The following is a 56275-nucleotide window of genomic DNA, read 5'->3' as shown; positions in this document are numbered from 1 at the left end:
GCAAGTGCAACCACACAGCAAAGATGATGCAGAGGAAAACCACCCTCCTCACAAAATGCACTCGTGGAGCGGGGGTGTGGGGGTGTGGAGGACCGCAGGGGGACCCTGGGAAGAGAGAATCCCAGGGACGGAGACCCGGGAGGTGTGATCTCGGAAAGGGTGCTCAGAGCACCCCAGGCAGGCCTCGGGGACACAGAGGGAGCCCTCCCCCCAGCACCTGGCCAGGTACCCAGAGACCTCCTAGACATCTCCACGTGGCAGCCCCGCCTGCTCATCCATCCCAGTTACAGAAACCATTCTGGACACCGCCCGCCACCTCAACCCCGCATCCAGGACATGCGCACTGTCCGGTGGCCCCTGGGACCCTCAGGGTAAGGACTGACTTCTTTTCCCAGGGTTCCAGCCTCTGCCGGTCTCCTCCACAGGGTCCGCCTCTCTAGCCACACTCACCTGCCTGTGAGAGAGGCTTCCTACGCAAACCTCACCCACACCCGGAGGGCCCACGGCCAGCATGGCCCAGCCCAGGCTTGCTCTCGGCCCCCAAGTCCACGTGAGGCCCTTCCGTCTCCTTCCTGGAAGGTGTGGGTCCCTTGGTTTGACCCTGATGAGCTGATGGAACTCGTTGAGCCATGATGGTCCCAAGAGGACTGTGAGGAGTGACACTGCCCAACCGGGAGGGGCGGGGGATGCGGCAGGTCCTAATGAGAACCAGAAGGAGCTGGCAAAAAAGCCCTTCTTGGCAGGAGACCCCGTGTCCCAGAAGGCCGCGTTTCTGGGGCCGGGGCCGAGGGGGCTGCGGTCTGCACCAGGCTCAGGTTCCCTGGAGACAAGCCTGGGGCCTTTCGAGGCAGAGCCTCAAGGTGGGGGTCTGTGTGTCACAAGCATCTGGGCCAGCCAGGGGCCCTGGCTCCTTGGCAGCCAGTCCGACAGTGAGCATGAGGACCCACTGTGTGTCACTAAGTGCTCATCAAACCACATCTAGTTATTGATTTAATTTTCAGAAAAGCTCTCTTCTCCCCATTTTACAGCTGTGGAAACTGAGGCCCAAGGGATCAAGCTGGACTATGAGAGGAGCCCTATAATTTTAACCTTCTAGCCTGTGCTCACAGCCAGGGCAATCCCACTCAGACCCAAGGTAGACAGGAGGAGGGCACAGTCGGCCTCCCTCGGAGGGTCACCTGCAACATCAGGGGCCCTGTGTACCCCCGACTCCACCCCGAGCTGGGAGAGATGCATAGTCAGCTCTCACTCGCTGAAGGGCCCTGGAGACCGAAGAGGGGGCTGATGCGGAGGCAGTCCGGGGCCAGGTGTGTGCTGTGGCTGGCAGATGGGAGGATGCCGGTGCCCCACTGGGACAGGGGCTGACAGCACTACCTGCTCAGGACCCATGGGGCGCCAGGCACTCTACGCAGCTCGTTCCACATGCACAGGCCAGCATGAGTGAGAGTCGTGGCCATAAAATTCACAATAGCTGTGGCTCCACACTAGATGGAAGACACAGCCATGATTTACTCCTGAGATCACTCTAGGGTGTGAAGTCAGCTTCCACCACCATCAATAAAACTAAGACTTGCTTTTGCTCATTTGAAAGATGCAGGAGTGAGGGTCAAATGAGTCTATTCAAAAACTACTTTATTTTTAAAACTTATTTTTCTTTTTGAGTAAGTAATCCAAGCGGGAAAGATCACACATAAAGAATCAAGAATCAGGATGGCTTTGGACTTGACAATGGCTCTGTTGGCAACTGGAAGATGAGTACTTCCTGCAAAACTGGCCTCCGCCCACCTTTTTCTGTGTCTGAGGGTTGGAGGTTTAAACAAGAGGCAGAGGGTTTGGTGTTATAGTAACAATAAGCACATTAAAGGAAAAAACAGATAAAATAACACAGCGACTAATAACTGTAGGGGGAAAAATGTAAGGCAGACAGGAAAAGTAATTACAGTATATTACCTGGCTCTGCTGTGAGCTCCATTACATACTCATAGCGGATCTTACTCAAACCACACTCTTTGCGGTGCAGGGGCTGTGATGGGGAAGGAGGTGTGTGTGTTTGGGGGTGGGGGTGGGCGGAGGGCAGGGGACAGAGAAACTTACATCTCTCCTCCATAAAGGAAGTCGGTAGATATTGACTAAGCTGAAAAAACAAGAAGGATGAATGCAAGAATGTTCTTTAGGAATACAGACATAAATACCAAAAGAATTAGTTTTTTGAAAGAGGAAGTGGTTGCCTCTGGGGAAGAACAACTGCGTGTGGGGGAGGGGATTGTTGTTTTTTATAACAAGCCCTGGGAACTCCTTCACTCCTTAGATTACATGCACGCACAACTACGATTTAAAAAAGAAAAAAAAAAAAGACTTAAAGAAAAAGTTTTCCTGTAAGCCATGGATAAGGAAGCAGCTTGCAGGAAGTTGCCCCGGGATGGGCACGGAGACCCTGCCTCACCTGAGAAGCAGGAGGAAGGGAGGAGGAATGAGGTTTGAGGGCCCTGGATTCCCTGGTGGAGGTGGAGGTCTTAGGGCCCAACAGGCAGTGTGGGGGTACCCGCTCTGTGGGCGTGTCCACCCCCATCACAGCTCCGGAGGAAGACCCTTGCCCGTGGGCCCCGAGGTGCATGGGGAAGAGACGTCGGCAAGGCCAGGCTGGCGTGGGGCCCCGGGCAGGACATCACTCGCACCTGGTCTTGATCTGAACTGGAGACCCTCGGGTCAGGGCCCGTGGACACGAGCCTGGGCGACCCCTGATGCTCCGAGCTGTGAGCTGGCATGGCCCCCTCACACCATGTCGGGGACTCTGTCTTCCCGCTTCCACCAGATGCAAAGCTAGTTTTTCCCATCTGAAGGACGCTCGAGCAAAGGCCAAGACTCATTTGTATTCTGGGAGAAACACGCCTGCCCCTCCGCCCCCACGTGGGAACAAACAACCCCTTCCCCGACAGGGAGTCGGTGGGGGCGGGGGTGCAGAAGCATGTTCACTGGCCCCAGCTGTCCTCTGGGCTTTTGCTAGTTTCCTCCAAAATACTGGCAAAACCTGTGATTCCGACAACAGCTGTGAACACTTTGCTTCGTCTCTGTGAGCCCTCGGCCGCACAAAGCATTCTGTCTGGCCATCCCTAACGTGCCCGCAGCCCTGGGCATGAGCCGGTTGGTCAGGTGTGGGGTAAGGGTCCAGCTCGGGGGGGCTTGCTGTGCTGAGTCCTATCACGGGCCACGTCCCTGCTGCTCAGAGTGTGATCGCATTCAGGCAGTCTGGTGTCACTGGAGAGCTTACTGACAAGGGAATCACCAGCTGCACCCCCTGATCTACCTACTTGGGACCCACATTCAAGCAGACGCCTGGGGAGGTTAAAGTTCAGGGTTCCTTGGTTTATAGGGCTTCGTTCTCACCCCAGTCATGCCAGGTGGGGTGTCACTTTCGGTTAAGAACAGTGAGGCTCAATGAAGCTGAGAGACTGACCTCCCTCACCCAGCCGTGGCCTTGAGCTGGTCTGGACATGGCCTCTAGGGACATATAAGGGACACCAACTGTCTGGGGCTCAGTTTTCTCACCTGGGAAGTGGGGAGAATCGTATCTAATTGTATCCTGTGTTATGAGGCCCCACCCTGCTGTGGGCCAGGCAGACACGGCCCTGCCTGGGGAGCCATGGTGAAGACAGGCAGTGGGCAGGCAAGGACAGAGGCTGCCCCCAGATGCAAGCACCGGGTGCTGGTCTAAATCCCAACTCTGCTTCCTGCCGGCTGTGTGATGCTGAGCAGGTGTCCTGCCCTCTCTGCGCTTCAGGTGTGCTCCTCTGTGAATGGGAGACTAACTGGAGATGAAGTATGTTACTATCTGTAAGGTGTTACAGTGGAGCCTGGCATGACAAGCATTCTAGACTTGTTTTCTAAACAGATATTAAAGAAAAAGAAGGCTAGGCGAAGTTCAGCTGGGAGGCGGCGGGCAGGAGCAGGGGGGTCACCTGACAGCCAGAAGGGAGGGCGTATCAGGGGAGGCTTCCCGGAGAAGGAGACCCTAGGCTGAGACCACGTGGGAAAGAAGGAGCAGGGGTGAGGGTCCGGCAGGGAGAGATGGGACCAGGGGACCCTTGGGGATGGGGTGCACCAGGGAGCATGTCTGGTCCCAGTGGGGCAGGGACAGGCTCCAGGGGCAGGTGGGGGGAGATGAGGGAAGGCAGGAGCTGCTGGACCAGCTCCTCTGAGTCTGAAATGGTGCCCAAACTTTGAGAGCTCGTCTCCAACGAGCTTCCTTTGTCTTCTAGAAAGGGCCGAATGAAGATGTTGACAGGAGTGAACACCGGGCTTGGGTTTTGGCTGCTGAGGGCTGCATCCCAGGGCTCAGGTCACGTGAAAGATCCCAGGCCCCTGCGGACACAGGACGTTCCCCCAGCCCAGCCTCCATTTACAGAGCACCCCTCCTCAGACACCCCCAGGTGTGGCAGGTGTGGACCTGCAGACGCCCAGGTGAAGTGTCCCCAGGTCGAGGGATGCTGGATCCAGGAGGTTGTACAGAAACAAGCAGGGCAGTGGTGGCGGAGCTGGGGGACCAGAAAGACCCCTGGGAGCTCCAGGAAGGCATGCCCAGGGACAGATCAGAGGACCAGACTTCAGGGGAACTGCACCAAGATTGGATTCGTACGTGGAAGGCTTCCCACACAGCGGCCGTGTCCAGACCTGCCCAGCAGCATGTGTGTCCCCTGCACTGTCAGGATGCAGACTTGGGACTTGTCACTTGTCCCATGTCGAGAGGTTGTAGATGGCTGGGCTCAGGCCCATCTGAATCTGCCTCCCAGCCTCCTTCAGTCACCCCCGTGGGGTCTGCATCCTGGAGACTGTCACCCCTCCTTCTCCCACCATCTCAAGCATCCGAAGGCACCACCTCCAGCTGATCTACAACCTTCTTGCCACCTCTGTTGCTTGGAGCCACCATCAGCTGGTGGGGCCACAGGGAACCTCCAGCTGTCGCCCTGCCTCTGCCCTCGCCACCTGCAGCCTCGCCCCACCCCGTCTGCACTCAGCCCAGAGCGCGTGGTCGGGCATCGTGTGTATTTACGTGTTATGATTTAATCTAACTCTGCCCGCACACAGGGATGTCAGCCACGCAGGAGGCGTGCTCTCTGCTCTCCCGGTGCACCCCCATCCTGAGTGGCCATTAGAGAGAGGACAGGCAGGGTGGCCAGCCCATGGCGGGTTCTGATGGAGGAAAACACGGAGCAGGGTGCTGACCTAGGGGCTCAGGAGGGCTCCCTGGAGGAGGTGTGGCTCCGTCCAGTCGGTTTGGCTGCGCAAACTCAGTGACCCACATTAGCAGGGGCTCAGTAAAGGCGCCTCGCTTCCTTGAGAAGGAGGATGCAGCTTTGAAGAAGCATCTGCAAGGGGCCCGGCCCTGGCCACTCGGCGTTGTGCCTCAGGAAACACAGGCATCCGATACATCAAGGCCTCCAGCCAGCAAAGCAAACATTAACCGGACACCTGCCACCTACGTGCGAGGCTCTAGGGACCGGGAGGGGAAGCCCAGAGCCCCCTTTCACGAGAGGAGCACGGGCAGGCCGTCGGGGGCTCAGGGACGGGGCAGCAGAGCGAAGGCCTGGTCTGCAAAGACCTGCTGGGAGGCCGGTGAGGGCGGCAGCGCTGGAGGCAGAGGGAGCAGCCCGTGCAGGGGCCCCGGGCAGGGGGTCCCGGCTGCCCCTCCATCCTCCGGGGGGCCGGCGGGGTTGTGGGAGGACAGACCTTGGCCGTCCACACAGCAGCTCCAGCCGAGAGGGCCAGGGCTGCTTCAAGCTACCGTTTTCCAGCACGGCTGTTGGTGTCGCTCACGCACCCACCAGCCGCCCAGCGAGCGCACTGCTGAAATCCACGTTGTTGTTTGAGTTTGGATTTGTGTTTTTCTTTTTAAGGAAAAACAGCTGCAAGGCCAGGAGAGAGTGGAGGTTTTGGAGAAACTTCTGACACCACAGGCTCAGCTTATAAACTCAGGGCCAGGCCCAGGGCCACCCCCTCCTGCAGGCCTGGCCGCTGCGCTCCCACGCACGGGCTGGGCCGCCCCGACCAGCAGGATGACGGCCCGCCCCTCCGGCCTCAGACCCAGGCCAGCTGGACATCCGCCTTCCTTCATCTGCTAAGACAGGCAGAGGGTCTCAGGGCAGCTGCTCAGTGTGTCCGCCTCGGGCTCTCGGGAGCTCCGCTCCGGCAGGGCTGAGCTGGGCCTGTGTGGCAGAGTCACAGCTGCCCCCCCCGGGGGCTGCCGCCCTGGCGCGTGCAGGGCATGGGGCTGTCCTCCGCGCCCCCAGGACCCAGACGGCAGCGTCCTCCCCGCTGTGACGTGCAGCCGCGGCGGGTCAGCACTGCCTGAACGTCTCCCGTGAGTCGGGCCCATCACCCTCGAGTCCTCGCTCCAGCCCTGCCTGCCGGGCAGTGGGCGTTGCCCTATTTCACAGGTGAAGCAACGGAGGCCCCACGAGGACTGGGGGCCAAGGACACCAACACACAAGTTCTCTCCCCTCTGGGTCTCTGGGTCCAGCCTAGAAAAGGGACAGGGAAAGGCCCTGGGCCCGGAAGCCTGAGGCGGGGACTGCAGGCTCGACTCCGATGTCAGCGCAGCCAGGAGAGGCGCGGGTTGGATCTGGCAGCCCCCACCTCCCTCACCCTGCCCCTGTCGTCCCATGCCCAGCGCAGGAAAAGAGGGTTCCCAAGGGCCTCCGCGGCGAAGCAGAGCGAGGGGGTGTTACACCAGGGCCCTGGGGCCGAGGGTTGGGAAGGTCCCAGAGAGGGTCCAAGCTGAGGCTGGTGGAGGGTGAAGTCAGTGGTCTGGGGTGGCTGGGCTGCAGGGCCAGGAGGGGAACAAGGTGGGGAGCCCCGTGAAGGGCCCTGAATGACAGTCCAGGGAGCTCCCACCTGCTCCTGAGGGGTGGGGTGGCTCCCCCAGTGCTGGCTCAGAGGGAGGGGCATGACTGGGGGGTGGAGAGGAGGAGCTCCCACGGGAGGGATCACCCAGCGCCTCGTCAGGACCAGGTACCTGGGAGCCGAGGGTGACCCACCGCTGCTCCCGTCCCTGGCTCGGGACACAGGGAGCAGAGGGCGGGCGAGATTGGGACCCAGCGCTCTCCTTGTCTGCCAGCCTCTAGATCAGACAGCCCTTCCCTCTAGTCCTGCGGGGGGGACTGGACGGGACGAAGGCCAGTCCCTAGAGAGAGCGGAGAGCAAAACCTCCTTTCAGCCAGGCTCCTCTGAGCTGCCGGGGACACAGACACACATTGAAGTCACAGGGCTTCTCTCCACCTATTAAACTTACATGTTCTGAAGCAGCAGTGCCTGTGCCGGGGCGGGGGCAGGGCAGGGCAAGCTGGTGACCGCATTCCCGCGCTTTGCTGTTGACTTCATAAATCAGGAACTCACATGCACCGTTAAATGACAAACATGTGCGTGGACCTCAGCTCGGAAGTTCCCACCTGGGAGTGCATCCTGAAGATGGTTCAAGGCGCATGGAATTGGGGCGGGGGCGGTGGAAAGTTTGCACAAAGGTAGCAAGTTGTGAAACTGATAGAGCACCTGCCACGTGCCCGGCCTGGGGCGGCGCAGGGAGCACGGAGGAGGAAGGTCCCGGTGGGTTCAGGACAAGCGGGAGCTGTTCGAGCGCAGCGGGAAGGGTGTTCCAGGCAGAGGGAACAGCCCACACAGAGGCCGAACGGCCTGCAGAGGGCGGTGGGCGGCAGCGGAGGGGCCAGGGCATTGGGCTTCTGCGTGAGGGCCGGGGGCCTGGGGAGATGGGCTCAGGTCTGCGCTGGTCTAGAGACCTCGACGGTCACGGAGCGGGGGATGAGGTCTGAATGCAGGGCTGTGGCGTGTGGAGGTGCGAAGCTGGGGCAGAGGGACACTGGGTAAGAACCACGAGCAGCTGGAGTGAGAACAGAGCAAGCAGGATATGCCTGGACATCTGGTGTGAGTGGACGTACAGTCAGTTTCGCTTAGTTAAGTTTTTAAAAATTGCTTTACGAGGCCCCAACGTGCCAGCCGAGCAGGGAAACGGTGCTCCTGGCCCCCGCCCCTAGTCCTTGTTCTGCCGTGTGTGGCCCTCTGTCTGCCTCTGCCTGCGGGCTCCAGAGGGGCTGCACCTGCCAGCTCACCACCATCCTCCCTGTGCTGGGAGGAGGGGAGACCCCAGTCGCCCTGCCCTGTTCCTGGCTCGGGGCTGAGCACTTGGCGGAGAAGGGGACCCGAGACAGTGGGTCTGATGGGCCCCACAGCCGTGTCACGGGGTGAGTCTCGTGACCTCACTGAGCATACCTCACTGAAATTTGGGGGAGTAGGGTTCAACAGGTCACTCAGAGGAGGGGCTGGGCGCAGCCTCATTGTACGCACAGAGACCGCATCACCAAGGTGCAGCCCCACCCCCACAGCTCAGCTCGGGCAACAGCTCAGTGGCACCTGAGTGGTTAACGTGCTGCCTGGAGGGAGGCAGGGAATTTGCCAAGAGTATTGTCAGAGTTTGCCAGGAGGCCTCTCTTCCAAGATGCTCGCCCGGGGGTCTGGGCTGTCTCACAAGCCCACCCTGCAGGCTCTCTGGCAGGCCTCCCAGGGTTGGGCCTGACTCACGGTCAGGCCAATAAACAGGACAGCCGTGACCTCACAGGGCAGCTCCTCGCAATGGCCAGGGCTTCGGCGGTAAGGGATGGATGGAGCCCCGCATCTGGGTCGGATCAGTCGCCGTGGACAGGTCGCAGGCCTGAGAGCCAGCCTTGCCTGTGGGGATGTAACTGTGACATCCCAGAGCCCCAGGGCCAGCCACAGGAGAGTTTAGTAGATGATCCTTCAGAGCTTTGGTGAGAAAAGTGCCTTCCCCGCCCCTCAGGGTGGCGTGTTCCGGGGAGGTCAGAGGCCCAGAGGGGCTGGGGAGGCCCTGGGGCAGCGGGTAGACCTGGCCCCTCACCTGAGGTGCCCGAAGTCCGGTCAAGCCCAGACCGCCTGGGCCAGGGGTCGGGCTGCCAGGGGCAGCAGTGCAGGGGGGCACCGCCCATCCGAGGGGAGCCGTGCACGGAGGAGCAGCCTCCCCTGGCCGTCCAGGGCCAAGGGCTGCATCTCTGCTGGATTTGGAGACGCTGGGCCCCAGGGGTGGCAGCCGGTGGCAGTGGCAGATGTGTTCACACCCCTCCATGGCCACTGTTTGGACTTTGTCCCCACAGTCCCTGAGAGCCAGTAGGCGGAGGTGAGGACCTGCAGCAAAGAACACGTAGGGCAGTTCCAAACAGTGTTAGGCACCCCTATTTACTCACTCGCTCAGAGACCAGCATGAAGCAAATGCTTATTGGGTATTTGTTAGATGGTTGATAGTGCAAGGGTGGGGCTGGGCGGGCGGGGTAGGAGTGGGATGGGGTGGGGCTGGGTGGAGGTGAAGGGTGGGGGTGGGGCTGGGTTGGGGTGGAGGCTCGGGGGTGCTGGGGGATGCTGTGCTGGTGGATGTTGGCTGCCACAGCCCCTCTCCTGCCTCTCGGAGCACATCATCCCAGAGTTTTCAAGGTTGCTTCGGGGAAGCGTGGCACCCTTGTCCAGGGCTGAGATTTGAAACCACTGTGGTCCTGGAGCGCACAGGGAAAGGAAATCTATCCCTGGTCGCCGGACCACGGAGGGCGCTTCTCCAGCCTGGTTGTGGGGAGACGGCAAGTAAACACAGACCAGACACCGTCTGATGCCAACAGCTGGACAGGATGCCTGCGCCTGCTTCCCTCCGTCCCCACAAAGGGCTCTTGTGTCCCCCGCCTGGGCCCCCGTCACAGCTGTCCGAGCGAAGTGTCCTCTCTGCTGCCGGTGCTCCCTGTGGGCCAGCCGGCAGGGGTGGTTCCCTAGGGATGGGGAAGCACCATCCGCAGAGCTGTCACCGCCATGGAGATGGCAGATGGGGACACTGAGGAGGCGGAGAGGTGAGGGTCCTGCAGAGGTGTGACCAGGCCTGCGGGCCTCCGGCCTCCCCGAGGGCATGCCTGGGAGCAGGGCATCCTTCCTGGAACTGCCTCTCTGGGAGGACGTTGTCCTTCCCGAGTGGCTCTCCGGAAACATGCCCTTGGGGCGGCCGGATGCTCGCGGTTCCTGGTGGGGACTGACCGTCCCAAGCCCCTCGTGCTTTCTGCTTCTAACATGGTCACGAGTGTGACTCTGGACACCTGCCCACCCAGCATCCAGACAGAACCACCACACTGGTTCTTAGGCCTCTGCTATCTCTGCAGACCTCAGTCTCAGGAAGGTGGCTGGGAGGGACTGGAGGGGGCGGGGGAAGGAAACTTCTGGAAGGACGACTTCACACCAGACCACCCAGACAGAACACAGGCGGCCGGCTCCTCTTCCACGCCCTTTGGCGCTCAGCAGTCCCAGGGCCTCCTTTAGACTCACAGAAGGTTAGCTCCGGAGGAGCTGCAGCCCCAGCCCGGGAGCCCCTCCCCAAGGGGCTGTGGATGCACGCGGGGCTGAAGGCTGGTCACTGGAGCCCTGGAGTACCAGGGTCCCCACCGGAAACTGGGGCGACTCCCACATCTGGAATCAGATGAACGGCGTATGTTGTATGCAGGCCTGTACTTCGTCCCTGGCAGGGGCCCCGTGCGCCCTGGAGCTGGGGTGGGGGGATGGGAGGGGACCCTGAGTCTGCAGCCCTGACAGTGGGTGGCCTGACCCTCAGGCCCACCGCCTGGCTCCAGCCCCCACCCCCACGCTGGGGGAAGGGAAAGGCAGAGAGCGGCCCGCCAGCTCCCAGGCCAGCCTCACACAGGTCTCCTCCTGGCTTCCCTTCCGTCGCAAGTCATCCGCATCCACACACCTGGGGTTTCCCGGGACACATACACTGTCCCTACTCCTGTGGCCTTTTCCCTCTAGGCGGTGGGAACACACTGAAATCTCACGCTGGGCGCAGCGTGCCCACCCTCCGAGGGACCCTGGGCCAGCAGCCAAGACGCTCTCTGAAATGGGTGAGCTCACCTGGGGCACACGGCAGCCTGTGCGTTAGTTTCCGTGTCCACAGCCTGGTCAGCTCAGACACAAAGGTCTCCCCCCGCATCCTGAGCCAGGGCGTCTGGGCCGCGGTGCGGGCAGGGCTGCTTCCTCCCGAGGCCTCTCTCCTGGGCTTGCAGACAGCCGTCCTCTCCCTGTGTCCTCGTGTGGTCGTCCCTCTGTGTGTGTGCGGGTTCCAATCCCCATTCTTGCAGGGACACCAGTCCTATTGGATCAGGACCCACGAGTGTGACCTCATTTTACCCTAATCACCTCTTTAAACACTCATCTCCAGGAACCATCACCTTCCGAGGTGCTGGGGGTGGGCTTCTGGTGTATGGATTTGGGGGGACAGGATCCAGCCGTAACACCTCAGAAATGCACTTCCTCCCCCACACCCCGCAGTTACCGTGAGCGGAGGCGAGCAGCTCCGGAAGCATGTCTGCCCGTCAACGGGGCTGGGGAGGGGCAGGAGCAGTGGCTCTCGTTGTTGTTGCCCTGCAATGGTTTCTGAAGAATTTCAACTGCAACGGTTTTGCAAGATGAAAAGTGGACCTGTCACCGGCTGGTGAGCCCCGTCTCATCGTACTGTGCTCCAGCATTACTTTCATGGCGGGCCACACTGTCCTGTCCTGCCTGCTCCACACGGGGCGCCACAGGTCCTCAGTGTGAAGGACGCAGGACCGATGGCACCCTGGCTCGTACACCAGGTGGACAAGCCAGTCTGCTGCCAGCACTCCATACACGTCCACACAGAGGCTGCTGGTCGGTCAGGGGAGTGGGGATGCCCCAGAGAAGGGTTGAGGGAGCCGGGCTCAGGTGCAGGACCCCAGCAGCTCTCCTGGGGTTGGGAAGCCACACAGGAAGCCAGAAGTGGACAGCACCAGGGACAGAGTAAACTGTCCGTGCAGCCCCAGGCCCTTGACGCCAAGTGTTGAGGGGCGCTCACAGAGACAAAGACCGCGTGACCAGGGCTCTCCCAGAGCGCAGCTCTTCTGTGCAGCCTGGGATTCGCAGAGAAGGGCCAGCCTGGGCCACATGAAGCTCCTCCTGTGGCCACACTGGTCCCTGGTCCCTGGGCAACACCCTCCGCCTAGGTGAGAGGGCTGGAGACTGGGGCAGAGCCAGTCCTGGGCACATGCAGGCAGGTGGCGGGATGGCAGCTGGTTTTCTCCTCCATCTTGGTACAGGATAACCTCTTCCCTGCCCCACTGACCGCCTACCCCCCCGCCACACTCTCCCCAGAACTCAGGCCCATAGCAGAGGCCGCGGTCCTCAGACTCAACATATCAGAACTGCCCAAGGTCCCGGAAGAGGGCAGATTCCCGGGCCCAGCCCGGAGCGTCCAGGTCCGTGGGCCCAGGACTGCATGATACACCCTCTCACTCAGCCCCTACAGCCCTGGAAGATGGCTGTTAGGACTTCCATCAAGGAGGAAAACGACCTCGGGAAGGTTAGGAGATGCGCCCCGGGCCTCACAGCAGGCACCGAGTGGGGCCTGAACCCAGGGCCACTCCAAGGCCTGTCCCCAGCTGCCAGAGAGACACTGGCCAGGGTCTTCGAGGGTGATGGCAATAGGGAGAGTCTCCTGGAAGCTTTGTTTTGCATCGCTCGGAGCGAAGGTAGCGTCAGGAATGTCTGCAAAGCTGAGTTCCTGCATCTAGGAGACACCCCAGGAGCTGCTGGGGTTTTGATTTCCTTCGGCCTTTGTAAGAGGATACAAGCATTTTCTCCCCAAGGCAGACAGTCCTCCTTGCGTGAGGGACTTCCGAAGGGACCCTGTTCAGAGCTCAGGGTCCTCTGGAGGGAGCAAGGCTTCCGGCCCTGTGACAAGTGTGTCAAGGAAACAACTGTGCTCACGTCAGTCTTCCTTCACCCCCCCAGGACCCCTATTCGCCATGGGACCAAGAACCTCCCTCCTCTGGGTGTCACAGAGCAAGATGGGCCACCGCCTGCACGGCCTGGCAGGTGGGGCACCAGCTGAGGTTGGTCGGGGGTCATCCCTGGGAGCCGCGGGAACCCTGGATCCTCACGGAGCCTCACTGAGCGGAATGAGAAAGCAAAAAGCAAATCAGAGGCTGCCGCAGGTCAGCAGGCAGCACCAAGCAGCCAGGAGTCCCCAAACCAGAGACAGACGCTCCCTGTCCCCCTGGAGGGTGGACCTCCCGCACATCCACCCAGGAGCCAGGCGCTGGGCTCTGTGCGTGGGGTCTGCTGGCCCAGCTCACCTGCGGCTCACACGCCTGGAGGCCAGGGCCCCTGCCACCCCCATGGGCTGGCTCTGGCCTCGGGCTCACGTGGCAGCAAAGGTCAGCAGCAGGCAGCACGCTGCCCAGAGAAAGCGAGAGACCCCTCCGTCCCAGCACCCAAGTCAGTCCCAGGCTCAGCCCGACAGGCCCCTTGGGCTGAGCCAGCGACTGGGGCAAAGGGTGAGGGGGGGCCAAGGAGCCTGGGCCAGAACTAGCCCAGTCCTGGAGCTGACACGGGACAGAGCTGGGGTTCCATTGGGAGGAGGATGGGGCTCCTGGGGACAGGAAACCCACAGGTCCACCCCACGAAGGGGGACAGGGACCACCAGGGTCAGACCTGAAAACCTGGTCCAGCTCTGCCACTTCCTGGCCGTCTGGCCCCTGGCAGTGGTTTTAGCCCATCAGGGTCAGTTTTCTCCTCTGTAAAATGGGCACGACACATCTCACATCACATAGTCTAAGGGTCCCGCGACAGCCAGCAGAAAGGTCCATCAAACACTATGTGCTCCTGAACCGCAGCCCCTGCTGCCCATCCAGATGCGCTGCGGTGGGGGAGGGTGTGCACCCCTTTTCCAGGCGTGAAAACTGAGGCTTGGGAAGCCAAGGAACCACCCACAGAATTAAATTCAGTCTTTAAAAACTGATTCCTGCCCAGGCCCTTCATGTGCTCAGAGGTTCTCTGGACTATTTTGGAAAACAAGCAGCGGTGCTCTGTGGGGGCCAAGACAGGGTGGGGAGGGCCCCGGGGCTGCGAGGGCAGAGGCCCCAACCCTCCTGGACCAGTCAGAGGCTGCGGGGAATGGAGAGGGGCCAAGAGTGAGAAGCCCCCACCATCCTGGCCGGGGGCACACAAGTGATGCGCGGAGAAACCCACACCCCCTCCACCCCCCAGCTGCCCCCAGGAGCAGCCTGGGCCTACGTCCGGGAGAGTGTGGAGGAGACGCCCCGGGGCACGGGCGGCACTGGGGGATCCACCTCTGGCGAGAGCAACCCGACTCCCAGCGCAGCGCGCACATGGCCTGGCAGGCCCGGCCTGAGGGCTGACTGGACACCCAGACCATTACGGCCCTTCCCCCCTTGGAAGCATCTCCTTGATGGAAGCTTCCAGATCCACGCAAGAAAGCAATACAGCTGATTTCCTTTTCCTTAAAAATCTTCAATTATGTCATTTGGATGGTCTGTGGTGCAAACTAGCGAGGTTACAGGTTCCGACACCATTGAATTACACGAGAAAGTCAAACCAGAGTGAACAAAGAATCAGTGTGGCACCCTTTAGGGCCCAGTGAAGCAGAGCCTTGTGAAAAAATCTCAGAGGAACGCAAAACACCACCTGGCCAGCAACTCCCGTTACCTGCCACCGCCTTTACATTCAGCGTGTGAAAACAGAACGCGCAAAGCTCTGATTATCAGAAAGTGCAGAGTCCATCAGAAAGACATGACTGAGCAGCAGATTAGGACGGATCCCCCCAGTCAGTCCTGGTGTGACTCTGGGGGTGCCCAGCTTCGGACTGGCCGTCCCGCCGTGGGCTCGACAGGGGTGAGCGCCACGGTGCGGGTTCAGAGGGGACAGCCGCCTCCGGGACCTTCAGAACTCGAACATGAGGTCCGTGGCCTTATTAGCTTCGTCGGAACCTGGCCAGTGTGACTACAGCTTTGATTTCAAACTTCCTACGACGGGCTTGTTGGCAGAGAATTCCGGCCACCACGACGCTCTCTCCAGCACCCTGCTTCCCTGAAGGACTGCGGTCCAGAGGTTTTTATAGAGCTGCAAAACACACACAACACAGTCACACTGGAATGAGATTCCTCCCACGGTCGAGGATGCCAACACAGCCGCCCTCGGAAGTTGCTTTAAAAACACAGGAAGTCCTCCCATCACTTCTCAGAAACCTTTTCAGATGATGTAACTTTAGTTTACACACTTCTTCGTCAGCAGGAAACAGCCGTGAAATGCAGTTATAAGGCACCGTGAAGCACATTTACGACGAAATATCCTGCGTGGCCTTTTCTTTGGAAATTCTCATGGAAAGTGGGTCCTGCAAGTCTATGTTTGCCGTTGGCTCTGAAATCTGTCCTCCCACCCCTACGTGGCTGCTGGCTGGCAGGTGGCGGTGCAGCCAAGCAGCAGAATGACCGTCCTGTCTCCGGGCCACCGGGCCTGAGCATACACTGGCCCCTCTCTGCCCGCCCCGAAAGACCCCACTGGGCCAGCCGTCTCCCTGGGACCTCCAGACTGAACTGCTTTCTGCCTGTTGCTCCACCTGTCATCTTAAAGGAAGGGCATGGGTGTGGCGGGCAGCTGGTGGTGGCTTCCTCCCGGCTCCCAGCATAGCCAGTGTCAAGGCTGAGGTCCTTGGAGACAGGGTGGGTCCTATTTTGTGTCTGGCTGATGTGGACAGACGTTACTTTTAAGAAGCTGTCCTCCCTGCACCTGCTGAAGGCACTTAGCAACTCCTCCTGCCTTCTGCTCTTCCTGGCTCCCAGAGCCACAGGGTCAGGCTGTCTCCCCACAGGTCACAAATCAGGGGTTACATTTCACACTGTGGAACACCATGCATCGTGTAATGATGGTGGTACAATAGTGGCACCTGTTTCAAACCTCAGCCCTCGACACTGGGAGAAACGTGCACTCTGTAGACCACCCTGTCCAGCGAGGCCTCGGGCTGGCTCTGGCCTCAGTGTGGGATCTGGGGCCCCCAACTTGGGACAGTACAGGATGACCCTACTTCTCAGTCCCTCGCCCCCACCGTGCGTCAGAGCTGCCTTCTGCAGATCCATTCCAGCTCCTCCTGGATGGAGCTCCCATGTGCTCAGGGGTCCTCAGACAGCGCCACATCCAGGCAGGCCCCCGTGATGGCATTGCTGGCTGCCTGGTGAGCCCTCATCCCAGGGGCTGGCCCCTCTCCCGGGGACTCATGGCACATTTTCCTCATGCTCCCACCAGGGCCCTGGCCACCCCAACGGACTGACTTTCGCTCTCCTGTCTTCCCTCCAAACAGTCCATCTCTACCCAAATCCTGGCCCTGCTGCCTCCTGGCTGGGCAACCAAGGGTAACCCGCCCAGCATCTCGGGATGCTGCTCAACACCCAGCTCTGCAGCCAGAGGACAGCACGCCCCCCTCAGGTGTACTGTTCCTGCCCTCCTGATCCTATGGGGGGCTCTTCTATCCTGCCCACCCCAGTGCCTGCTCCACCTGTCCCAACCCCAGTGTGGCTTGGGCCGGGCAGAAGTCTAGGCTCCTGTTCCCCTGGGCTGACTGCAGTGTCCCCTGTGGACAGATGGGGGAGTCAGCTCCATTTATGCAGAGCCTGGGTCAGCCTGGGTGTCTCAGCAGAAAGAAATGACAGCCGTGAGACCTCAGACACGTGACTTCACTGAAACGTCACATTCCATGGAAACACAGGGACAACCCACAGGTAGTGCGGTGCTGAGAGGCACCGCGCAGACCTGTGGGCATCGTCCAGCATGAGCATCTCCATGTGGCAGAGGACGCACGTGGGCTTGATGACACAGCAGAACAAAGTGGGGGTGGCACTTCAGCTGGAGCCAGGGAAGAGCCCTCTGAAGAAGCAGCATTCTGCTTACAACGAACAAGAGTCCTCCCTGCAGCAAGAACAGCAGGTGCAAAGGCCCTGGGGTGAGGATGAGCCCAATACAAGAAACAGGACAGGGAAGCTGGAGTCCAGAGGGCAGGAGGAACGTGGTGTGAAGTGACCTTGGAGAAGCAGGCAGAGGTCAGGCCGTTAGGGTATGGGGCACAGGAAGGAATCTGGGTGTAAGTTCCAGGTATGCGGGACGCAGAGAGGGGGCTCAGAGGAGCTGCTTGACAAGATTGGCTTTTAAAAAAATCACTCTGGAGCACGGGCGACAGGGTGGGTAGGGGAGGAGATCGGGGAGCTGCGTCGGGGGGTGCCAGGGGAGCTCAGGTCGGGGGCTGAGTGGCCCCACTGACGGAGGGGTCAGGACCCTGCACTGTGACATGGTCAGGAGACCTGGGACTGGAATGGCCCCCAGGGGAGGTGAAAAGAGGGAGACACTGCAGGGCCCCCAGCTTCCACGCAGGCCCGTGCTAACCTTGGCATCATGGCCCAAGTGGGCAGTAACAACTCCCCATCTCTGGGAGGAAGGCAGGCTGGGTGCTGGCTATCCCGCCCACAATCACCCACCCCAACTTCTCCCAGCCACTCCCTCCCCTGCTGCCCACATGCGAGGAGCGGCACCCCCGCAGCCCCAGAGCAGCCCCTGGCTCATGCTCCGGCGCATGGCGTCCCCCTGTAGCCCCGGGAGGGAGGCTGCTTTCACCTCGCCGTCGGCTCTGCCAATCGGGGAGTCCAGGATGAAGTCCGGAGGGGCGATCACGTCCACCAGGCAACAGCATCATCTTTCAGCTGTTAAGAAACAAAGTCCGTACACTTGGCAACTCCCAGCATCTCCATGGCGACCACCTCGTAACAGAGCCTCCACCCCGCCAGCAGCGGTCGCCCTGGCAGGCCCTCGGCTGGTTGCTAAAGCATCAATCCTCTCACTGGCCTGGGGCACAGAGTCCCCCTGCGCGGGTCTGAATGTTTTCACCATGTCGCTATTCACTCAAGACCTCCAATGTGTCATTTTTTTTCAACGAGGTAGGGACTGCTCATGAAAGTGACGTCTCTGCGGCTCATTAATTGGCAACTGTCTTCAGAGATTTGTCTCTAAACCCTGACTTCTCTGGGCAGCTAGTGTTCCAATATAGGAAAGTATGTCCAGAAAAAAAATGTAGTAAGAGAGAAGGCATTTATGAGCACCTGAAAAATCCATCATTCAAATGCTCGTTGGTTCTTAGTAGTTTAATTGCTCTTCCATTCCACCACACAAATTATTCTTCAATGTGACAAGTGGAATCTGTATGACAAGATTCCCAAGAATTTTCTTGAAATGCAAGAAAAAATTCTTTTTCTTAAAGTTAACTGTGAAATGCCACGGCTGTGCTGAACACAGCTGGAATGGGGACGACTGTAATGGTGTGGATTAAATCAACTGAGCACAGGGTCACAAAACCACTAAAACAGTGGAAACGCACCCAGCTTCGTGGCTCAGAGCCCCGCACGCACTGGCACCATGGTCAGGGCCGGTGGGCTGAGGGGCACAAGCCTGCCCCACTTCAGGGGGACCCCATCAGCAGAGTAAGGTCCTGGTCTGGACCAGGGGTCAGCCACGGTTTCATGTAAGGGGCCCACAGGACACAGCCAGGCTTTGCAGGCCACGGGGTCTCCGTCTCATGCTGACCTCCGCCGAGACAGCGCGAACATCCCCACAGACGACGCACGAGGGGCCGGCTGGACTGGGCCGGGCGTGCCGCCCTCCACCTGGCTGACCCCGGGCCCCGCACCAGAAGAAGGACCAGGATCTGCCAGGCGGTGTGGGCTGCATTACTGTACAGGGTCCCTGCCACCTTGGCCACAGCCACCAGCTGTGCCGTGAGCCCTGCGTTTGAGAACGAGGGGAAAAGCTGCTGCACGGTTTAGAAAGGCAGCTGAGCACCACGCGGAGCGCGGGGAGGGAACCCCTCCCGCCACTGGCTGTGAGAGTAAACGTGGCTGGCTGTACACGGTCGCAGATCCACCCCGACCCGGAGCCCGGGTGGAGAGAGATGGGCACGTAGGGAATGAGCCCGGAGGCAGGCTGAGCGCCGGCACAGAACATCACCTGGAACCACACCAACTTCACGAGCCCTGAGCGGGGAGAAATGAAGTGGCCTGTCACCTGTCACTTGAGACATTTGATAAAATGCTAGGAAGCTCTGGTTCATATCGCAATGCCTCCGTCACCTGCACCGCCCAACACAGTGGCCGCTGCACACGTGACTGTTTGATGACAATGAAAGAAAACTAAAAATCCTCAGTCACACTCGCTACTCTTCTACCCAGGGGGCTGGTGGTGACCGAACGGGGCAGTGCGGCCCCAGAGCACGTCCACTCCTGCAGGAAGTTCCCGTGGACAGGGACACCACTAAAACATAACATGCGACCAGGGCCAGCTGACACTCCTGGGTGACGGAGGTAAAATTATGCAATAAAGAAATAAAATACCATGAAATGAAATTGGAGACTAATGTGAAATGCTCGCGAATCACTGATGTCGCTGTAAAGATACGAGAGTGAACTGAACGTGTGCAGAGTCTAAGATGGTCCCGAAAAGCTACTCTCCTTGCAATTTCTGACACGAGCACATTCTTCTGTAATTTTCCCGTCGCTGCTCACCATTTTGTGCACACGAGGCCAAGGTCAGTGAATGTTACTATTCAGGTGACCGTGTAATACGTAATCATGCAATAGTGGCAGGTGACGGCAGCTTACCTGGGCGCACAGGGCCAGGATGGTGTTCTCTATCACTTTACCTGCTTGCTCACCAGAAAAGTAGCCACCTGTAAGCAGAGGGTCAGTTACCCTGGGGTCTGGACCCAGATCACCCACAAATAGCAAGCTTCCTTTCCCAAATAGCCCATTTTGTAGGAAAACCTCTCGCTACCACTGCCCGAACCCCGTTGCGACCTCTCTGCAGGATGGCATTGGCTGGGGCCAGGTTCCCGTGTCCCCCTTCCCACTGGTTCACTGAGCACATGCTGGGAGGTCATGGCTGGGAGCTGGGGACACAGAAGCCCAGGGCCTGGGCGAGAGGCTCAGGGAGGCTGGCAGGGCAGGGCCGGTGGGCTGGGCAGGCAGAGCACAGCACCGGTGGTGACTGGGACACCCGGACGGAGCCTGGGCTGGGGGCCGGCAGGGGCTGCAGGCACAGAGCTGTGCCGGGGGGCACGCGGGCCATCTGGAGCCACCAGGGGATGGGCACGAGCCGCCCCTGCTCTGTCTCGCCTCCCACACTGTGGCGGGCTGTGCTGTGCCAGCCAGCAGGCCCAAGGAAGCGGCCCCATGCGCTGGAGAATGCATGTGCTGCAGGACTGGCTGCTGTCGGATTTTTCCGTGGAGAACTCCGTCCGCTCACCCAGAGCTGTCATTCCTCAGGGTGCGTGGGCTCCGGTCCCTGCACCCCACTGCTCCCTCTGCCTGGGAGGCCCTGTGCACTGCCTCCAAGGGGCAACTCCCACCTCAAGGGGGAAAACGTGGGTTCTTGGCAAGGGGGAGGGGAAAAAACGTACTCCTGGTGCAGGCCAGACACACACACAGGACACGAACAGCTACACAGAACAGCTGTAGTAGTAACACATCATGGGGGCGATTAGGAAAAAATATCTGAAGAGGTTTCTTAGGGGGAGAATAATGAAAAAAAAGATTGAGAAACTCAGGTTTACTCTCTTTCCACCCATCTTCCAGGAATCAGCCCACTCATCACCTCCTCCAGGAAGCCCTCCAGGTCCCCAGAGTGGGCACTCCCGGGACTGCCGCCCCAGCAGCTCGGCTCGGCTCTCAGGGACGTCCTGATGCTGCTCTGCCCCTCGTGCTTTTCTCCCCACGGGCTCCGGGCTCCTTATCTGCCGAAGGCTCACTCAGCATGGGATGAGTGTTCAGTAACCCACAGGGGAGCTAAGTCTCCCAGGCACAGCGGAGGGTGAGGTGGGGGCAGCAGGTGCCCGCGCAGGGGGCTCACCTCGGTAGAGCAGGGCTGTGTGCTGGCTCAGGGACCACAGGGTGTAGAGGGCGCTCAGCCGCCCGAGCACGGCCCTCAGCGGGGGCGGCACGTGGGGCTGGTGCGTGTGCTCGTGGAACCTCCGCGCCACCGTGAACTCCAGGAAGGCCAGGGCCAAGGAGCGGCAGTGGTACACCTGCAACGAAGCCCGGCACGGGCGCCAGCCGCCGGTGAGCAGGCGGCCAGCCAGGCACCGTGGGAGGTCTGCGAGCCAGTAGCAGCCAGGCGCTCCGGGGACAGACGGGGCGGGCGCAGGCGGCCCCCTCGGGAAAGCCCCACGCAGAGGCCTGCATTGTCCCCAGGAGGTGGGCTCCCCGAGGGCACGAGGTCAATTCTCTTTCCCACCTGGGGCCACAGAGAAGGTGCTTGGCACCTGAAAGTGATGTCAGCTTCCCCCTGGCCTTGCCACGCTGCTGGCCTCCCAGACTTGGAAAGAAACAGTCCCTCTCCCACTCCGCCCTCAAGTCAGGTCCAGAAACAAGGGGGACGGCTGAACGGGGCCAAGTGTTCCTTGCATGTGAGTTCTGACTCTGGCTTTGTTTGTGGAAGCAGGAAGTCACTGCAGATCTTTCGGTCCCAACTTCTTTTTTAAACCGACATCCAAAACATCTGCTGCTAATCATTAGCTTTGCTTGTTAGCTTTTCTTCTCCAGTCTCCAATTTATTCTTTTAACCAGTTTTTACAATCAGGACAATCATACGTGCATTCCTGATTTGTTATGATAAGCACGTGCTGCTTTGGAAATTAAAAAAATAACCTAGCACGGCAGTGCCCGGAGCGGGGCGGGGAGAAGACCCCTACTCAGGCTTGCATGACTGACCCAGGCCGTCAGCCAGCATCCCTGGGGAAGGGGTGGGGGAGAGTGGGCTCCGGGAAGCGGGAGGCAGGAGCACCGAGGGGGGTGGGCTCTGACGTAAAGCCTGCTGTAAACTTTCAGAGCAAACACTGGGTTGTCAATTCCAAGGCCAAGCTTCCCCCGGGGCCTGCTGGAGACAGTGAGCTGTCAGGAGAAAATTCCGGGGCAGGGTGCTTCCCACCTCCTGCCCATCTGGCTGGTCCTGTCCCAAGACCCCACTGGGCCTCTGCATCCCCAGAGGGTACACGTCCTGCTACCCCATTGTCCCTTCTGGAGGGCCAGCCTGGGGCCTCAGAGTGGCTTTAACCCCTTCCCTCTTGCACACACTGTGGTGTGTGTGCTCTTGGCTTTGGAAGGTGAGGGCCGGGGAGGTGGGGTCTCTGCTGGATGCAGGGTGGGGGGCCTCATAGGAGGGGAGATGACAATGACAATGAAGGTGGGCAGGACCGCTCCCCAGGCCAGGCCCTAAGCTGAGCCCCCCCACCCCCCACCCCGCACCAAGGTCACACAGTTGGCAAGGGGCGGAGACACACTTGAACCTAGGCAGGCTGACCCCAGTAACCACCCCTTAACTACTTCACCAGGGCATGTTAGTACATTAAACCCCCCAAACGTGCTCACAGGCTGTGGGTGCCTCTCCGCGTGGGTGCCCCTTTGTGAATCCCAGAGGCCAGGCTCGAACTGAGTCCAAACTCACATGGATTTTCTAGTCTTAGGTCACGTTCTTCTCATCTTATTTTTCTGTAAAGCGGCACACTTTAGTTTCAGCTACGGCATTGGCTGGTGCTGGCCTGGAAAGGTGGCCCCACCTCTGACCATGACACCGTGCGGATGCATCTGAGTCCGGCCGGGCTCTGACTCACCGACACAGTAGCTAAGGGCCTGGGCCTCAGCGTCCAAACCCGCTTGGCTTTTACGAGTGTGCAGTGCGGGCAAGCGGCTTCCGCCCCAAGCCCGAGCTTCTTGGTCTGCGCAGTGGGCATGTGACAGCGCCAGGCTCCGAGCGCTGCCACCAGGAGGGTCAGCCAGAGCCCACATGCCCCGGAAAGGAATTCGGGGTCAGATATTGCTCTTGGGTACATCCTAAGCTCTGAGCATATCTGCACTCTAACAAGTAACGGAAACTTTTGGCAAAAAACCAAAATCTGAACTGTTTGAACTACATTTGGACATCAGCTGTGCAGCCCAGGGGAAGAGTCGGGCTCTGGGGTCAGCAGGCTTGGGGTCCGTGCCGGCTCTCCAGAGTCAAGCCAGTGCCCTGGGCCGTTTCTCTTGGCCTCGACATCCTTACCCATCAGAGACGATGGAGTGGAACGACACACGGAGGGAGAAACAGCACCTCATCCTGCTTCCTGTAAAGACATCGCTGCAGGGAGTCCGGGGGGGGGGGCTTCCCCCCCACCTTCTTATATCTTCTCACTTGGAACGTGTGAAGGTGCTGCCCAGCCAAAAAATACAACAAACACGCCTTTGTTTTCTTCTTTTAAGACCCTGCTGTGTGCGCCCAGCCAGCTGTAGGTGAACAGTTGACAGCAGTTTGTTGCCGGCAGGAGTAGAGAAAAGCTAATCAGCTCCGGCGCTGAGTCAAAAGGAGAGCGCATCTTATCTTTCCACAAAACTGCAAGTAACCTCCCCGAAAAGGACAGGGTGTGGAGTGGCCGCTGTCCACCGGACACGGTCCTTCCACCTGCGCGTCCTGGGCCCTGGTCCGCGGGCAGCCGCTGCTGCGGTGGCCACCTCGGGCAGGGGGGCAGGTCCCTGGGCAAGGCTGACCCTCCGTCTGCAGGAACTCTTTCCTGCAGCCAGGTGGTGTTCTGTGCTTCCCCAGCCTGGGATCTGTCTTCTGACGTTGCTTACATCATCTTCTACTATTCAGAATAGTCAGAAAGGGTGAATGTGAATGCAGTCAGAGCCGACAGTGTCTTTCACAGCTTCCGAGTTTTCGTCCTACCAAGGCTGCGCAAACACCGCCTGGACTTTTCTTCTCACGCTTCCTCCTGCCGCTGCCATCACGCTATGGGAAGGGACCGCATCGCCACAGGACCCTGGACATCCAGCCCAGGGCTCTGAGAACGCTCTCTGCTGTAAGGATGACCCCATGCTCCCTCTTAACATGCTCCGTGATGCAGACCAGGTCTGGAAGATGCAGACTCCCTCTGGGGTCACCTCTTCCTCCAGGCCTCGGTGAATTCTTTCTCAACCGAACAGCGCCACACCCCGGGCCATCGTGAGACCGGGAGTGCAGGTGTGAGCGGACGGCTCAGACGGCTGCGGTGGCCCTCTGGATGCTCTGTGGGGTTTGGACATGGCGGGAATGGGCGTCCTCTGTGTCCTCCATCGCTCCAGGGTCTTGGGGGGCATCTCCACTTCCATCTCCAGGTCGACACCCCGACATGCAGAGAACGGAGCGACGCGGGACAAGCTGACCCACAGCCGCCCGTGTCCGAGTGACTGAGCCTGTGTGGCCCAGCCCACCTGGAAGGGCGGTGCTCACACCCCCTACTCTGGGTCCCTAGACTGAACTGGAGGCTCACTGCCCTTGCCGTCTGCTAGTTCACTTCCTTTGACGACACAGGTGTGGTCTTGGTTTAGGTGCCCTCTGAAGGGGCCTTTCTAATCCAGACCCGTCCTTGTCTGCTCCTCCCTCCCCGGGGCAGGCGCACCCAGCAAGTCCCTGGGTGCCTGCTCTGCGTCTTCTGCTGAGGGGCCCAGGAGCCGGGGCCTTCAGAGGCCACGGGCGGATGTGGCCCCAGGCTCTCCGGGACAGCTCCATCACAGTGTGACCCGGAGCAGATACCAACAAGAGAGGGTACCGCATTTAGAAGCTTCCCGGGCTACGTTCACCTCCGGCCTCCCAGAAAACACCTGTCACTGCAGATGCACCGGGCTATAGACCACAGCAGAACCAGGTGCCACCTAACGAGGGCCAGGACCCCGGACACGAGAGGCAGCCCTGTCCCAGTGTGAGAACCAGCGCAGGCCCTTGGACCGATTCCACTCAGGCATCTGGGGGAGGGGGATGACGACCTTGAGAAACCAAATGCGGAGCACTGGCGTGCCCTCACGTGAGTCGACGAGCCACCGCCCTGCTGGTGGGAGGGATCTTGGCTCCCGTCCCAGCTCCACCGTGTGCCTCAGGCCTCCACAGCCCATGGACACTGTCGGGCACCTTAGTATGATGCCCACAGTCTCTTCCATGTCTGGCAAGGGAGGTGCAAAGAGGTCAGGCCAGGTGCCCGAGGTGCATCTCACTGAGGACACGACAGTGCAAGAATTAGGAACAAATCACAGAAAGAGCAACTTGTAACACAAACGAATACCTGACAGTTGTTTCTTGCTTCAAAGTCGCTGCTCCCAGACTGCTTCTCTCGATTTAACTTCTGGTAACTCTCCCGGAGCAGATAGCAAACCAGCCACTCGTACGCTGCCAGGGCGGCTTCAAACGAGAAACAGGGAAGAGTGACCGCGGGGCCCCGACCTTTCCAAGTACTTAGTCCTCGTGGAAGCGAGCAGGGTGGGGCTCATTTACAGACGGGGAGGCTGAGGCCCAGGGAGGGCAGCTGCGCTCGGCCGCAGCGGGCGGTGGCCGGGCCGGGACCAGCACGGCTGAGGGTGTTTCCTGGCTCTGCCATGAGGCCGGCCCGAGTTCTACACGGTTCTAGCAACCATGGAGTCCGAGGCGTGATGACCGCCTCATTTATATAAGATGGCTACGCGGTCTGGATGAAACGCCGAGTCGCACGGATGGCAGGACAACTTCCCAGCAGATGGTGGGCAGGTGGTGAGAGGAAGGCGCACTCCAGCCACCTGACCGGGGACCTCATCGCTGCAGTGGGCGGCTCTCCCAAGACCTTGCCACTCGCCCGTCCCTCCCGGGGCTCTGCTGGGCAGAGGAGGGAGGCTGCGGAGCAGGGTGCGCCGTGACAGGGATGCAGGGGGGACGGGCTGGAAAGGGCTGGATGGAGACCGCCGTCCTCCTCTCCTGGCCACTGTGCTGTGCCTGCATCTGTGGGGCCCTGCTCCTTGTCCCGTCACTGCCGGAGACCCTGCCCAACAGTGTGGTCACCACCCCTTCCGTTGAGCACATGGGGCACAGGGAGGCGCCCGGGCCCATGGTGAGCCAGCAAGGGTCTGACCTGCCTGTGTGGCCCGAGGTCCACACTTTCACTGCTGACCCAGGCAGAGGGCGCAGTGCTGGGGCGTCCAGGCCCCAGGGGACCTGGGAGTTCCTTCAAGTCACTCAGCCCGTTCCCTGGGAAGAAGGTGCATGGTACTTGCTGGGTCCTGCTGCAGACCCCTGCCCGTTTCACACTTTGTATTTGCAAATCCTCACAGCACAGCTGAGAATCCCATTAAAGAGCACATGAACCACCTCTCAGGGCTGAGGAAACGCAGGCTCAGAGGCAGCAAACAGCCTGCCCAGGCTCACACAGCTGTTCTGAGGGAGCCCCATGCGGCAGGTGGGGAGGCGAGCTGGGATGCGGTCCCCCTCTCAGAGGCCTGCCAGGTGTGCTGGCTTGAATGTGGCCCCCCCCCCGAAAGACACATCCACGTGTCTCCCCGCACCTGCAAACGTGCCTTTACGGAGGAAAAGGGTCTTCGCAGATGGAATGACATTACAACGTCATGGACCATGGTGGCCTTTACGTAGGAAAAGGGTCTTCGCAGATGGAATGACATTACAACGTCATGGACCATGGTGGCCCTAAATCCAGTGAGTGTCCTCGTACGAGACAGAAGGGAAGATGGAGACACAGAAGGGAGGCCATGCGAAGGCGGAGGCAGAGACCGGGTGATGTGGCCACGAGACCAGGAACGCCCGTGGCCACCAGGGGCTCCACAGACGAGGAAGGACCCTCCCTGGAGCCCCTGGAGGGAGTGCAGCCGGGGGCTCACTTCGCCTGCGGGCTTCTGTCCACAATGTGACTCAGTTCCTGCTGTTCTCGGCACCCAGTTTGTGCGTAGGGCACAGACGCCGCAGGCAGCCCCGGGGCACTCTGGAGCCGCCCTTCAGGACGTCCCTGCAAACGCAGGCAGACACTGGGGCCAGTGCTGGTGCTGGGGGGCCCATTTTGACACCTGCGTACCCGGGGCAGAGGCCCGACCACCCTACGACGCACCAACCATGCTGTCCGGGCCGCATCCAAACGCTGCCCTGGCAGGTGACGGCCTGCAGCGTCACCCACTGCGCCTGGTGTCGGTGACCAGCTCACAGTCTGTGCTCCAAGAGAGAAGCCAGCTTCAATGCCTTGGTTGTTTGAACATTTTTCTTTGGAAACTCCACTTTCAGCTCTCAAGTTTTTACTAAGTGCGTCACTCTGCTCCGACGTGTTCACACGGCAGGGCTGAGCCCCTAGCGAACACACGAAGGTACCAGCAGGGGCTGGTGTGTGGACCACTTGGAGAAGTCACCTGGACGTGAGGGGTCCGCGGGGACAGAACCGAGTGGGGGAGGCCAGGGGAGCCGGCACAGCCGGGCAGGAACGCTCTCGCTTGGGGGGTGGCGAACGGCCCAGGACAAACACTGCTTCAACTTCAGTCTTCAAGTCCCTCCCAGCTCCTGGGTCAGAAGTGGCCTCTGAGGTGCTGCACCACGGGGTCCCTTGGGGCTCCCCCGGTGCCCCTCTGCACCCCTTAATGGCCGATCAGCATCTGGCCCAGGGCCCACAGCTGACCCACAGCCTGGGCGTGCCACCCACACCACGGGCCCCTCTGAAAACAGGGTGCTACGCAACCCCACTGCCCTGCATTTTTCCTTTGGCCAGAGAAGCAAAAGCTCCAATTGTTTAGTATTTTCGAGAGCGAGCTAACTCAAGGAAAGAGAAAGGCCTTATGATATTAAGTGACACGCAGGTCCCCGGTGTTCGGGGCCACTTGTTAAACCCATCCTCAGTGCACACACATCCTCAGTGCGAGGATCAGAGGAGCCGAGGACCCGTGCCTGCCCCTCCCTCCCCAGATACACATCTGAATCCCCAGAGGAAAACCTCCTGACGTCCAAACAGGCCGCGTCCAGTGCTGGGAAGGGCCTGAGTCTCCCATCCTCCAGAGCCCGAGGGTCATACGTCATCTAGGTCATTTTTGCCCCAGACCCAGCTGAGACAGGCCAGCCCGAGGTCTGGGATTTGATGACCACGTGCCTGGGGCCGAGGGGCTGGCCACGTGCCGCGGGCTCCCTCCTCCGCGTGGGGAGTAACAGCCGTGTTTGATGCCAGGCCCCTGGTGCCAAATGAGTTTTACTTGCGTCCTCTCCTCCAGAAAATGTTTTCGCTTTGTTGGCTCTTGCAAAATTAGAGCGCTCACAGGAAAAACAGATGACGCTGCCCTGGCGTTCTTCCTGACACCGGCCCACAGTGCAGCTGCGGCTCTAATGGTGTCGGGGAGAGGGGCGGGGGCCAGGCAGGGGCCAGGCGGGGGCCAGGCGGGGGCCAGGCAGGGGCCGGGCGGGCACGGTGGCCGTGTCACAGCGCTGGCAGACCACTTGTTTACTGTCTCATTTTACAACGGGTGATGGTTTTAGGGGAGAAAATCCCGGTTGGGTTGACATTAGGATGGTTGCGTCACTCCCTGGTGCTTCCTGCACGACGCTTAGGGGGCTGCGTGACCAGCAGGAAGAGACCTCCAAGCGGTCCCTGCTTCCTCTTAGCACTTTAAGAAGTGAGATAAAAAAGGCTGCTGATTGTCAGAATTGTCACACAGTGCGGGGAGGGAAACGGAGCTGTTACTAGCAGGTACGCTGCTGGCTGGGGCTGCAGATGGAGGAGAGACGGCGGGGAGGCCGGCCCAGCCTGGGTTCTGTGCTCACTCCGGCCGCTGACATGGATTCAGGGGGATGGAGGGGGACTGGACCACGGCCTCCCTTCTGGAAGCTGTGAGCAGCAGTGCAGCCCTGCAGGGCCACCGGGAGATACGTGCCCAGCACCCTCAGCTGCTCGGATGTGTCATGTGCTCTCTGTCCTCCGAGTAAGGGAGGGGGCGGCTCCTTCACCCACAGGATCTAGGCCCCCCAGGCCCCCAGGGGACACGCACACTTGGGTCTCCTGACAGCAAAGCCAGGTGCTCTCTGATAACGGCGTTCAGGGGGATGTACAGCTATTGACAGTAATTTCTGTGATGAAAACTGTAACTTGGGCCATGTTGTAAATGTCAAGGGCCGTTCCTGAGACCTCGCATGGTGCCAAGTGCCAACCTGAGTGCACTGCGTCCCTGGCTGGTCCCCACAGACACTGCAGAGGTACAGCTGTCATCACCCCGCAGTGCAGACGGGAGCCCGGCGCAGTAGGGTGGGGGCCCTGCCCTATGTCCCAGGTGCACTCGGTCTCCTGGCAGGGGGGCTGCCTTTCCAGCTCCTTGGGTGACCTGCCAGAGGGTCCGCCTCTGCCCGCCTGCTGGGGGCACACGCCTAGGGGTCAGCCCCGGACCACAGAGGAGCCCTGGGTGGCAGAGGGAGGTGTGCTCACGAAACACGCCCACCGGAGTGACGACCTGGCCACAGTCTGCTATTTCTGATAAGGGATCTGACCGGAAAGCGAGTGGGATCTTGTAGGAGGAAAGCTCATCCTTCAGAAGCCTGGGGGGGGGGGGTCACCAACCCTGTTCTTCCTGTGACGTCTCCCTCGACCACCCATTACCAAGCGTCTGGGGGCCGTAACAGGAGATCCTGAGCTTTGGATGCAGCAGGCTCAGGTCCAGATCTGAGGTGTGCAGAGAACTGAGGAGGAAGCTGGTCAGGGGGGCAGACAGAAGGGAGGCCAGGACCAGAATGAAAAGCCTGGCATGTGCAAAGGCCCAGAGACAGTGTATGGCATGGACCACGAGCGGGACACCCAACCTCCTGTGACGAGAACCCAGGCACAGGAGTGGCGGGTGGGACCAAGGCTGCCTGGCAAGGCGGATCTGGGACCCGGAGGCCTCTTGCTATACCCTGGAGGGGGGTGGACTCCCTTCACTCCAACCCTGGAGTCAGCACTGACTCAGCGCTGGGCACAGGAGCTGCTCCATGGATGAATTATTGAACAAACAAGGGAATAAACCAGTAGATTGCTTCCAGGGCCCTAGCCGGGCACCGTGCACCTGGAGGGGCGGAGTTGGGGCAGAGAGACAGGCAGGCGTGTACTTACCTGAGGAGTCCCAGCAGTCCTCAGGGCTGGGGCCTGTGAACCTCCGGCCAAGGATGTTGGGATAGGATTCCAGAAAGTCCACAGTCTTCAGAGGGCTCTCAACGCGAGGGCCACCTAGAAGCACAGCCAGTGACTCTGGGGAGAGCCAGGACCCCGCCCCCAGCCATCACGCGGGGGCTGGCCCCTCCCCATCTGACCACACGTCTCCTTCCTGTAAACACAGGGGCCATCCTGACTGCAGGGCTGACGGGGCGGCCGGGGCCGTGGGGCGGGCTGTGTGTGGCTGGGGCCGCCCGCCCGCTGCGCCGCCCCCCAGCGGCCGGCCTCACCTGGGCCGCGGCGCTCTAGCAGGCTGAGCAGGTAGTTGCTGGTCTGCTGCAGCAGCACGTTGTTGTCTCCCTCGTATGTGCAGTTGGGGTCGTTGTCGTTCCTGAGCTCGCCCAGACGGTTCACTGCAAGGAGCCGCCGCGCCCTTGTCACTGCCAGGGCACGTGGCCCGGTGCCCGGCCCCGCCCCGCCCCCCACCGGCGGGGCGCCCGCTCATCCTCTCAGCCCAGGTGCTCCCCCTGTAGGGCGTACCCGTGACCACGTGGCACGGTCGCCGCTGGGAAGGGAAGGGGGCGGCTCCCAGGGCCGCGCTCAGCGACACCACCGTCCTCACTGCTGCCACGGCCTCACAGGCTGCCCGGCAGAGCTCCCCGAGTGGGGCCCTGCCAGACCCGGACCGTTTCAGAGGTGCTGACTCCCTGCGAGGGGGACGGCCTTCTTTCTCCCACGATTAAAGGAAACCTTTTTACACAAGAGATTTCAAATACCTGAAGACAAGTCTCATTGTTCTTTTGTTTTCTCTCCTGCCCCTTGAATAACCCAGTTCCTCTTCAGACTTTATAAGCCATGCTACCCAGACCCCCACGTCCTGGGTCTTCACCCTCTAATGGAGAATGTTCTCCAAAAGTGGTGGGGAAGCCAGCAGGGAATCGGATGGGACCCTCACTTCCCACACTCACATACTGCTGTGAGCAGAGCCCGAGGGAGTGTAAGACATTCTGCAGAGACACAAGGCTGTGGTCACCTGTGACACCCTGATCGCTTTCCCCTGACTCGCTGCCGCATCCCCATTCAGTAGGCCACTGAGAGCAACCTCTGGGAAATAACTTTCGATTGATGTTTAAACCTAGATAAAGGGCTTTACATTCATCCCTGCTGAGCTCGGCCTCAATGGCTAAGCCGAGCGTCTGTAAGTGTGATGACACTTGCTTTAGTCATTCGTGTTGTCTGCCGGGCTACATGATTCAAGTGCCTCATTCTGAACTATTTATAGCGTCTCTGTGAGCCCTAACAACAAACAAAACCTACTAAGAGCACTGCGCAGAGGACGAAACACATAAATGAGTAAGTGACTTCTGCCGCGCTGCGGTTACCCGCCCGTGAGTAACAGAGAGAGGTGGGGCGTGGAGGAGCCGAGAGGCCACCCTGTCCGCCGCCCCCACGCGAGGGGTGACTGGGACACATCCTCGCCAGAAGCGCAAGATTATCTACAGAGCTGCATCGGAACGCTCAAACGCAGCAAGCGCCTAAAAGGCTTCTGTGGAAACTGTCAATAAGGTTCCTGCCAATTCTGTGACTTGGAAGGTGTGCGTGGCCTTCTTTGAGTAACCAGACTTTACCAACCAGTTATTTAAGATGAGCACGCAGGAAGTCTGGCGGGAAGGCTGCAAATAATGATGACATTAATAATAACACTAACAGTAATAATAAAAGTAACGGGGCACATGCTACGTGCTCGACACTGCTAACACCTGGTGTGCATTAATTCACTCACTCACTGCAGGCACCTGTGCTGTGCACACCCCCCCGTCACAGATAGGGCTGAGGCACAGAGAGGCTGGCAGCTGCCCCGGGGTCACACAGCTAGTGAGCAGCAGGGCCAGGATCTGGTCCCGGGGGGCGGCCGCCCAATCTCTTAACCACCTACCAGCTGCCCACACGCTGCCAAGGCCAATAAAAGCTCTCTTTTTCTAAGTTTAAGAATTTTTCATCAGAACAAAACTCGATGCCAGGTTACTGCCAAGTCAGTTAAACTAAAAGTTTCAGTTCAAATGAACAGATGGGCTCCTTTCTGTTCCGGTTTTCAGCGGCCCCTTTGCACAGCTTCTCCAAGCCCAGTCACGGTCTGCGGATTCTGACCGAGGAGCATCAGGCATCAGAGTGGAGAGACCTGATGAAGGCAGGGGTCGGCTCACTTGTTCGGAAAGGGCCAGACAGTAAACGTGGGAGGCTCTGTCTCAACCACTCAACTCTGTGTCGGAGTGGGAACACCGCCAGGGGAAATGTGTACGCACTGGGCATGGCCAAGGTGCCAATAAAACCTTATGCACAAAACGGGCTCTGGCCCACAGCCTGTAGTCTGCTGACCCCGGGTCATGAGTCCCATGGCAAGGGTAAGGAGAGAAAGCTGCCCCACGTGTCTCCAAAACCTACCGGCCAGATAGCCGTGTCCACCACACGCCTCCCGGCATTCCTGAATTCCCCGCTGGGCAGTCCACGAGGCCAGGGACTTGCCAGCCGATGCCAAGGCATGGATCTCACGTCCGAGCTCTGCCTTGGGGGAGGGAAGCCAACAGAACAGTGAAAAGAGGCCCCGACACCAGAGGTCGGGGTCAGGTCCACCCAAGCATCAGAGGCCTTCGTCCCCTCCAGGCTAATCCGAGACACTCGGCAACGACAAAAGAAAGAAACCCAATTTTAGCTTAAAAGAAATAGGATTCATCTAAGAATGGACACACGTAATTTCACAGCAATGAAAATAAAGGACCAAGCTCGGCCCGGCAGGCGTGCCCCGGGGGGTAAGGCTGGTCATAGAAGAACCTGTTCTGACTTCGGCTCACAGTGTGACCCCAAGTGCCGGGCGTCTTTGCTGAGACCAGGAAGGAACGCGGCGGTTGGGGGGCGGTGCCGGCACGCTGGCCCCCGAGGACCGCAGTCCAGGTCACCCACTGCCCTATCTGCAGGGGGCCTGCCCAGCCTCCCCTCCTGACACGTCTGGTAAATATTCTTTCGCTTTGACTCGATGTTTAATAAAAAGGGTTATGAGAGAAACGCACACGTGCCTGCTAACACGATCCACCTCAGCAGTGTTTACAGCTTCCAACGAGGGCTCCTTTAACCTGTGCCTGGGTTAAACCTCTGAGCTTCAGAAAGAACAGGGCATGGTTAACTACACTTCACAACATTACTAACAGAACGATTCCAATGTCAGCTGGCCAAAGCTTCAATGACTCGCGCTCGGGGAACACGCATAGCCGTGTTCCTGATGGAAAGGTCCTCGCGGACCAGCAAGCCGGCCTGACTTGCTCCGCAGCGCACCCTGCTGGCCTCCCAGCGCCCCCACAACCTCACGACGCCTGCATGTTTATGCTGAGTTTTCCAAGATGCGCTGATCTGACACAGGCTTTTCAGGGTGCGGCACACCCCCATCTGCAGCATTTCTCATCAGTTTTCAAACGCGTTTATTGTGATTCACACTTCACTTCTGCCCAGGAGGCAGCACGAGGCGGCCGCGGAAAATCAATCTGTGAACCGTCCACACAGAAATGAGCCAAGGACTCCTTTTCACGTCGGGGCTGATCCCAGGGGATTTGCACGCTCATCTCTGGCACAAAGCCTCGCCTGTCAACTCAAATCTAGTCAGCTGGAGCCCAACCTTTGTAGGGTTGTTTACAAAAGATCAGAACCATGAAATCTACTGAGGGGCCAGCAATGTGGATTGTGCAAAACCATCAAGTTCTCAAGAGGGGAGCAGCAGCTGAACTCACAGACGGGAACTGGGAGTCGCGTCAGCACATCCTTGAGGAACGGGGATGCGGACACGTGCCCAGCGCGTCCAGATGACGGCCAGGACTCTGAGGGTCTGCGTGGGTGCACACAACGGAAGGAATGCGTCCCTGCGAAGCCACACTGTGGACCCCGGCGACATTTAAACGACGATCAGGACTGTGGAGAAGAGCGGGCGCAGCTCTCACCTGCGTGGCACTCTGGTCGTTCCCCAGGAGGCCGTGCTGAAGCTTCTCCATGTCCAGGAAGAGCGATTTGGAAAAGTGGTCCAAGGCGTAGGTGGCCGCCAGGTACGGGAGTAAGCGCCATTGCTGAAATGAACAAAACCGCTGTCGGCACACCGGCAAAGCCTCCTGAGAACCCGTGCCTCCCGGGGTGGCCGTGCAGGACGGGCGCGCCAGGAGCCCCCGTCCACTGTCCCAGGCAAATGCAGAAGGTCCTGCACATCTCTGGCACCCACCGCCATGAAGCCTGGACCCCAAGGCTCTTCCAACCCAGCCAGTGCTCCCCCTCCACCCCAACGACCCCACTCAAGGCACATCTGTGCCACGTTCAACGCCCTGCTCACCCCCCCACCGCTATGTCACCAATGTGGCCACTGGGCCGGACTAAATGCAGCCTACACGGGACCAAGGAAGCCAGGCTGCTGCACCAAGTGTGAGGCCCACCAGGCAATCCCTGAGCTTCCTGAGCGCCCGAGGACTGAAGCAATCGCCCCAGGCCCGACGGGGGAGCTGAGGCTCATGGAGAGCTGGAGGGAGCACGTCTCTTTCACCAGCGCACACCCACTGCTGTGCGGATGGAGGCTAGGGAGCCGGGAAGGACCCGGGCAACCACCACCAGCTGCCGGCACCACCATCCTCTACCGTCTGCTGGACGCGGACATGGCGTCAGCTGCTCCTCACGCACTAACGTATCCAACCCTCACAACCACCCATGAAGAGGTACTACAGCCAATCCCAATTCACAAATGAGGAAAGTGCAGCACAGAGAGGTTCAGTGCCTTGCCTGAGGGCACACAGCAGGGAGAGGGTGGACCTGGGGCTGGGAGCCCAAGCACGTGGCTCTCGGGGGCTCTCGTAACCCCGGGCCCATGCCTGGTGCCCAGCAGTCAGGTGCGCTGTGACCTCACAAAGGCCACGGGTCAGTGGGATGGTGGGTCCTGGGTGTCGCCCAGGTATGAACCAGGGCTTTTCCTTACTTACTTGTATTAAAAGAAGTGTGAAAAGGACCAAATGCGATTCAGTTAAAGTTCCTGAAGTTTCACTTGAATACACCTTGGCCCAAGACCTGGGCCTGATTTAGCTGCTAATTCTTGACAGGGGTCATCGGGGTGGTCACTCCAAACAGCCTGCTGTGAGGACCAGGTATGCGGGCGGTGTGTGTGGAAGGGCTGGGGACGCAGAGGCATCACTGTGATAAAATGCATCCCCAACCCCATCCAGGCACCTGGGTGATGCTCAGCCGGGGCTGCAGCTCTGCCATCAAAGGACTAGTGTCCCCTCTGCTAAGGATGTCACCATGAACTGGGCGGGACCCTTGGCGGCTGTGACCTGGGGCTGCGTCTCAGGGATGGGGTGAGGGCGTGGGAGCGTGGCCTGGATGTGCAGGGTCTTCCCCGTAAGCGGGGAGAGCATGCACGCCCATCTCTTGCCGGGCGCCAACCCAGGTCCCTGACCGAGGCTGCCTGCACACACCCCTTGTTAACTGAAGACCGTGAACGAAGACCACTGGCATCCCAGATGCTCCACTCCTTCCCCGCAGCTGCCTGCGCTCACCCTGCTAACGGCCTGAGTCAGCTCAGCTCCCGGTAACCGAGCTGCAGCTCCCACAGGAGCAGGTCTCTGCTTGCAGGACAGAAGGAAAGGGAAGCCACACTTGTGAAACCCACACCTGCATCTGATACTCCAGCACCGGTACCTCCTCCTCGCCTGTCGGTCCAAACTGGCGCCTGGTGGCTGAGAACCGCAGTGCTATGGACACGGCCAGCTTTAAGTTGGTGACGGCCATACCCACAATGGAGACCCGGCCTGCGGACAGGCTGCCCAGAGATGCTCCGAAGCGCTGCCTGACGTCCTGCGGGGGAATGCAGATTAATGTTGGATCATCGACGGTCGCCTGGGGGACAGGCACGGGGACGGGGGGAGCACTCCTTTACTGGTTCAATACTGCCGGCCCCGCACTGGGCACCCAGACACAGACCCCCAGGCCCAGGCGGGCCGAGCCGCAAGGAGGGCTGGTGTCCTGTGAACTGTTCTGGGATGGTGTGGGTGGCACGGGGGACACACAGTGGCATGGGGACCTGCAGGCTGCCACCTGGGGGTCCTGAAGCCCTGCTCTTTGACCCCACCGAGAACCAGACACAGCTCAGGCTGCAGGCAAGGCGGGGACCAGGGACAGAGTGCCCAGCTGCACCCACGTTTGTTTATGAAATGGGCTCCGTTCCCCACCCCCCTGGAACTCCTCTCTCCCCTCAAACAACCACTCTAAGGGGTGTGATAACCATCTGCTGTTCTCTGTGGTCTTTTAAAATGGGTAATTGCCCAGGTGCACCTATTTTTAATGTGTTATAAATCTCAACATGCTTACTGCACGCCGGGGTGCGGTCAGCCCCAGACACCAGAGACTGCTGTTTGTCACTGTGGCTGTGCACGGCCCAGCAGGCGACCCTTCACCTCAAAGCCCCCGGTGGGAAACAGCACTGGTGGGGGCAGCCTCCCTAACCGTGACCCTGGGGGGCTGGCGGAGGCGTGTGAGGGATTGTCACTGTGCCTGGGGCCCTGGGGGCGGCCGACCCCGATCTGCACCTGCATCTGGACAGGCTCGCAAGGGCCGCCAGCGGCTCCCGTGGCCCGTCCCCTTCTCTGAGCACAGGGGGCCTGGGGTCTGGTGGGCGTGGTGGGGACGGCTTCGTCACCCACAAACTGCCCTGCCTGGAAGCACCACTACCTTAAAGGAGGAGACGTAGGCGCCCTCAGGGGTGACGTCGCCCGTGCGGTTCAGCAGGTCCTGGCGAGGAATTCTCACCTTGTGGAACAGGGCAAACCTGTGAGGAGAGACAGCGCTTCCGGTTAAACTGGCCCCTGGGTCGATCTCTCGCTCCTGAAAGCCAGTCAGATAAAAGCCCAGGACGGCTCAGAAGGTGGCAGAACCCACAGAAGCCAAAACCAAACCCAACTGGGACAGAAGACACCGGAAATCAGGACATTGCAAGACACCATTCTACCCAAGAGCGCGCGTTTAACAAGAGAGTGTGTGTGTGTGTGTGTGTGTGTGTGTGTGTGTGAGTGTGTGTGTGTGTGTGTGTGTGTGTGTAACACGGTGTGGCAAAATCAGGTCAAACTGAGGTTTTAAATCTCTCCCTCACAAAAGCCTAGGGGATAAGGTTATGCCAGGTAACCGGAGGGGCATAGCTTGTGCCAAAAACCCAAACCACCTCAAAACATCAACAGCCCCCGCAGCACCTTATCCTGACCACTAAGCATTGTCAGTGTCACACAGAACATTCTTTCACGACCCACAGGAACAGCTTTGGGAAAATGGCAGCGCCCTGCAGAGAAGGGGGGCAGCTCTCCAGCCCCCTCCCTCCCACGCTGCTCCCACTCTGCTCCAAGCCTGTGCCCGGCACCCGAGTCACCATCCAGAGTCACCGCCTGTCCTGCACGGGGGAGCAGAGGCGTCTCTAAACTCCAGCTTGGAATGTCACGTCCAGCATGAGATCGTTGGACCCCTAGGACCTGTAGGATCTAAACCCAGAGAGATGCGGAGAGCCCTCTGACGGGACCCCTGCCTGCTGCCCCATCAACACCTCACTCCTCGCAGCCCGTGGCTGGGTCAATCTGCTCGTGACCTTCAAGCCGGCCAGGCCCTCTCCTGACCTCCAGGCAGGCAGCCCTCAGAGTGCGGCTACCGCCTCCAGGAAGCCCGCCGTGATTCTCCTCCACGCCCTGCAGTGAGTACCAGGTGGTCTCACTCTGCAGCGACTGCCCGTCGTCCACGCTGCTCGCTGAGCCACCTGCTTGTTGGTGACAGTTCCAAGGGGTCTTCTCACCCTGTCATAATGGGGCCACATGCCTGGAACCTACTGGACACTTCAGAAGGGTCATGGAATGAAGCAACTGAGGGTGAGACATCATCCTTGGGGCGCTGGGGTCACCTCCACCAAACCCCGAGTCCTGGGACAGCCTTGGAGGGTGACAGAGCAGCACCTTCCAGCGCAAGAGTGGAAGGGCAGAGCCCTGGGCTGGACGCAGCCGGTCGGGGGGCCCCTCCCACGTTCCTTCACAAGCGACTAGGATTTCTGCACGAGGCCACTAGGCCCCAGCCGGTGTCCAGGTGAGGAGCCAACGTCTGTGGGTTTCCCTCCTACGTGTGAAATGCAGGCCAGCCGCACTCCAGCTCCCAGCAGGCCCCGTCGAGACCCTGAAGGCACTGCCTGGGGTGAGCCGCTGCATCACAGCCTTTCTGGGGCCACTCTGACCGGCCCGGAAGGCCCATGTTCTGAGGCCCACTTTCCAAGGACGCCCGGCCCCGGCGCCGATGCCCCTGGCGGGGTGCAGCTCGCTACTTGCAAGCCAAGGGACGCTCTTCCAAGTGTGAGCCTGAGAACTCAGAGTGCTCTCTTCGCCCTCCTCTGCCCCCCAGAGGTGACACAAGTCAGTGTGTTTATACTTCAGAGAGGATTTGCTTCAGTTTAACAGAAATCAAGACTTCACACGTTCTGTTTTGAGCACTTCTATGTGGCAGGAGCTGCTCCAGAGACAGTCAAATGGTGGCCAGACTGTGGGCCAGCCTGCAAGCCAGACTCCCAGTGTCCCCAGAAAACATGGGGAGTGTGTGCATGTGACGTGGAGAGTGAGCGACACGGTGGGGCTGGTGGGGCTCCCAGACCTCATGCCTGGGCCCCCACCCCACGTCCTCCTTGCTCCTCGAGACCCCGCTGTGGTCGCACCCCACCTGGGGCCCAGGGGGCACTGGACATGCTCCCGCCTCCTGGAAGCTGTGGCTCACTGGCTCTCCTGAGGGGTCCCCACCGTTCTGAAGCTAGAGTTATTTGGTAAAAGTCACCCAAGCAATTTGTCTGCCTCTGATTTCCCACCTCCTTGGGAATTTTCGTCAAGTGACTAAAGCTAACCAACAGATTGTTACCACTTTTTTCAAAATAAACGATCTCAGGACAACAGTCACTAAATCACAACACTGCCCCTCGAGCAGCAGGCAGAGTGAGCCCCAGGGTCTCCTGTGTCCCTGAAGCCCCCTGCTGGACATGCACACCAAGGCCGGCCGGGACGAGGGGCCAGGCGGGCAACTCGGGCACCATGGGACCTTCAGAGGCTCAGGGATGGAGCATGGCTGCTTCAACACCCTGTCTGCCCCGTAGGTTGGGTGACCTTGGGTTTGGGGAGCCTTTCTTAGATGGCCTGGGCAGGGGGAGGTGGTCCCCATGCCGCCCCCTGGTGGCACCAAGCTGGCACTTCGGAGTTTCCGAGCCCTGTTCACCACGACGTGCAATGCATGTGTTTAGGGGAGTCTTGGCTACGCTGGTGTGACTGTGGGTGGCTCTGCTCAGCGCTCCTCGGGACCATTGGGTAAGACACAAGCATTCAGTCTCGAGGGACAGAAGCTGAGCTGAGGGAACTAAGTGGGGAGCTTTTCACTGATGTCCCAGGACCGTGTTCAAGAATCTAACTTGTCAAACCAAATACGCAGGGACTGGAGATCTGTGACTGCACCCGACGCCAGTCCACTGGACAGCAGTGACCTGTCCACCGATGGAATCACCGTACACGTATTTCTGACCCTGGGACGCAGCTCTAACAGACACCAGTTGTCAGAGTCCAGTGTGAGGCAGGGCGTCCCCCAACCTGCACACGGCCGGGACGCCTCCTCAAAACACCGAGTCGGGCGGCTGCCTTGCTCGGAGGGGCTCCGGAGCGTCTCCTGCCCTGAGGACCAAAGGCCACCTGGCCCGCCCCCACAGTGATGGAAGGGAATTGACGGCGGGCTCCAGCCTTCACTCACAGGCTCTTCTCACAAGTCAGCGAGAGAGGAGCTCAGAATCCTAAGACGGGTGCCTGTGGGCAGGCTCTGCGTGTGTGTGTTTGATTTTGCTTTTTAACAACACCCTTCCGCTCTCTCCTCCAGCTACACAGAGTGAAAACTGATGGTTCCCAGCCCTCTCTGGCACAGGCTAGGGCGCGCCTGTTCTAAGGGTCCAAGCAGAGATTTGAGACACTCTCTGGGCCCCCAGCGCCCGGACTCCTTGCAGGGGTGGGGGTAGCAGCTGAGAGGTTTCTCCGCGCTCAGGTGGCGGAGGACCCCCTGGCCCAGCTTCAGCTTCAGAGATCACCTGCCCCCGATTCACCCTCCGAAGACCAGATGAGCAGAGGCTCACTACGTGAGGCAGGACCCTCTGCCTGTGCATGTCGCTGCTGTGCATGAAGAAGTAGGTACGTAAAAAATCCTGGGACAGTGTGAGCTACATGACTAAGGAACCCCCGGCTTTGCTTTCCCCCTGTTAGTAAGCATCTCGGGGGAGCAGGGAGCCCTCTTGGCCAGGCTTCCCAGGAGACGGAGTGTGAGTCCCACTGCACGGATGAGGAAGCACCGACAGGCAGCAAACGGCCGGGAAGACCACGTCCTTGGTCCCCAGCCGGGAACCACACAAGGGCCCGGCACAGGGCCTACGGTTCTCCTCACAGACAAGGGGACAGGCCGGGTGAACACAAAGAGTCAGAGGTGGACCAAGGATTTGAATCCAAATCTGGCTGATTCCAAAACTCATGCCATTAATAATCCCAGGAATCTGCAGTGAGACCACAGGTTCTCCATGACGCGGTCCCTGCCCTCCTCCCAGCACGCTGCAGGGCCTCACAGCGCCCCCACCCCGGAGTCTCATCTCAGGACCACACTGCCACCTCTGCCCAGAACACTGCTCTGCCCTCAAAATCACCATGGAACCGCGCTGGATGCCCAAGCTCCGGGGGAGGGAGGCAAAGCCCCAGGCCATGGGCTGAAGCCCCAGGGCCGCTAGTGTCTGGCCTGGGCCTGGGTTGAGGGCTGGAGAGGCCGCCTGCTGGGGAGAAAACTGCTTGTCTCGCGCTCGGGGCCATTCACACCTCCTGCAGTTGCGGTTCAAGTGGCCATGGCCCTCCATGGCACGGAGGTGAGGCATGTCCCCACCGTGTTCTGCTTGCCTCCGCGGGGGTCCAGGAAGGCAAGAGGCAGTATGGAGGGACCGGTGAGGTGACAGGTAGAAATACACCGAACACACATCCTCAAGGAACGCCCCCCGAGGACGGACCACCAAGTCCAAGGTGCACACTCACCCGTTGTCCAGGCCGTTCTGCCCGAGCTTCTTCCCAATGTTGCCAACCATCACCCCTGGCATGGGAAGAAGGGTCTTTGGGTCTCGAATCTGTACAAACCACAGAAACAGCGACTGTCACGACCACACAAAAATCAGAATGAACACGCTCAAAAACCCCAGTGACTGAGACACAGGCTCCCTCTGCGTAGCTGCAGTGGGTTCAAGTGTCCTCCGGAAACGCGACCTTATTAGGAGGAGGCTCCACCGCAGAGGGAATGAAGGATCTGGAGACGAGCTCGCCCTGGACCACCCAGGTGGGCCCCAGACCCATGGACCAGTGTCCTCTAAAAGGAGGCGATGACATGGAGAGAGGGAGGCCACCTGAAGACGGGGACAGAGATGGGAGAGAGGCAGCCACAGCCCAGGAACAGCTGGTGCCCCCCGCTGAAGCCGGAGGGGGCTGGGAGGACCGTCCCCTGGAGCCTCCAGGGAGAGCGTGGCCTTTCTCACGTCTTGATCCAGCCTCTTGGCTCCAGTCTGTGAGACGCTCAGTCTCTGTTGTTCTGGGCCCCTAGTTCGCAGTGTTATTTGGTCATGGTGGCCCCAGGACACTGATGTAGAGGCTGAGCAGTACATGCTGCCTGGAGGACGCTAGGTGTTTCATATTTATGTTCTAGATACGGGACTCTCTGCTGGATTTTAATGAAAAGACAAGATGGCTGTGCACATACGTGCTGTGGGGAAACAGTGTAAGATTATTTTTGTAAATCTCTGCTCCCCAAAATGAGTTTCCAACAAATATACACACCTAAAAGACACAGAGAGGGGAAGGGCACAGCTCAGCGGTAGAGCGCGTGCTTAGCATGCGCGAGGTCCTGGGTTCAGTCCCCAGTGCCTCCATTTGAAAAAGAAAAAAGAAAATGCAAATCAAAACCACAACCAGATAACTTCTTCACACACACTAGGGCGGTTATGGAAAAAAGGAAAAGAAAAGAAAAATAACACGGGTCGGTGGGGATGTGACGGAACTGGAGCCCTCAGCATCGCTGGTGGGGAGGTAACACGGTGGGAACTATATAGGGCTTTAACAAGCCCAACACAGAGTCGCCATCATGACCCTGCAACCTCGGTCCTGGGTTCGTGCCCCAGAGAACTGAAAACAGGTGTCCAAGCAGACCCCGCTCTTGAACGTTCACAGCGACGACATTCCCCGGAGCCAAAAGATGAGAAACCACCCAGCGTCCATCAAAGGACAAACGGGTACACACACCACGGTCCCTCCATGCAGCAGATCGACCGTTCAGCCTTAGAAAGGAAGGGGGTCCTGGCACAGGCTGCAACGGGGATGAACCTCAAAGACGTGTGTAAAGCAGCTATGGTATATTTACACAATGGAACACTACTCAGCCAGAAGAGAATGAAATAATGCCACCTGCAACAACACGGATGGACCAGGAGATCATCACACTAAGTGAAGTCAGTCAGAAAGAGAAAGAAAAATACCATACGATGTCACATACGTGGAATCTTAAAAAAGGACACAAACGAACTTATTTACAAAACAGAAACAGACTCACAGACACAGAAAACAAACTTGTGGTTACCAGAGCGGGAAGGAAGGGAGAGGGATAAACTGGGAGTTCAGGATTTGCAGATACTAACTCTATGTACAACACAGATACACAGCAAGGTCCTACTGTACAGCACGGGGACTCTATTCAAAAGCTTGTAATAACCTATAATGAAAAAGAACATAAAAAGGAACGTACATACAAGTACAACTGAATCACTGTGCTGTACATCAGAAGTAAACACAGCACTGCAAACCAACTATACTTCAATAAAAACAAAACAAAACAAAGAAAGCAGGTGGAGGGAAAGAAGCCGGACACCAAAGCTCACAGAACACGTGATCCTTTTTAGACAAAGCGTCCCAGAGAGGCAGATCCACAGAGGAGACCAGGGGCTGCCAGGGCTGGGGTGGGGGGCGGGGGAGGGGAGTTGGTGCTGAGTCGGGGGGGCGAGCGTCTTCTAGAGATGAAACACTTTGAAGGGGCTGGCTGCACAACACCATGAATGCACTGAAAGCCACTCCATTGTTCCTTTAAAATGGTTAACTGTACGTTACATGAATTTCACCTCAATTTTAAAAAAATGATGGATTTTCTTCTCTCCTGAGAGCTCCCTCCCCCATCCAAAAAGTCCTGGAGACTAAGGATGTCGGAATGAGTCTGGGGGTGGGGGAAAGTGGTTCCCTTCAGCACCCAGCCCGCCCAGAGAAAGGGTCCTGGATGAGCTTCTGCAGCTCCGGGCCCGGAGAGGCCGCAACAGCCTCAGGCAGGCAGGAGATGGGCTGGCCGCCCGCCCCAGGCCCCTCTGCTGGCCAAAACTCCACTTGTGACCTAGGAAGAGCCCCAAGTCAACTTCACATCAGAACTCCTGGAGCCCCTCGGGCCTGCTGCCAGAGCCCGGGGTGAGCAGGGGTGGGTGGTGGGCTGGGAGCTGGGGTCTGTGCCGGGTGTCCGTGCGATGCCAGCGTGACCTCTAGGAGGACGGAGAGTCTCTCCCAGATGATCCTCGGCCAGCGCTTCAGAGGTTCTCAACGGTGGCAGCCCTGACATTTGGGGCTGATAATTTTTCCAGGGTGTGTGGGGGGCCGTCCTGGGCACTATGGGGCGTTTAACCGTATCCCTGGTCTGTATCCCTAGAAGCCAGAAGCAGCACTGCCCCGAGCTGCGATGAAAATGTCTCCAGACTTGGGGTACACCCAGCCCCTACCTGCACGACAAAGGGGTGCAGCCCGTGGCACTGGCCCCCCGGTGTGTACAGCTGAGCGAAGAGCACAGTGTGCGTAGCGGTCTTGCCCATGTTGCCGACCCAGAACTTGGCAGCTTCGAAATCAGGGGAGTGTAGGATGAACTCCTGCACAAGGGAAAGAAGTTACAGTTACAGTTAGAGACTGGAGCACACACGGAACGTCTCTACCTCTTTGATACACTCGATTTTCTCTGCTCAAAACCTCTGAGGCAAAGAGTAAGGACGGACCGAATATTGTGTGGCCCAGGCCGTGGCGGGCAGGGAAAAGAAGGCGGGCAGCTGGCCCAGAGAGCCTGGCCGCAGGCAGGGGACGCAGACAGGCAGCTAGAAAGGGAACCTTCTCTAGTCTGTTCATTTTATAAAGCATGAGCAACTGGAACTGTTTACAAACCCAAGGCCAACAGGCTGCCTGGTAAACCAAGAAACAAATGTTACAAAATGATACATAGTGTCTTCACCGCATTCAAATGCCACACAAATCCAAACCAGGAGAGATTTCCAGGTGGGAGTGGCTTCTGCCCTTTCTCTGCTGAGCTCCGGGTGACACATCCCTGTGTGCACCTCACAGGGATACACACGAATAGACGAGCTTCTTGGTCTCATTACTCTTCACTCCTGACAATGCTGTGTTTCATACGCTTGAGGCCTTGAGGCCCCAAGACTGGATGGATGGGAGGGGACCACCTACCTCAGTAGTAGGGTCGTAGTGAGCAGTCGTCCGGATGGCCTTGGTGTTACTCCCGTGACTCAATTCGGTCAGAGCAAAACAGCCGAAAATCTAACGTGGAAGCACAAAATGCCATGAGGCGAGAAAGGCTCCTTCTGCACCTTCCTGGGGGGATCTGCCACCATCCTTCCTCTGCCGCCGACACCGCAGCTCAAAGGCCCCGATCTCACTGAGCCACTCTGCCGCACTGGGCGCCGCGCCTCCCAGCTGTGAGAGCGGCAGGCTGGACACGCGGACAGCGGCCCCGCCGAGTCAGCACCGCGGCAAGGACAGCTCCCAGGCAGCAGAAGGAAACCGCAGATCTAAGTTTTGATAAGAAAAAGCGAAGGGCAGCAAGGGAGCCATATTCAATATCTTGTAGTAACATGGTGAAAAAGAATATGAAAACGAACACATGAATGTTCACGTATGACTGAAGTATCGTGCTGTACGCCAGAAACTGACGCAATATTGTAAACTGATCATACTTCAATAAAAATATGTATTTTAAAAAAAAGACAAAAAAAAAAAAGGAAAAAGTGAGGGGCGCAGCGGGATGGGGGAGGGCACAACTCAGTTAGAGCGCATGCTCAGTATGCACAAGGTCTTGGGTTCAGTCCCCAGCACCTCCATTAAAAAAAAGAAAAACAGAAAAAAAAAATAAATGCCCATTTGAAAAAAAAATTAAGAAAAAGATAAATTTCTACCCCGCTGGGAACTTTGGCATACCCTGGTTGAGTAAAGGACAGCTCTGGCTATCTGGCGAGAACCCTCAGAACACAAAATACCCAGAGCATCTCTCTTGGGGCCCCTCTTCTGCAAACTGCCCTTTCCACGCATCTCTAAGGAGGTGACAGAACAGGAAGCCATGACTCACCAGCTTACCTCCAAACTGAAGATCTTTGGGATATATTTGAAATGCCTTTCAGAACCAGAGCTGTAAATCGTGGATCCAAAAGTCTGGAAATAAAATGCCACCACGAAAACAGGCGGAAGTCAGTAAGTGCTGTCCTGTGACTCCCCGCAGCTGTGCGCTCCACGCCCGCCCCGCGGTGGCTCCTCAGCGTCGTCGCCCCACACGGGCGAGGAACTCGGATTCCGAGGGGCTACCTAAGAGCGCTGGTGCCCAAGGCCCGGCGTCTCCTGAGACACGGCCGCCTGGCCTGGAGCTTACGGAGTGGCAAGACCTGGGTCCTCGTCCCAAGCAGTTTATGTGAGTTAAACAGAACCGAGTGGATCCATGAACAGCAAGGAGATGGGGGTGGGGTTGGGGGTGAGGTGCAGGAAGGGCAGAGAGCCCACCTCTCCCTCAGACGGCACCAGGACAAGGCCGTCCCCCTGCGTGTCAGAGGGCGGGAACACAGGCCTCACCTTGGCCCTAATTTCCTTTCTTTTTTTTTTTTTTTGTCTTTATTTTTTTACTTTTATTTTTTAAAATTTTGTAGGGGGGAGGTAATTAAGTTTATTCATTGATTTATTTTTAGAGGAGGTCCTGGGGATTGAACCCAGGACCTTGTGCATGCTCAGCAAGTGCTCTGCCACTTAAGCTATACCCAGCCCGCACCTCGCTTTCTTTTCTGGGGCATAAGGACTTATGTGTGCGAATGTGCATCCAGAGCTGGGAAGACCTGGACTTCCACTAAGAGTCACAAGGTCTGCCCACTCGGCCTTACCTCTGCTTTTGTTTCCTATAGTTTTTTAGAAATCTCTTTAAACAAACATCACCCAAATGTGTAAATCTCCCAAAACTTTAGAAGCATGGAAATGCTGACAACATCCCAACCACAGAGGAAACCGTCTGCATCTCACAGGCTGAGTGTGTTTGGTATCCTGGTTGTTCTGGTCCCTGGACAGACACTGTCTCGGCCTCGTGGCTCGGGGACAGTGAGGGCCCACACTTCTCTCCCAGGCGCTGACTCACCAGGAGGTGCAGGAAGAATTTGGTGGCCAGGGACCAGTCGTACATGCCGAGGCACTCAACCAGCACCCGGATCCTCCAGGGGCTTCCCAGCACGTCCTCCATGGGGAGGAAGTCATATTCGAAGATCCGCTTGCAGCGCAGGAAGTTCAGCTCCTGGTACTTCTCCACCGAGAGATCACTTCCACGGGGATGCGCGAAGAGGGGGTCGCTCTCCAGAGCCGAGAAGACAGCGTTCTGGGAATGCAGGAGGCGGGGAAGGGCTAATTTGGAGGCAAAGGATGGGCTCTCACTACGCTCTTGCTTACACAGTTTTCTCAAGGCCACCGGCTACCTCGGACACACAGGCTAATGCAGAGATACAGGGACAGAGATGAAAGTCCATCCCAGAGAGGGAGGCAGGGAACCAGGGAATTGAAACCTGGACCTACTATTCAGAGACGCCTGTAAAGTTTAAAAGTAACTTCTAACTGACCTCAGAGAGCAAGTGAGTAATGGGAGCAGCCCCACTGGGGGAGCAGGAAGCCCTGACCGGACCTAGTCTCTGTGACCACATTGTTCCAGGGTCTTGCCGGCTCACCTAACCTGGGTCCTCATTACCTGATCTTGTTTTTGCGGAGTGTTTGTTCCACAGAGCAGAACAAACTGGAAAGCAAGTAGGAAAAGAGGAGCCTGATGGAGGGAGACAAACAGCCAGAGAAGACGGATAAATGGACCCAGCGGGACCCCGAGAGCGGGAGTGCTTATACCCAGCTGCCTGGGCTGACAGCTCCCCGACTTAAGTGTCTTTTCCTCTTCTGAGCAATAAAGCAGCCTTCCACTTTGCTCCTTGGCCTCTGCTGAGAATTCTTTCTCAACCAGCAGGGAAGGGCCCACACTCTCTGTGGGGTTTCTAATCTGGGCTTCTCTCTATCCGCTAACACAGTAGAGAGCAGAGGGCCCTGAGGCGTGGGAGGTCTAATCCATCCGTGTTCATCCATCCAGAGCTCCCAACAATTCCCCGGCACCGTCCAGAGGCTGAAAAGGAGAAAGGCCTGGGCAGGCCTAGGACTCACCCCACCTTTTTGTAGATCCACAAGACGCCCCCCCAGACCCCGCCCGCAGGGGTCCCCATGGGCAGCACCGCCCAGTCCCGGCCTCACCTTGAAACGCAGCACATCCTCACCCTCCAAGAACAGCGCCAGCTCCTTCCAGCAGAAGGAGGCGCGGGCACGGGCCGCGTGCAGGGGTCCCCGGGGCGGGTCTGGCAGCACCAGGACATCGCTCCCTTCCTCGGGGGGCGCCATCGCTCCACGTCCACCTGCAGAGACACGCTCTGAGTCTGTGCGTGCCGCCCAGTCACACCCTCTGGGGCCACGGCAGAAGCGCAGCATGGTGCAAAGAAGAGACCAAGAAACCGATAGGCTCTGACTGCGAAGGGACAGTCGGAGGGAATTACCACCCAAGAGCTACCGTCCCCCTTCCCAGGACGGGACGGTGGGGCGAGCGTGCATGTTTTCACTCCTGAACAGAGGTGCCCAGGGCCTGGGCGAGAGCACAGGGCAGTCACGCAGCCGGTGCTGGGAAGCTCCAAGGAATACAGGCCGCAGTGAGCCCGGGCCACTGGGGAAGAGTCCAGGGCTCTGTGTGCTCCAGCCTGGCCTGAGGACACGCTCCTCTTCACTTGGGGCCAGCCAGGCCCACTGCCCAGGGAGCCTCACCCAAGAGTCTGCTCACCGGTCTGCTCTGGCCCCCCCAGAGTCCCCTTGAGCAGGTCTGGATGGGGGATGTCGGCCACAGACCCCGTGTGTGACTCCACTTGGTGTAGGGGCATCTGGCTTCCCACTAAAGAGCAACCCAGCTCTCTTGCCCAAAGGATCATTCTGGGATTTTCTGAGCAGACTAGCTCTTTTGTACAGTGCCTGGGCCAGTGGAGGCGTGGACGGGAGAGGCTCGAGAATGCAGACCTGGAGGGACACCAGGAGAGCAGAGTCCTGGGCATGGCCCCAGCTGAACCCTTTAAGGCCCACAGAACCTTTAAATCCTTCTAGTTGATTGTTAGAACAGGATGCCAGGCTCTGAGTACAATGGGTCAGGGCTGCTGACACACCATGGAGAAGTGGTCTCTTTCATGGTGAAGCATTTTTGTGTTCTGTGTGAGAGGGCACGACCGGGCGTCAGCTTATGTGTCAGGGGCCACGCCCTCGACAGACTGCAGTTTATTTCAGCCCCCGAATCGTGAGCCAATCGTGCCATCCCTCCTGAAAGATGCGAGAGCCCAAGCTCAGAGAGGCTCGCTGTCTTCCTAGAGCGCCCACCACCGAGGAGTGGCAGAGAAGAGACCTGAACCCAGCAGTGTCTGACCTCAGGGCAAGCTCCTCAAAGCACCACTTTAAAGACACTAAGAAAGAAGCACGGACTAAACCAAGAGCCAAGCAGAAGGAAGAAGCTAAAAGGTCAGAGCAAAAAGCATGGAGCAGAAAAGAGACAATCAACAAAAACCAAAGTTGGCTCTTTGAAAAAGACTGACAAAATTGGGAACTTTTAGCTAGATTGACCCAGTTATAAAAAAAAAAGAGGGAAAAGGCAAATTACTAACATCAAGAACCAAAAAGGGACTATTACTACCGACCTTAAAGAAATAACAAGGATTCTAAGGGAATATTATCAACCACGGCACACCAGCAAATCAGGAAATCTCCATGAAACGGACAAATGCCTGGAAAGAAACAAGCTACCAAAACTGACTCATGAAGAAACAGAAGATGTGAAGAGATCTACAGTGAGTAATGACATTGAGATCAGTCAGCTACCCACAAAGGAAAGCAGGCGGCTTCAGCTGTGAATTCTACCAAATATTTAAAGACATCAGTAATCTACAAACTCTTCCAAGAAAAAGAAGAGGAAGGAACACATCCATAAATGTTTCCATTAAGCCAGTTTTACCTTGAAATCAAAACCAAAGACATCACAAGAAAACTACAGACCAACATCTCTTGTGAACACATACAGAAAATTCTCAGCAAATCTTGCTGAGTGAATCCAGCAACGTACAAGAAAGATTCTACGCCAGGACCAACTGAGATTTATCCTAGGAATGTAAGGTCGATTCAACATTTGAAAATCAATTCACGGAATAAAGGACAAAAAAGCACATGATCATACCAACAGATGCAGAAAAGCATTTGTCAAAATCAGACACCCTTTCATGATAAAAACTCAACAAACGAGAAATAGTTTAATAAAACTGACCCAGTAAAAGGCATCTACAAAAACTCCATAGTTATCATTGTACTTAAGTACGAAAGACTGAATGCAGTGCCCCTGAGATCAGGAACAAGACAAGGATGTCTGTCTCTTCTCTTCAACACTGCTGGAGGTCCCAGCCAGTCAGCTGGGAAAGAAATTAAATAAAAGTTATTCTGATCGGCATCCTATCTCTATTCACAGACACTATGATTTTGCATATAGAAATTCTGAGTAAGTCCACTAAAAAACTGGTAGAATTAATAAATCAGTTCAGCCAGTTTGTGGGGTACAAGATCAGTATGCAAAACTCAACTGACTGCTCTACATCACCCATGAACAACTCAAAAGTGAAATTAAGAAAACAATTCCATTGGCAACAGCATCAAAAATAATAAATTACTTAGAAATAAATTCGACAAAAGAAGTGGAAAACTTATACTCTGACAACTATACAACATTTTTGAAAGAAAGCTAAGACCTAAATAAATGGAAAGACAATCCTTTGTTCATGGCTTGGGAGACGCAGTATTGTTAAAATGCCAGTATTTCCCAACACATCTACAGACCCCATGTTATCCCAGTCAAGGTTCCAGCTGGATTTTTTTTTTTTGAGGGAATTAAAAAGCTGACCCTAAAAGTCATACAGAAATTCAAGAAACTCAGAATAGACAAAACCACTTTGAAAAAGAACAAAGTTGGAGGATTCACACTTCTCTATTTCAAAACTTGCTACAAAATGACAACAATGAAGACACAGTGGTATTGGCATAAAGACAGACATACTTAGATCAGTGGAATAGGATTAAGAGTCCAGCAACCAGCCATCACGTGTAGGGTCAAAGCTTTCTGAGAGGGGTGCCAAGATAATCCGTGGGAGAAAAACAGTCCTTTCTGTTGGTGCCGGCGCAACTGAATACCCATGTGCAGAGGAATGCAGGTGAACTCTTTCCACACACATTCACAAAAATTAACTCAGAATGAATTGCAGATCTAAACGTAAGAGCTACAACTATAAAACTCCTAGAAGAAAATAAGGGAAAAATCTGTAAAATCTTACGCTAGGCAAAGCCTTCTTAGAGATGATCTCAAAAGCAAAAGCAACAGAAGAAAAATAATCAATACACTGGACTTCATCAAAATTAAAAAAATTTTCAGCAAAGAACACCATCAAGACAGTGAAAAAACCCAGAGGGTGAGGGAAGATATCTGCAAATCATATATTGATAAGGGCCTTGTGCCCAAACTGCATGAAGAATCTTAACACCCAACAATAAAGCCAAATAACCTGATTTAAAAGGTTCAAATAGACATTTCTCCAAAGATATACAAGGGCCAATAAGCACCCAAAAAGATTCTCAACATCATTAGCCATCAGGGAAATGCAAATCAAAACCAGAGTAAGATACGACTTCCCATCCACTAGGATGGCCATGATCGTGAAGATAATTAATAACAAGCTTTGATAAGGATGTGGGGCAACTGGAACCCTTATACGTTACTGGTGGGAATGTAAAATGGTGCAGTGACTTTGGAAAAGTCTGGTAATTCTTCAAAAGCGTAAATACAGTTACCACATGACCCAGCAATTCTGCTCCTAGGTATAAATCCAAGAGAAATGAAAAAAAATATCTGCACAAAAGTTTGTATAAGGATGTTCACAGTAGCATTATTTACAACCCGAAGTAGAAACCGCCCGTATGTCCATCAGCAAAATGTAGTCTCTCCACACAGGGAAATATGATTGGCCACAGAAAGGAATAAACTACTGGCTTGTGCTACACTGTAGAGGAACCTTGCAAACACCATGCCGAGTGAAAGAAGTCAGACTTTTTGGTCACATGGTACATGATGCCGTTTAAGTGAAATGATCAGAAAGGGTAAACTAGAGATAGAAAGTAGATTAGCAGCTGCCAGGAGCTGGGTTTGCGGGGTGATGAGAAGTGACTCCTAATGGGTCTAAGCTTCCTCCTGGACTGATGAAAATGCCCTGGGGTTAAGCAGCGGTATTACTGCACAACTCTGTGAGTATCTGAAAACCACTGAACCATACACTTCAGATGGGTAAACTGTGTGATGAGTTATATTTCAATAAAGCAGTTAAATTTTTAAAAAACTTTTAAGTAAGGCACAGCTCTGAGCAGAGACCAAGTGCCCCCAAATGCAAGCTATGAAGTCCAAGGGAAACTGTCTCTTTCTGGACTTCCTGCACGTGGCCCCATCCCTGTTCCTCTCCTGCCCCCTCCCTCTGCTGCTCCTCCTGCGTCCCCCTCAGCCACTCTCGCTCTGCATCATCACGTCCCTTTAAATTGTCTCAGTGCACAGAGGGCTCCCAAATCCATGCTTCCAGACCCATGTGCTCATTGGCAGTTTCCTGAACACCCCTCCCCTCTCACATTCTGGAGGTCCTCAGACTCTGAAAGTTCAGCACTGCTCCCCCCTGCCCATACTGTCATCCTGCAGGTCTAGTTCAATGCCACCAGTGACCCAAGGTTAGTCACGCTATAAACCCAAGTGTCACCCTGGAACTCTCTCCTCCCTGGTGCCCCACAACCCAGTTAGTTACCAACACCCCTCACCACTGCACCTCTTTAATGTCGACTGAATCTCTTCTTTTCTCGTTGCGCCTATTAAATCTATCCTAATAATCTCCAGTCGTTGACCAAACAGTCATTGCGTGTGGTGAATATGTTAATCTCACACATGGCTAATCAAGATCAAGCAACTGACTCATCAGCATGGCAGCCTCAAGCAGCCTCATCTTCCAGGCGAGGAAATGGAGCTTGCCAGTCAAGTAAACTGCCGCCCAAGGTCAAACGGCGGTTATCAGGCACGCCCCGCCCCAAATCCCAGTCCCCAAGCAGTCAAACGCCACCGGAGGTCACCAGCATCCCTGCATGACAGTCCAGCTGTTAAAACAAGGGCTTGAAGGCAGGCACCTGGTGTTGGATCCCAGTTTTAGAGCTAACCTGTTGGGCAAGCGCAGCAAAGTCACTTCACCAATCGGTGCCTCAGGGGAGATGACAACACGGTAATGCTGGTCAGGTATCTAGTTACCAGGCTGTGGCCATTAATTAACAGGGCCGTGCGGAGTAGGTCCCAGCATGGAACGTCCATATCATTACTGTGGTAATTGCCGCTTTCAGACAATTGTAGACGCGGTCCTAACACGCAGAGCCAACGGTTCTCCCTTTAGGTGACAGCTGTCTGGTGATCTCAGGGTGAGACAGGAAGGGGGCAGGGCATAGCCATTCAAGGACTGCCACAGCAATTAACATCAAAATGGTGAAGGATTCAACCTCCAGGAGGCCTTGAGGCTCAAGATGAAGAGATTTAACTTCTAGCAGATCTTGAGCTTCATTATACGCCCCCTGTAATGTAAGCATGGTGAATAGCATGCCCACAGGCGCCAAGGCAGTCCCAGGGCTAGCCATGTGAAGGAAAAACTGGGCTGGTCTGACAAGATAACTCATAAGTCTAGGAATGCTGAAGGAGAGGCTGGGCTAGGCTAACAAGTCTAAGTATTGGAGTACTGATCTGAGTTCTGCTGGACTAACTTGTAAATCTAGGTTAATTAGTGTTGGTTTGCTGTTCATGTTTTTTTGCTAGCCAGCTGGATTTTCAAAGATACATATCTGGCTTTGGAATGTTGGTTTGCTGCCTCCCCGCCTCCACTTTTGTGATGCTGCTGCTGCTAAAGCTGTTCCATGCCTATTGGCCGAATACCCCTAAGCTTGTACTTTACCCTATAAAACCTCATGTGCACGTCTTGGAGGCGCTCAGAGCTTTGGAGCAGAAGCCCCTCTGAGCCCGCTGGCATAATACATCTGAGTACTCCAACCCTCAGGGTGGTGCTTGTTTCTTGACTGGCCTGTCGTTTCCGTAACAGCCACAGAGGGTCAGAGTGGGAAATGGACAACTTCTTGGGAATCCCAGCCCCTTCCCCAGGCTACTTACACTGGTCCTTCCACTTACTGGCATATGAAGCCACCGAGCCCATAAAAACCGGCAATATGGTGCCTCGAGGGCCACTGCCCCCTCTTTCTCCCTCTTCGGAGACGGCCCACACTGTCTATGGAGTGTGTACTTACTTTTAATCTGAGCACCCAACCCCCACACCTCGTGGCTTTTGTCTTGCCTTTCAATGTATCCCTCTGAATAAACCCACCTTTACTCAACTGTGGCTCGCTCTTGAATTCTTTCCGGCACGAAGCCAAGGACCCACACTTGGCGGAGCACGTCCCAGGGGCTCAACCAAAGCCTGGGACACGGCCCTCCTCATGCCCCACATCCGTTTTTCCTGCATCAAGGGGACAATGTCCAAAGTCCTCAAAAAGTCTCACACATTTACCTGCCCGGCAGCCGGCCCTCCCAGCCTCTGCGCCAGACACGAGTGTGCCCCGGGACCTTTGCACGAGCCGCCCCTGCGCCCCGAGGCAAACGCAGCTCGACCTTCGGACCTCGCAGTGTCGCCCCAGTGCCCAGCACACACAGCAGGTGCTCTACGGAGCTGATCGGAGCAGCCAAGGCCCCGGGAAGAGGAACGCGCAGGCGCGGACAGGCCGGGTTATCTGCCCCGCCCCACCTCACCGCTGACGTCATCGAGGCGCGCCGCCCGCCACCCCCCCTCCCCCACACCCCGTCGCCTGGGAAACGCAGGAAGCCTCTGCGCTCAAAGGCCACAGGAGCCTGCGAGCGGGTGGCGGGCAGTGGAGACACGGAACATTCCCACCCTCACGGGAAGTTCTACAGGATAGCACTATCCTGAGACCACTCCCAACCCCAAGCCACGGTTTGGGACCTCAACCTAAGCCTGGATCTTTCCAGCTTTCGCCCAGCAGCGTCTGCTCAGGGCCCTGCTTCTCCCGGGGACAGTCCTGACAGCCCTGCTATCCGCACAGCTCTCTGACACGCTGCCTTCGCCTGGAGACCTGTCCACTCAGAAATTATCATTGGGTGTCTCCTATGTGCCAAATACTAAGCTAGGGCTATGGACATAAACAAGCCAGACAGGGGTCCCGAACTTAGGACATTTATGTTCTAGAGGAAGGAGATAACACACAATGAAGTTTGGATAATTAGAAGAAAGCAAAACAGGGTAATAAGAGATGAAATGTCTGGGGGCTACTTGATTGGGGGGTCGGGAAGTCCTGTCTGAGGAGAGGACATTTAATCTGATTTGTTATTGGAAGAAGATAGGGAATGAGCATTCCAGGCAGAGGAACAGGGCGGGAATGAGAGGAGTGACCTTCCCAGTTCCAAAAACAAGAAGCGCCCTATGGCAGGGGCTTAGTGGGTAAGGGGAAGGAGAATGACCTTGGAAAGGAAGGCAGAAACTAGGTTGCGTGGGACACTGGAGGCAGGAGTCAAGAGATTAACTGTGTTCTTAATTTGGTGTGTGAGTTTCTGGCAAGAACTGGCATGATCTTATGCAAGGATACCAGCCCACATTGAACTGGAATTTCCGCCTCCCCCCTTAACACTGGCTTCTGAATTTATGATCTCTTACTCCAAAGACCTTGGCCTCTAGAGTTCTGCCCAGTGATCACTCTCCGCTCTGTCCATGTGACATGCAGCAGAGCTGCAGGGACCAAATCAGTCAGGACCAGGACAGGGGAAAATGTCATGGCCCAGAAACAAAAAGGCGCAGAAGTATAAGGGCACAAAGTCTGAGAAGCTAGAGGCTTTTGAGGAATTGAGCTCATAATTAAATAAAACAGCACTCTTTCTATACATGAGAAACCGAGTGGATGGGTAACTTGCCTTGTTGCTGTTTTGATTACAGACATTACAGAACAAGCTGAATGAAAAAACAAAAGCACTTTGCACCCTGAGTTCAATGAAAATAAGCAAGAATGCCCAGTCTAACACCAGCCCACTAAGTCAGTGCCCAGTCCAATACCAACCCCCTAACGCTTTCCTGTATTTTGCAATATAGGAATTTTGCTTTCCTATAAATTGCAAACTCCCTAATGAAAAACATTGCTCTTGGCTTTGGTAATACCAAAGATTGTAGCTATGTGATGACCTTTGTAGAGATGAGAATCATGGTGGGGGGGGGGATTTTCTTCCCCTACAGTGAACAAACTATACCCTTTGAACTATACTATTAGTCCTTTTTTTTTTTTTTTTTTTTTCAATGGAGGTGCTGGGGATTGATCCCAGGACCTCAGTGCATCCTAAGCATGTGCTCCACCACTGAGATATACCCACCACCTGGAACTTTTCTGTTTTGTTCTGTGCTCTTTATTTGGACAGCCAGTTCTTCTGAAGTCAGGACTTCCTTGCAGAATTGTTTTTAGTACGTTGGTTCTTTTAAACTCGGTTGTCACTGTGTCCTTTCACAACACCTTTCCTTCAAGATAGGAGCCATGGAGGGGAAAACTTCCAACCTTCTGCAACCTCTGCACCCCGTATATCTTGACACTTGTACTTTTCATACTCCATGGTCATTGTCTTACCTGTCTGGCTCTGCCATTGGCCTCAAGGTTTCTCAAGGGCAGGATCTTATTTAGCCCTGCATCCTCAGTGCTTAGCCCAGGTCCTTCCACACATTAGCAACTAGTAACGTTTGAAATTATTCATCTTTTGGCTGCCCCAACCAAGCTAAATATCTTTGGACCATGCTGGGAGTTGAATTAGGCTCCCGACACA

At 57.2% G+C, this 56275-nt stretch overlaps 1 protein-coding gene across 1 annotated transcript; it reads right to left on the bottom strand.

Moving 5' to 3' along the window:
- Window positions 1-14349: 14349 nt before the first annotated feature.
- Window positions 14350-54170, bottom strand: ACOX3 (acyl-CoA oxidase 3, pristanoyl). The gene is given in 19 exon segments (XM_032493277.1): window positions 14350-14979; window positions 17518-17585; window positions 17588-17603; window positions 19551-19618; window positions 20797-20971; window positions 25013-25128; window positions 29813-29926; window positions 30142-30264; window positions 32294-32414; window positions 33835-33957; window positions 35540-35722; window positions 36596-36692; window positions 40975-41063; window positions 43734-43877; window positions 44461-44550; window positions 45364-45438; window positions 46400-46633; window positions 47539-47696; window positions 53973-54170. Coding segments are annotated over 18 exon segments (2100 nt in total). The 5' UTR covers window positions 47683-47696; window positions 53973-54170; the 3' UTR covers window positions 14350-14859.
- Window positions 54171-56275: the final 2105 nt, after the last annotated feature.

The sequence above is a fragment of the Camelus ferus genome, chromosome 2 (genome assembly GCF_009834535.1).
Source record: "Camelus ferus isolate YT-003-E chromosome 2, BCGSAC_Cfer_1.0, whole genome shotgun sequence".
In the NCBI taxonomy this organism is placed as follows: domain Eukaryota; kingdom Metazoa; phylum Chordata; class Mammalia; order Artiodactyla; family Camelidae; genus Camelus; species Camelus ferus.
Note: the sequence above shows the minus strand (reverse complement) of the source record. Positions and strands in the feature narration are given on the sequence as shown.